Source organism: Corylus avellana, chromosome 5 (assembly GCF_965113065.1).
Source record: "Corylus avellana chromosome 5, dhCorAvel1.hap1.2, whole genome shotgun sequence".
Classification (NCBI taxonomy): Eukaryota; Viridiplantae; Streptophyta; class Magnoliopsida; order Fagales; family Betulaceae; genus Corylus; species Corylus avellana.
This window is the reverse complement of record NC_142494.1, coordinates 17,225,691-17,297,779: the sequence shown is the minus strand read 5'-3', so window position 1 is coordinate 17,297,779 and position 72,089 is coordinate 17,225,691. Positions and strand designations below refer to the sequence as shown.

At 35.9% G+C, this 72,089-nt stretch overlaps 5 protein-coding genes and 2 long non-coding RNA genes across 7 annotated transcripts; 3 read left to right on the top strand and 4 right to left on the bottom strand.

Annotated features, from left to right (window-relative positions):
* Positions 1-18,075: 18,075 nt before the first annotated feature.
* LOC148585865 (protein CYSTEINE-RICH TRANSMEMBRANE MODULE 9-like) lies at positions 18,076-19,351 on the bottom strand. The gene is made up of 4 exons (XM_088516945.1): positions 19,286-19,351; positions 19,156-19,191; positions 18,469-18,619; positions 18,076-18,326 (listed from the first exon to the last, which is right to left on the bottom strand). The coding sequence occupies exons 2-4, from the start codon at positions 19,175-19,177 to the stop codon at positions 18,281-18,283; spliced, it is 219 nt and encodes a 72-aa protein (XP_088373071.1). The 5' UTR covers positions 19,178-19,191; positions 19,286-19,351; the 3' UTR covers positions 18,076-18,280.
* A 2,802-nt stretch (positions 19,352-22,153) lies between these two features.
* Positions 22,154-22,872, bottom strand: LOC148585864 (protein CYSTEINE-RICH TRANSMEMBRANE MODULE 9-like). Its single transcript, XM_088516944.1, has 2 exons — positions 22,498-22,872; positions 22,154-22,364 (listed from the first exon to the last, which is right to left on the bottom strand). Exons 1-2 carry the CDS (start codon positions 22,653-22,655, stop codon positions 22,319-22,321), a joined length of 204 nt encoding a protein of 67 aa, XP_088373070.1. The 5' UTR covers positions 22,656-22,872; the 3' UTR covers positions 22,154-22,318.
* A 9,225-nt stretch (positions 22,873-32,097) lies between these two features.
* LOC148585863 (uncharacterized) lies at positions 32,098-37,889 on the top strand. Its single transcript, XM_088516796.1, has 12 exons — positions 32,098-32,404; positions 32,453-34,427; positions 34,519-34,776; positions 34,863-34,968; positions 35,073-35,716; positions 35,817-36,367; positions 36,492-36,730; positions 36,853-37,083; positions 37,185-37,277; positions 37,375-37,476; positions 37,582-37,719; positions 37,839-37,889. Exons 1-12 carry the CDS (start codon positions 32,098-32,100, stop codon positions 37,887-37,889), a joined length of 4,695 nt encoding a protein of 1,564 aa, XP_088372922.1.
* On the top strand, positions 37,890-38,890 carry LOC148585862 (uncharacterized). Its single transcript, XR_015912053.1, has 3 exons — positions 37,890-38,068; positions 38,230-38,341; positions 38,745-38,890. It is a non-coding gene; the product is annotated as an uncharacterized LOC148585862 (long non-coding RNA).
* Positions 38,891-39,716: 826 nt separating this feature from the next.
* Positions 39,717-43,266, top strand: LOC148585861 (uncharacterized). The gene is made up of 5 exons (XM_088516795.1): positions 39,717-41,071; positions 41,181-41,282; positions 41,369-41,729; positions 41,833-41,892; positions 43,200-43,266. The coding sequence occupies exons 1-4, from the start codon at positions 39,845-39,847 to the stop codon at positions 41,874-41,876; spliced, it is 1,734 nt and encodes a 577-aa protein (XP_088372921.1). The 5' UTR covers positions 39,717-39,844; the 3' UTR covers positions 41,877-41,892; positions 43,200-43,266.
* A 2,978-nt stretch (positions 43,267-46,244) lies between these two features.
* LOC148585860 (uncharacterized) lies at positions 46,245-47,034 on the bottom strand. The gene is made up of 2 exons (XR_015912176.1): positions 46,620-47,034; positions 46,245-46,480 (listed from the first exon to the last, which is right to left on the bottom strand). It is a non-coding gene; the product is annotated as an uncharacterized LOC148585860 (long non-coding RNA).
* Positions 47,035-51,209: 4,175 nt separating this feature from the next.
* Positions 51,210-51,886, bottom strand: LOC148585859 (protein CYSTEINE-RICH TRANSMEMBRANE MODULE 9-like). Its single transcript, XM_088516960.1, has 2 exons — positions 51,559-51,886; positions 51,210-51,421 (listed from the first exon to the last, which is right to left on the bottom strand). The coding sequence occupies exons 1-2, from the start codon at positions 51,714-51,716 to the stop codon at positions 51,376-51,378; spliced, it is 204 nt and encodes a 67-aa protein (XP_088373086.1). The 5' UTR covers positions 51,717-51,886; the 3' UTR covers positions 51,210-51,375.
* Between the last annotated feature and the right edge of the window lie 20,203 nt (positions 51,887-72,089).

The window sequence follows — 72,089 nt, the reverse complement described above, 5'->3', positions numbered from 1 at the left end:
TTGCAAGCCTGGCTCGAAGGCTCTCAGATTTTGAAGCGGACTCCTTGATAAACTTCCTTAAGTAGCAGTATGAAACTACCGACTTCATAACTCCCTGCAATAGATAAAGTTAATCAAGTGGAAAATGACTAAAGCAAAAAGAAAGCTTTATGAAGAATAATACTTACACACAATTGATTGAATAACATTGACTCTGCCAAACCCCTAGTTGAGATATCTCGTTCGCCCGTTAAGCTCTCTTGAGGAACCAGCTATATCAAAGCTTGAAATGGGTTCCCCAACAATTGCCCGCAAAGCCGAGACAAGGGTTCTCCCACAATCCATTCCACATTCCGAGGCTTCACCAGGGAATAGCTTGAGGTCTCGAAACAAGCACCAACCTCGGCCTCAGGAGCCGGTGTCGGAGCCAGAGACAAAGCCTCGGGTGCAGAAGCCGGGACCTGAGTTTGCTCCTCGGCTATCGGGGACATCATCCGAGGCCTCACTTCTTCCTCAACATGCGGTCTATTCTCTTCCGCATCCATCCCTACAGAGCTATCCGAAAATGGATCAACTAAAAGGTGTTGAATGTTGGGACCAGAATGGACCGGTGACACCGACTCCACAGGAATAGCGGTAGTAGCAGCAGCTCTAGGGGGATTTAAGAGGGTTGCCGTCAAAGGAGTGGCCGCAATCGGATGGTTAGCAAGAATGTTCTGATAAGCAGATACAGGGGCCACATTAGGCTCTGGGTTCACCTTCCTCCGAGCAGCCAGAAGATAGGCAAAAAGGGATTTCCCCTTTCGGCCTCGACAGTAGGGCCTTTGCCCTTTATTAGCCTCTTTTTCTTCATTGGAGGAGCTTTGCGTTCCTCGGGCTCATCCACCAAGTGTAGGGTTTGTTTTACCCTAGACTCTTCTATCTTCTTTTTTCCCTTGTCAAGTATAGGCTTTCGAGGGGTGGCACCTCGAGTATTGGCCGCCGGAGCGCCCAAATAGACAGCGGGACGAGATGGTCTCTTCCGAGACCCACCTATGTCTTCTCTGTTGTTATAAAGACAGCGGTTCAATGCATTAGTAGTAACCAGTTGCTTGAAGGTCATGACAGACTCATTATTCTGAACCCAGGACAGAACCTTGTTGACTCGAACTGTCTCCTCCTCCGACAAACACCAACTCTTGTGTAGGCCCAGATTGGGGGTAGTCGTCTCCCAAGGCACTCGAGGCCCCTCCACCTTCTCTCCAGGAGCAAATTCCCATTGCCTCTGAGCAAAGAAATATTTGTTTTTCCAGTTGTGGTTACTGGTGAAGGTCTTATCCATAAAGAAAATTTTTCCCCGTCTCGATTGAAAGTTGTAAAGTCCATCGCTGTTGGGGTTCTTCTGGAGTCGGTATACCCAAAGAAACTCCGGAATTGTCAAATCCTTTCCTTCTCCAAGGGCCATGGGCCAAACAACTGTACAGGCGAAGAACATCCTCCAGCCGTTAGGAACCAACTGGTGGGGTGCCAGGTTCAAACTGCTAAGGAGCTCTCGAACAATTTTGGGGAAAGGGAGCTTGAGGCCTGCCCAAAACATTTCTTCATAAAGGCAAACCTCGTGGATCCCAGCATCCACGATAGCGCCCTTCTTCTCATCGTCAAAACGAAGTTTCACCGATTTAGGGATGTAACAGTCCAATCTAATTAGCCACTTGTCAGCCGAGGTCAGATCAAGCTTCCACAAGGCCGGGTAGGTCTTACCCAAACCACCATCAGATCCTGAACCTTCTCCTTGAGACATAATCAAAACAGAGCTGAGAAGGGAAAATAATGCAGAAAAGGGAAACGGATCAGAGAAGAACAAGCAGCACAGAGACTTGGTACGAATAAAAGAGAAAACCTAGGAAAAGAGATTTTATAAAGCAGAGATAAGGGCGTAAAACCCAAAGTCTTCCCCGAGTTTGCACAATAAATGAGGCAGGAAAGGCGCCCCTGTGAATTCCGTAGAACGGCTGACATCTGGCAATTGAATAGACGCCTGTCCCGGCAACGACACGTGGAGCGACCGATGCACCCTCGGTCAGGTCAACCGTCTCGGCAAAAATTGGTTTAAGAATTTCCCGCCAAAATTCAAAATTCAAATTTCTCGATTCCAAGGTCTCGGACTTTTCTCCAAGCATAGTTCCGGAACGTTGATCCATTTCTAAGCAAAAATTTCCATGATCTTACAAATAAGGAAATTGGGGGGTAACTGTTGGGTCATGGATCCGCTATTGAAACCCAATAGACTCCAAACCCGATCTTGACTAAACGGGATATTTGACAAGGCCTCGGAATAGCTTTCCCCGAGAAGGCCTCGTAAACCAGCACGGTCTCGGGATCTGACTCCGAGACCTTCCCTCGGATAGGAGTCAGATGTCAGATCCGAGACACTACACCGAATGCGAATAAGTCAAAATACCAAGGGTAAAGTTGCCATTATACAGTTAAGGATATACAAAGATTCAAATTCATTTCAGTAAACATTATCCTACATTTGAAAGAAGCCTTCAACAAACAATCCCTATACTAGCGGGATAAGAGGCTATTTAAATTCAAAAAGGCAATATACGTCAAACGACGGCTTACTACCTCATCCCAAGATTCATCCCTTAACAGAATAACTGTAAACCAGATATTCAGGGATAAGAGTCCCAAGATATGCGGGAAACAAACTCTACTTCATGCCTATAAATACTGCTCTCGATTTCCATCAAAGGTAAGTGCAATCCTGGCTTTGAAAACTTTGATTGCTTAAACACTTTTTCCTCAATTTCTAACTTAGGCATCGGAGTTCCCCCACCGGGACACCACCGGGAGCTCTAATCCTATTTGTTCTCTTCTGTGTGTTGTCTGAAATATCACCGAAGCTAATCGCACCACCAGAAGGCGTGCCACGTCACCATCCCAGAAAATTGTGTATCAACATATACGAAGGTCATACTCAACAATATTCAGGTTTAGTGACGTGTATAAATGTTGCATAAACAACTTCAACGTTATATCTACACCACCAACACACACCTCAGGGTATATACATAGTTTCAATGATAATCCATTCAAAATGTGAAAATGATCTGAAATTACTAAGCATATATATGATCTATGCGTATCCAGCATTTCCACAACCACAAGACATATTAATTAGTATTCCTAATTTTCAAGTATTTTGAGTTAAGTATATACACTATTTATGAATATTCGATAATAACTTCTATTAAGTCATATGTATACGTACGGGCTTGCTGAACCAGTGATACATTGTGTTGATAAACGAGACTTTTGTCCAGTGAGGGTCCATTGTTGGTTTTCATTTTGATCGCCGTCCTTCGCTTCTACCCTTACGTCATCTACACATATTACAGTGTAAATAGCTACTGAGGACCTCACAATCACACGGGCTGGGGACTCTATGTCGTGTGGAGCCCTAATATTAGTCACCTCCGGCTCGGAAGTGACATGTCTCGAGCCCTCAAGCACATAAACTCGAGCCTCATACGCTGCCAACTGCTCAGCAATCTGTGCAACCATCTATGCAGTAACCTACTGGGTCACCTCCGCACTAATCTCAATCCTCTACTGGGCCAACTATGCAGCCATATATATCATGTGCTGCTCCCTTTCAGCTTCGAGTGCTCTTTTAATCATTTGTGAGACATTCGAGCTTCCGAGGTTCTATGAATAAGCTTGGGACGGTGTATAACAAGAGTGGATGTAGCCATGCGCAGGGAGAATATTCTTACTAACCCCTTGAACACGACCCGCATATTCAGGCTTAGAGCCGTGCGCCTAGCCATATGCGTCGTTCAGTGCCCACCGAATAGTCCCATGGGGCCCGTCTACCAATTCTACTTGGTCATTTTCCAATAGCTCCTCCATCCTTACTTGTATGTTACATTACACCAAATCATTGTTATTTAAGTGTTAATCCTAAATAAGTTTTCTATACGCAAATAAAAATGAAAGATAAAGGGTGTAAGCAATATATAACTCTATCATCGATCTCCCGATTTAGGTAGTTACCGTCTTTCTTTTAGTCGGTCTTGATGTAAGCTTTCGCTCATGTAGGAGCCCTGCCCGCAGTAATTACCTGCAATTAAAAATCTACAACACAAATATATGTTAGTCTGTATATGAAATTAATGATGACATATACATTTATATAAATGGTAAATGACAAACATACCTCTTCATTTGATAACTTTGCGAAGCTCTTTGAGCTGGTGCAGTGTGGTGTGTTATTCAATGCTCATATCTCTCTCATATCCTGAGCATAATCCTACGCGTACACAACATATATACATTATTAATATGTGAGCCATCTTCACAATATTTACAATTGCTGAAACTATACAATTGAAATTAACTTAGTGACCTACTTGATACGATGGATCGCACCATTTCTCCAACAATATATCTACGTATGCGCTGTTGTACCCTCGAAAGAACTCCCACATCCTCCGCTTCATTGCCACAAGAGTCTCACTGCGCTGAATATTTAGTTTCTTTTTCAATTTATGTCTCCAACACCTCAGCTTCTCACTCATGTCACAGAATGCGTCCTTCTTGATTGCCTAAATCTCTAAGCCAGGTGGGATATAGAACTGCATCTGCATAAGTTACAAATTGAGAAATTAGGAACCCTACATTATATTTTCACCATCAACCAATCGTTTCACAAAATAAGTAAAATAGCTGCTATGTACATATGATTGTAAATTAAGAATATCGTAACGTTTCACATACCATCAATGAGCTCCATAAATCCTCATTCGTGTTGACTGGTACCTTTGTCCAGTTGTCAGATATTTTGAGGAAAGCCCCGCTCCTGACACTCTTGCCCATCACCCATCTTAATTTCGACCTGCTTTGTCCTATTGGCTACCACAATTCATTATACTCCATCATGATCCTTTTCCCGGGGGGGGGGGGGGGGGGGGATGTCCCACAACTTGTGCGACTCATTTATGTACAACACTTCAATTTTATCCTATAAATCTGCATTGATGTTTAACATACACATAAATGAATACCAACATTAATTGGAAGTGAATGCTTATAACTACATATATAGAAGAATATGCATAAACAAATACGTATATATTTCAACCATGACTAGAATACATACCTATCGTCCGAACCTCTTTGACACCCAACACTTGCCCAGCAAGTCCAGTGGGCTGACGGTCCAATGGGTCATCTATCTCATCATTCATGTCGTCATTGGCCTGCGTCTCACTATTATCCATGTGTACGTTGTTGTGTGGCGCCGTGCGGCAATACACCCAGCTAGGTCAATGATGTCGGAGGGGATGGCATACGTGGGGATTCGCCCGAGTCACGAGGAGTAGGCTCATATCGATACCCTCACTAGGTAAGGCCTGTCGGACTGGATGGTTCAAGGAAAGCCGGGTCTATTGGACTCGAAGAGCCTGGAATATCTTTAATGTTGAAGATATAATTGTGTGTCACAGGGGTCTGCCCTTCCATATGCTCTGGAAGTATCGGTTGATATCCTGACTGCTTCCTCAGAAGCATAGCAACGTCCTACGTCTCACTATCATCAGGGTTGTACAGTCTCGACCCATGTCCACCTGTAATTTGTCACGTAGAAGACTGTGTCCTTCATCCTCTTGTCGTCTTCCCTTGAGTACTATACTATCCTGTGAAATAAATCACGTTACAGATTAGTTATTTGTACAATGGAGTAAATATGCGATCAATGTTTAAATATATGCCAACAAACCAATGAATGACAATCAATGTATAAATAAATAACAAAGCATTACATGTACAATATTCAAATTTAATATGATCACATACGCTACAATCGGTGCTAAATTTGGGCGGACGTATTTGATGTCATCATGCGGATCATCATGATTTTTGTTTAATAATAGTGACTCACTCTCATGGGAGTTGGCATGATCATCATGAGGCCCATGGCCCTGACCAACGTCGTATACATTTCTAGATTTAGTCCTTATTACACAAGCCCAATCTGGGTTTCTTTCATCTTCGATGTAAAAATCTTGTTTTACTTGGAAAGTCAGCACATACGGCTCATTAGTAATCAACTCTTCCCTATGGACAAGGTTTTTAAAGTTCACAAGCGTTAAGTCATACTTGTCCACCTTGTATCCCCTGTCCAATGTGTTGTCTGCCCAATCACACTTTAACAGAATATACTTTGTCCTGTCGTAATACTCCACCTCAAGTTGGGTTAGCTTCCCGAAGTATATTTCGCCATCAACAGTCGACACGAACACGCCAGTGTTCTGTGACCTCTTTCCCACATCATGTGCAAGAGTGCAAATAACTTAACATTGACCACATATCTGTTATATTGGACTACTGAGATCATCAGTCCTCTACAATGCATTACTAGTTTGTGACCCATTTCCTTCCTACGTCGAACGACCGACCTGTGAGTATAATACAATGAAAGACACATAGTTAGTGTAGTGAGGGAATAGAAATGAGAAGCAAATACTTTTAAGCTACTAGGTACACATGACATTAGTCGTACGTAGTCACGATACCAATTGCAAAATTGCTCAACATGTTGGGTTTTTAACTAATCGTCCGTCAGTCGCCCCTAGTTCTTTGTTGCCTTAGTGTATCCCTGTGCATCCTACAATTTCAAATTAAATCAAGAAATTATAATCCACAACTAAGGGTGTAAGATAAATGAACATGCTATGCTATTAACCCGGTTCACATCCATAATTGGAGAAACTCGTCCGAGTTAAACATAATATAACGGTGAATCTAAGTCACTGTGCGTCTATCGAGGTTGACTCGTGTCCCTGCCCTTTTAGACCCATTCAGGTTTCTTTCTGGCCTATTGTGAAATGTCGGTATGTTATCTAATTAATGAAAGCAAAATATCACCAACTCAGTTGCAATGTAGCCCTCCACAATGCAGCTCTTAGGAGCCGCTTTATTGCGTACATTAGATTTAAAACCCCTAAGGCTCCTACATATCAAATTAGTCAATCATTGCATTTAGTCATTGTTTTTAAATAAATGAAGGGCAACAAAATGTAAGTTTTACGTCGAATTAACTTTACCTCTCTCTCGGACACATCCACCTATACTATACTGGTTCACCGAGGTGGCATTCACAAACAAGATGCACGATAAGATGAACCTTGCTCGTGAAAAACCCAGGTCAGAATATGTGTCACATCATAAACAGAGTGATACAGACGTCACCCTCAATACGGTTCATATCCTTTTCACTTAATGTCGTCGAACAAATGCCTCTGAAGTTTGTAGACATCTCAACAAGAGGTCTAACCATGTTATCTAGCAGTGACGTGGCACACAATGTAATAGGGAGAAGCTGTTGCATCAGTATGTGACTGTCATGACTCTTTATACCCGAAATCGACCGTTCTTTAAGTCGTACACACCTGAAAATGTTCGAAGCATATTTGTCGGGCATCCTTACATTTCGAAGAACTTTCAGGAAACTAGTTTTATCTTCATTGGACATCGTGTAGCAAGTTAGGGGCATATAGATTGTCCCATCTTCCATGAACGGATAAAGTGTACGTCCATTTCTTGCAAGTCTTTACATGCTTCGAGGTTGTCCTTCGTTTTCCCTTTAATGTCCAGTAGTGTGCCTATTATGTTGTCTATCACATTTTTTTCTATGTGCATAACATCAAGGTTGTGCCGTAATAAATTATCTTTCCAGTACGGCAACCTAAAGAAAATATTTTTCTTCTTCCATACTACATTATCATTAGGAGTCCTCTTCCTCTTTGATTTATCAGCAGACTTTGAGTTACCAGTACTCTCATCCCCAAATACTATGCCTTCTAACAGTTTCAAGATTTCATCTCCACTTGGCACATTGGGGGCACATTCTAGTTCTTAGTTACCGTCAAATATTCTTTGTTCTGCCTCCACGGATGATCCATGGGCAAGTATCGCCTATGCCCCATGAAGAAAAATTTATTCTCGTGTTTAAACCGTCTAGACCTTGTTGCATGCATACAGTAAGGGCATGTCTTTCCACCCTTAGTAGGCCACCTGGACAAGGGTGCTCTGAGCATAAAATTTGGGGAAGTCATTAATTGTCCACATCAACTGTGCTCTGAGCATAAAATTCTTTTTCAGGGAGACATCGAATGTTCATACCCCTACATTCCATAGTTCTTGTAATTCATCAATTAAAGGTTGCAGATAAATATCTATATCCATTCCAGGTGAACTTGGACTGGAATAATCAGGGATAATATGAAAGACGTTTGTTTCATGCACATCCATGGAGGCAGGTTGTATGGTACTAGTACTACAGGCCAAGTACTGTGGGATGTGCTCATGTTCCCAAAAGGATTAAACCCATCCGAGGTGAGGCTAAGCCTTATGTTTTTGTTGTCCGCTGAAAAATCCGGATATAAATTATCAAACGACTTCTATGCTTCACCGTCGGCTAGATACCTCAATACACCATCTTTTATGCGGCCGTCTGCATGTCATCTCATATGGGGCGCAGTATGCTACGACATAAACAGCCTCTGTAGCTGTAGTATGATTGGAAACCACCGCAACACCTTCACCGGACGTCGCTTACTCAACAATATGGGGCGGCCATCCTCGTCTAAATGGATTTCGTCCTTTCATTTAGATTGTCCAAATTTAAGACATAAATCTAACTCCTTATTGCCCTTCCAGAACAACATACAGTTATTACGACAAACCAGTATCTTCTCATACCCAAGTCCCATGTCCCTCAGAAACCTTTTGGCCTCATATGTATTAACTGGTAGAGCCCCATCATATACAGGCAGCAACTGATTGATGAACTCTAGGAAAGCTAAGAATATTGTATTAGTAACTTCACCCACAAACTTTAAGTTATACAGATGTATAGTAGCACTCAGCAACTGATTGATGAACTCTTGAAATGACTTGTCTACCTTTTTAAGTAAGTCCTTGTACTTTCGTACGTCACATTCATTGGCTTCATCATGCACAATGTGTTCTTCCTCACCCTGCACCTCGACCTAACGCTCACAATTGTCTTCCCTGACTTTGTGCATGCCGAATAAATCACGCAATAGGTTATGCATATTTCCATCTTGTTCTGCGCTTTCACCCACATCTGTGGTCGGACAATTTGAATGAGCGCCTTCAACTGGAGCTTGTACAGGCATCTCGCCATGATAAATTCATTGCTGGTATTATGGCCACATTTCTTTCCCTCCTGTCAAGTGCTCGTATACCAACCCTGGCGGGTGTTTCCTGTTTGTTCGACACGTCTTATAGGGGCACACAATAAGCCCATCTGGAGTTCTATAATTCCTAACTACAAAGTCTACAAATGATCTACACCCGTCTCTGTATTCCTTCGTACCCCTAGACTTCGTCATCCAACTCTTGTCCATAGCGCTACTACGTACATTAAATAAGTCAAGGTTAGTTTTGGAATATCCATAGCAAAATTATTGGTAACCAATCAATTTAACTACATTTGTTATGGGGACCCTAAACAAAATTAATCTCGGCTAGTTTGTTATTTTTTGTTTATAATAAAAATTACACAAATTAATATAATTTTAACAACCGAAGCAAAATTATTAGTAACCAATCAATTTAACTACATTTGTTATAGGAATCCTAAACAAAATTAATCTAAGTAATTTTTTCTTTTCTTTTTAACATTTACACAATATTAGACTTCTGGTTTGTTTTGCAAAAAAGATGTTGGCATGATTTCTTAGAATGTTACAAATATAACAGCACATGCCCAATGTGGGTTTGATTTGTGACATTATTCATCCAAACAAATTCCCAAATACAATCAATATTAATGTGGGATTTTCAAACACAATCAATATTTCATGTATCATTCTTTATCCAAATTCATTTAAAAATTCAATTAATCATATTCACAATAATCATATAAAAAACACAACATTAAAGCCTCCAATCGGTAATCACCCAAAATCCAAACCATACTTGGATTTTCAATCAACGAGCATCTAATTTCTTCCCTCTAAAAAAAATGTAAATCACCGTAAAGCTCAAACCAAAATTTGCCAAAAACACAACTATAAACATAACTTTTCTTAATCAAAATCATCCGTAATGAAATACCCACAACCATATGACAATAAATTGTAAACCTATAAAAAAATTGAAAGAATTGTAATTACAATTTTTACAATATATATATATATATATATGTATAGTACGTTGTTTGTCGGAGAGGGAGAGAGTGCCGGAGAATGAGCTTGGGTCGACACCGCCGGAGTGATAGAGACCACCGGGAGGGAAACAAGGCCGGCCGAAGTAGAAGAGAGAAAAACGACAAAGGGAGAGAGGACTGGGTGTATATGCGCGCGGGAGGAGCTAGAACAAAGATTCTGTGCCGGAGAGTGAGGTCCACCGGCGTGTGACAGAGACCGTTGGAGAGTAAGGTGTTGCCAGCCGGAGCAGAAGAGAGGAAAAGGAAAGAGGGGGAGGGGCGTGCGGTAGGAGAAGAAAAAGAAGGGTGAAAAAGATGAAGGAAACTCACGTGCATGATCCCGATGCATTTTAGTAACGTGTCACGTGTGCCACGTTACCAATTTTCATAAACATCCATTTTAAATTTGTGGCATATATATATATATATAGACACACACACACACAAATTCTTCCAATTGGATCTGTAAAATTGTCATATACATATGAGAAACATGCCCTCTTTTAATAGCACATGAGAATCACATTTTTTTCAAATAAAATTTTCTCCAACTTTATTGATGTTATAAAAAAAAATGATTAACATTATAGAATATATGTCATTTTTATAAACTAAATTTAAATAAAAAAATATTGTCCTACTCAATTTAAAGGAAAATCTGTCCATCTCTTTTCTACCCCATTTTAGGGGCAAGTCTTTATGTTAATAACTCAAATGTTAATAATTATATTAGTTTTAGTAAAAAATTAATATATATATATATATATATATATATATATATATATATATATATGGCTCTTACAAACTAATTGGTTTTTAAAAAATATATATATACTTAAGATTGGGAAAACACCATGCATTTCCATATATATATATATTACTAAAAATCAAAATGTTACTTTTTAATAACATTGGGAATAAGTCGATCGATCGCCAGCTAGCTAGTTCATAATTGTTATATTAATTTGAATAGTTTAACTATCAATACAATATGATAAATATATCAACTGGTTTACCAATTAATAAATTTATAATGCTAATTATCATTTCATCAGAGATATATGATTCAAGCCACAGTGTCATGCATTGTATATATATGTGATAGTCATTATATGAATCAGTATGATTTTATGATTAAATTATAAATATCACACCAATTCCTAGTGCCAATATGATTAAATCATATAAATCATACCAATTTTTATTAGATTATATATATATGTACATTTTTCCTTCAATAATGTTAAATATTGTTTTTTGTAAGGTTAAAATAATTAAAAGTATGTCCAGTGTAGCAGTGTGTGATGAAATCTGCTATACTGGCTTCCATACTTATAATAGTCTTTCGTTGTAGTATAGTAGTCACATATAAATTGGATAGCTACGCGAGATGCTCATACAAGCTCAAGCAAATCCTCTCACAGTAGAAGAAATTTGACAGGTAGAGAAATTGATCTGTGAGTTACGTACGTACTTAATTACTTAATTAAAAACGAATAAACCTCAGTTTCAATAAATTATATCTTCCACCAAGACATTCAATGAGGAAGTGGAAGCCCTTTCAAATTAAGAAGCTATTCAATAACAAATGGAAAGCTTTATATACTTTAGTAACATGAATAATTTATATTTAAGCAACAATTGGAACTCATTCTACTTTTAGAGAAGCTGTAAATTTTACCTACTTTAGTATATATTATTATGAAATATATAATGAAAGTATTAAGAAAATTAAATAAATCATTTTAGTATATATTATGGAATTACTAATATAATGTTAATAGTATAATTAATATTTTAGTGTCTTAATTACTATGAAAATAATTAATAAGGAAAAAAAAATAGTAACGTGCTAGTTTGACACTTTACCAATTTGATACGTTACCAATTGGTAACGTGTCTAACTGACACGCTACCAAATTGGTAACGTGCCAGTTTAACATGTTACTAAAATATTTAGTAACGTGTGACAAATTGACACGTTACTAATGGTAACGTGGCAAAAAGTAATGACCGGTAGACATGTTACAAATTGGTAAGTTTTTTTGTAGTGAATGGTGACAAAATTGCTAGCTCAAAATTTTGTCATTCTGAATCGTTTAGTTTCATTCAGCCGTCTAAAACTCACCATGTATTCCACTCAAAATAAAATAATAAAATATTATTTACATTTAAAAAAAAAATGTAAAATAAAATAATAATAAAATAATTAATTAAAAAATGTGGGGTGGCTGGCGATGGGGGGTGACCGGCCACCCCACATTTTTTAATTAATTATTTTATTATTTTATTTTACATTTTTTTTTAAATGTAAATAATATTTTATTTTTTTTATTTTTGGTGGGATGCGTTGCAAGTTTTAGACCGATGGATGAAATTAAACGAATCAAATTGACAAAATTTGGGGCTGACAATTTTGCCCCATTGCCAAGGATCCTAATCCGTGTCAAATGGTGTAGTATTGCTTTGATTGTTATTTTGTCATGTAATAAAAAAAAAAATGGTCTTTGTCCTCATGTGTAGCCATGGACTCTCTCTTTTGCCTTTTTAGATAATGGTTGTTATTTTACTTCATCACCTGGTTTCTCACTATTGTCTTTTATTTTATTTTTTATTATTATTATTTTTTATATAACAGATATTAAGGTAAAGTATGCTTAGTTCACTAACATAACAAATGTTAAAGTAAGAATGGTTCCATAAGCATTTATTTACCTCAAGCATTCCTCCGCACTCTTAGACATCTCGAACTCCCCAATACTGCAAAACATACTCTAATATTAAACACTGACATACAAGAAACCTAATCAAGCACATGAAACATCCCAAACGCATAATAAAACCCTAATTATGCAACTTTCAGCCTGTACCGAACATTTGGTATCAATCATTCAGTCTACAAGGATCGAACATTCGGTGGTACAATGGAACATTCGATGACTTGCAGAATGCATGAAAAATTCAAAATTACTTATCAAACTCATTTACCAATCTAACCAAGGGCCCTAATCATCATAGAAAGTGTTAGATTATATGTAGAGAGTCTCACATGGGTTAGAGATATGTAGTGTCTGTATTACTAGCATGAATATATAAGCCCCTTATGTACATCATTCCATGTGATTCAATATACAACATTCTTCTCAATATGGTTTCAGAGCACAGGTTCTGAATCATCTTTTATACATGTACTCTTTTTTGTTTTTGTTTTTGTTTTTTGTCTCTCTTTTTTTTTTTGTTTTTTCGGCCTCTTGTCATTTTTCCAGCGCAGCTAGCGTTTTCCGGCGAGTCCATTGCTCTATTGGTATCGGCTCTGCGTCTTCTCCTCATAGTTTCTAGAAGGTGACAACACCACTCAAAACCTCAAAAGATGACCGTTTAAGAGCTACCGAGTACAGCTTCATTGGATTATTCATGCTCCCACACGCGCCGCCCAGATTCTCTGCCATTCTGCCACAGGCCACCACCATCATTCACTTTCGAGGATAGGACCTCCATTCGATAGATCTTCCTTTGGAGATTCCAGATCAACCTCGACCGCTGTCTTTCGAGGTGCCACGCACCTTTATGCGCCGCCTTGAGTTCCTGCAGTTCCGCCGCTGACCCTTCTGCGACAGGCCGCCACCATCGTTCACTTCTGACAACAGGACCTCCACTCGACATACCTTCCTCCGGCGATTCCAGATCAACCTCGACCGCCGCCTTCCTAGCCGCCACACATTGCTCAATGATTAGCATATGACACTTACGCTCCCAGCTCTGTTGCCACTACCGCATGAACGTGCACCACACGCGCCAAGCTCTCTTCAGCACAACCACATGTTAGCTTCTCAGAGCACCATGTCAGCCCTAGTGACACATCAGCTCTAGTACCACGTGCCACGCCAACCCTACTACCATGATAGTCGTTGACCGTTGACTATTGACATAGTTGACCAGGTGCTTCGTACTCAATTTTTTCCTTCTAATTCCATATTTATGGTCTGTTTTTGCATTTGAAATTTGTAGATGGCACAAAACAAGATTTTTTGTCATGTTCATACTGTATTGGATGGCACAAACTACACTGTTTGGTCCCAATCTATGCGTAGTTTTCTTAAAAGCAACAAGCTTTGGCCTTATATGATTGGTGCTACCAACAAGCTGGTTAAAGGGGCTACTGAAACTGATGACGCCCTCCTCACTCGTCTTATTGGTTGGGATAATAATCATCATCCAATTCTTACATGGTTTCGTAACACCATTATTCCATCTATTTCTTCCTTGTTTGACAGTTTTGATGAAGGTAAGGGTACTTGGGATATGCTTGCATCTCGCTATTTTGTTGTTGATGGTGCTCGAGAATACCAACTTTTGTTTGAGCTTTTTCATCTGAAGCAAGAACCTGAGCAAAGTATCAGTGATTTTCTTGCTTGTATGCAATTCTTACGAGACCAAATTGATCTTTCTTATCCTATTTGGAAGGATCCTACCGATGCTTAGATGTATGCTGAATGTAGGGATCAACATCGCCTTCATCAATTTCTTATGGCCTTATGTGATGATTTTGAGCCTATTCGTGTGCAACTTTTACATCGCTCATCTCTTCCTACTTTGGACAAGGCCATCTTTGAACTTGTCCTTTTATCTATAAGCTAAATTACAAATGGTTTATAGATAAAATAAGCTAGCTAATATTATCTTTATCATAACTAATACTATCATTATCTTCACTTGAATATACGTTTGAATTCTTGATAACATGGCGAGAGTTATTTGTTAGTTGATAGTTGATAACTCTCTAACAAAGCTTGTTTGGTTATTTTGATATCAGCGACAACACATGCATATTTTTTAGTGAGGATGACAATATTATTAGTGACAACAATTTTTATTGTCTCTAATATGCATTTTTTATGGAGTTGTTGTCGTTGATGCTCATTAGCAACGATTATTTGGGCTTTAGGGACAACTTTAGCGGTCGTTATAGTCCAAATTTTCTCTAAAGAATGGAACGCTCTCTATGCCTTTAAAGTAGCCCTAGAATTAGGGTGGGCAAAAACCCGCCCAACCCACAAACCCGCCCTGATTTGTCCGAATTTAGTTTTTTTTTTTTTTTTTTGCAGAAATGGGTTGGATTTCTTCCAACCCGTGCAAGGCGAGGCAAGTTTTGGGTAGAGAAAATTTTGGGCAGCAGGTACGCATCCCACCCCACTAATAAGCAAATAAATAGAAAAAACCCTAGACATTGTAACTTCTTCTAAGGCTAACCTAGCCGCTGCATCCTCTCTCACTCTCGCCGCTCCTCTTCTCCTCACTACATTGCTCCCTCTCTCTCTCTCTCTCTCTCTCTCTCAATCCCTCTGGCTCTTACAGACTCATAGTGACCTTCATAAAAATATGGAAGTGGGTATGCTTTGTTGACGGCCAAAACCTTTTCCATCACGCCCTTCACATCTTCTTTAATTAGATGGAGTCCCGAAAGCCATCATAGTTTGGATTTGGATTTGGATTTGCTTGAACAATCTCATAGCATTACGTTGCTCCTCTGCAAGTTTGGATTTGGGTCTGGATTTGGCGTTGCAGTTGGGCGATCTTTTCTACCGGGACTATGCTCTTGAACCCATCTCTTAGATTCAATTCCTCAACCGGCTTTCTCGTTGGCATTTTTGAAATTGAGAAACAAGGTATGACTTTAGGAAGTTTAGGGACATAATAACAGCATTGATTTGCTTAGAACAAGAAGATGAAGATAATCGGATAGTTGAAGCCATTTGGTTGATGTTTTCTCTAGGTTAAACCAAAACACCTGCCCCGCCCCGCAAAACCCGAAACCCGGCGGATAGGGTTCATTGTATCCGGGTTGCGGGTAGGATTTTTCAAACCCGCAGGAGTGCAGGTCGGGTAGCAGAAACGGTCGAAATTCGTCCCGATCCGACCCGTGCCCACCCTTACCTAGAATTAATAGGTGGTTTCAAAGGGGATGTGGATTCTCTGAGGAGAAAAATCTCTTTTGCTTTATACTTCTTTTGTTTTATTGTGTTGAGCAAGTGATTCTCTGTATTTTAGTCCCTTCTCGGCATTGATACTATTGTTACTTTTACTTGTTTCTTGGTGTTTTATTTTATTTTATTAGTATTATTATTATTATTATTAAATAGCTTTAATTTTTTCAAATCACTAATTTTTAATAACTTTAAGGGTATTTTGGAGAGAAAAATGTAAAAGTGTCTGATTTAACATGGGCCCGGATATCACCTTTTAGTTCGAGGGGGCTAAAGTATATTTTCTTTTACTTTTTCTTTTTCTTGTTTATTTCCTTTTTTGGTATTATTCTTTTTTTTTTTTTTTTTTTGGTGCCGATATAATACTTTATCATTAGAAAAAGACACATATAACACTATTGTTCGGACACCTCAACAAAGTAGAGCGTCCAACGCAAAAAAAGAAAAAAAAAAGAAAAAAAAAAATTGTGGAGTGGGGAGGGGTGGGGGTGGGTTATTGGTAGAGTTTATAAAGGTAGATTCAAGAGATGATGAACACTACTATCACAACAGCAGAGCTAAAGAATATAAACAATATTGCTTCTTCTTTTTTTCTTTTCTTTTTTTTTTTTTTTTTTTTTTTCATTTATTTGTATCCACAAATGTGAAAATGGACGACCAAGCTTTGAGCGTCGATCTATTTTGGGATAGTAATTGTGTATTAGTAACGTGTTGTGACATTGATATTCAAACTCAAGATTTCTAAATTTTAGGGAAAACTTCATTTTAACCTCCTGAACTTTCATCCGATTTTACAAATCCTCATAAACTTCTAAATCTCTCATTTTGGACCTCTAAACTTTCAATTCCTCTCAATTAGAACCCTTCTGTTAAAAATACAAAAAAAAAAAAAAAAAAAAACCAAAATGTCCTTGATTTTTATTTATTTTTAAATAAAAAAAACTTTTTGAAAATTAGAATTTTATACGAAAGTCAAGGGTATAAACGTCATGTAACGTTTAAAATTTGACGGAGTGGTCCATATTGAGAGTAATTAAAAGTTTAGGGATCTAAAATGAAAGATTTAAAAGTTCATAGGATTTGTAAAATCGAGTGGAAGTTCAGGGGGTTAAAGTGAAGTTTCTCCTAAATTTTAATGGGTGAGGCCCAATACATATAATATTTAATTGAAATGAGATGAATGGACAGATACAAGGTTCGAACTCAAAACCTTTACTTAGATACTATACTAAATTATTATTAATCCCAAAAACTCAAGTATGAAGGAGTAAATTTAATCATTTAATATTAAGGAGATGGTTTACTATTGGTTTTGCAGATTTGGGGTGGAATATGGTGATTATCTCCTATTTTCCTGCAGTAATGGGGTGTGGTATATATTGCTAATCCTCCTATTCTATGGGATGAGGTTGTTATTGAGGGATTGAAGACAAGAAATTGAGAGCAAATTTATTTAGACTTGGTTTGGGAGCAGGTTTTGAATGAACGCTTGTGTATGTAGTAGGTGGGGTTGGTGTTTGGCTTTGATTTGGTTTGTAGATTGTAATGATTTTTTTTTTTTTTTTAATCTAGATTTTAATGAATTTGGTTGTCTATAAAAGTTGCTTATTCATCCAAAAAAAAAAAAAAAAATCTGATAGAAATGCTTTTATTTATAGTTGCAAAGAGATAAGTTAAATCCAAAGTTCCAAAAGATTTGATTTTGTTGGTTGTGGAAATCATGTTAAAAGTACCACTCATATGATCTGCAGGTTTCTCTAAAGATAACTCTTAGATAGGATGATCATTTTGATCAGTCAAGAATGCTTTAATTATCTGTACATAATCAAAATATGAGAGAGAGAGAGAGAGAGAGAGAGAGAGAGAGAGAGGCATTGTATATAATCTAAACCAATTTGATTATCTGCATTATTATGATAATAATAATAAAACAACAACAGAAGAAGAAGAGGAAGAAATCAACCACTGAAAAAGAAATACTATGGTGAAAAATAACAGAGTAAAAGTTACACAACAATAAGAAAATGAGGTGAAGCCAATCAGATAGAATCAATCCAAATTCTGAATGAAAAACTCTCTGGAATTCTATCGATTCTCAGAAGCATGCGTCCAGTACACAGCAACAACACAAGGCAGCACAACTGCACATCAAACAAATACACTAATTAATTAAATCACAATATATATATATACCACTCTAATTATCTGAAAAATAAATCAATAATATCCAACAAATAATGAATGAATAAAAGAAAAATAAATATGAGGAAATAGAGAGCTTACCATCCCTTCCAGAAGCCATCGCCCCTAGACTTGGTTTCCACCGGAGGAGGAGGATTCTGAGAGTAAGCGGAGCCATCTTTTGTGGGATACCCTGCCGGCGGTGGAGCCACCACATAATAAGGACCTTGTGCAGAAGTAGGAGGATATGCCGCTGAAAATGATCAAATACAGAATTCAATAATAAACTCGATCATAGAAAACAAAAATAATACAATCAATGGAACAAAATATGTGTCTTTTGTTTCTTCTGATCAATGTTTTGAAATAATTAATTAAAAATTTTGAAACTAACATTACAGTAATCTCTATTATCGTGCCCAAACTTACCACCCGGACCCATAACAAGCTTTTGAAGATCAAACTACTTTCCTTTTTTCCCTTTTTTTCCCGTGAATATATATGAAGGAAATCAAATCAAATTCTACATGTATTTAGAGATGTAGAGCTATATATATCAACATGACAGAGATAATATAAGGGTGAGACAGGTTTAGCACAACTCATTAAGATTAATTATTTTATTTAAAATTTCAACTCAAATATAACTATATTTATCTTATCTCCTATCACAACGTGCAAGAAAATCCTAAAAAAATAACACCCCAAAAAAAGGAAAAAAAGCTCATCTCTCCCATAGATTAAACGAAAAACAGGCTAGAAAACGGTATTAACTAATTAAATATATACCTGCAGGCTGAGCTGAACTCATGATGTTTGAAAGCTCTTGATCAAAAAACCAACAAAAAATATATATGTAAGAAATTGATGAAGATGAAGATGAAGAAAACAATTGAGAGATTAGGTTTTATATATATACAAAGCAAACGGCGGATTGGTTGCTGCTTCTTGGAAGACTAGGAGGGCGGCTTTACCGCGTTTGCGGGGTTTAACTGAGACGACTGGCCGGTGGCCGGACTTTGCTCCATTTATTAATGCATATATCGCTTTCTTACGCGTCAGCAAAGCTGACTCATACCGACACGTGGCATACATTGTCATCTTTTTCAACTTTTTCTATTTCACACGGAACTTACGAGAAAACCCTTTTTTGTATTTGCCCCTCCATCTCTTCCATACTCTTGAGGTAAGCGTGTGTCTGAATTATGCAACAATAGTTTTGTTACAGATGTTGGCAATACATTGGCTAGAGATGTTGGAGTTGAATTAATTGGTGTATGGAATGTGTATGATTAGATTATTTAATATAGAGTTTAATCTGTTGAATTCATTGGCATGTGATGCACATTTATTTTAATGGCCGCCACACTATCCACCTCACCAACTAACTTAATTAACATGCCTACCATGCCTTGTGGCAGTGGCTCAATATTAATCCAAAAAAAAAATCATTCATCGAAAAATCAATATTTTAGTAATATTAGAATTCTTCATTTGACTGCCCCTCATTTAGGCTAGTGTGATAGTAATGCAACCATTCACATTGCTTCTAATTCCGGCTTTCGTGAAAGAAAAAATCATGCATATAAAGGTCTCAAAAGGGTAGCTTAATCGGCTGTGGATCACGTCTAATGAAGCGGAGGTCATTAGTACCTTAAAGGGTACTTTTTTACTTTAAAAGCCTTATTTCACAACGCAATTCTAAATATACTCTAAGAAAACTGATGTTGGTGTTTGACTCAGAGCTTTCGTATTTCCATTAATTATAACAGTTTACAAGTTATCAAAACGTTTATCTACAACAGACAACGACTCTATCTACACAAGTAATTGTTATTCAGTAGAATTGTGGTTCCTTCGAACATTCCTATCTTGTTCATCCTTCTCAGGTGTTGGCTTTAGAGATGTCTTCTAAGATCTTGGGATAATTCTGTTCCAATACCCATACAGTGGCATCATCAATCCAGTCATTAATCATATTTTTCACAACCTCAATTGATTAATTCTAATTTTTATAACATATGGTTTGATAAGATTTTTATCTTTTGGACCATTTTTATAACTTGCTGCTATATCTTCTGCAAATATGATTTTAAAGATCGAGTTGGGCATATGAAATCTATTGTATCTCAGTACTGCCTCATTATTTAAGACTTCATTCTTTGGTAGGGTGTTTACTTTGAAGATAAACCAATTTATTGTGGTTTGTTAGGGAAAAAATATGCCCACCTATTTATACTTATTTACCATTTTGCTATTGCCCACTCATACGGTGACACGTGTCACCTTGGTTTATAAAAGGAGAAAGGTTCCCCCTTTCTCCTTAACTTTGTCTCTCTTGATCTCCCTCTCCAGGAGACTCTGAACTCTCTCCCACGTCTCCCTCTCTTGAGGAGACTCATGTTTTCTCCATATCCTTTACCTCTCTCCCTTTCACATATCTCATTTTACACACATAAATTATTGAGTATTTGGGGTATATCATAGCTATATATTTCTATCCAAATATGAGATGTTGACTTGAGTGTCGGAGGGTCTTCGGTGCCCCAACCAGAGACCTATGACCGTAATTTTATTTTGTAGGAACACCATAGATGTACATGAATTTAACTCAAAGCTTGATCGGAAGAAATATCGCAGCCTAGCAATACTGTGGACCAAAAACTGCACCAACATGGTTGATCCTGGGATTGTTGTTAAAGATGAGAGTGTGGATGGTGAGCAAAATGAGCAGCTGTTAGAATTTGTGTATCTTTCTAGAGATCAGAATGATTATGTAATGATAGTGAGGGTACTGTTTTTGTAAGGTGTTCGAATGTTTTGTTTAGAAACAGAGTGTTTATAGTGAATATTCTATGCGCGCAATGATACTATTTGGTTGGAATGAATTATGCAATGATCGAATTTCCTCTAGTGAATGGAAGTATGTATATATATATATATATTCCCCTGAACAACATGAAGGGGTTAAATTTTAAGTTTCATTCTAAATGAAAAATGGACTGGATTTCTCATTTATGCTTCGTGCCTTCTGTAAAAAGAAGATGCTTCTATAGCACTGTACGTATTTGAGTTAGAAAAATTTTCTTCTGCTGTACTGTTGAGCAGGTGATTCTCTGTATTTGAGCCCCTTCTCAGCATTGTTACTCTGGTTGCTTTTACTTGTTTCATGGTGTTAATTTTTTACTTCCTTTTTTTTTCTGGACTGGGGTATACCCCTATACCTTTTTTTTTGGGTTGTGGAAATCATGTTAAAAGTATAATTTATTATGTGATCTGGTTTTCTCTCAAGATGGATGATCATTTTCATAAAATAAAAAGGATGTTCAAAAATATAATGTGGAGTACATTTTATTCCATGTAATTACTTAATTCCTAAAAGTGGCTGAGAATTTCTACAATAATTGTTATTTTTATAATTAGCACCAATTCCAAGTCTTCAAATTAATAAGATCCTAGCTAATTCATATGCAATGGATAAAGTGCAGCTAACTGAGTTGAACTAGTCTCAAGTGTCAAGTGTAAATAGAGTTATAAATAGAAACCAAACCCCAAAGATTGAATTGGGCTGATTTACCAAAATCTCAAGTGTCATTGTAATTTTACACTAAATTTATCTAGCTAGTGCGCGGATCAACCGGTTGAGGTCGGCCGGTCGGGCAAGTTGAGATAGAGAGAGAGAGAGAGAAAGAGAGGCATTGTATACAATCTAAACCAAGCAGTAAACCAATTTGATTATTTATCTACATAATAATAATAATAATAATAAACAACAACACGTGAAAAAGAAATACAATGGTGATAATACCAGTGTAAAAATAAATAAAGTAAAATAAAATAAGAAAATGAAGTAAAGCCAATCACATGGTCGACTTTCACATAGAAAGAATGATTCTAAATTGTGTATGAAAAACAATAAGAATGGTCGCTGGAATTGTATGGATCCTGATCATCAGAAGCATGCGTCCAGTACACAGCAGCAACACAAGGCAGCACAACTGCACAGTAAACAAATACGACACAAATTAATTATAAATCACAATATATATATGCCACTCCTTTAATTATCTGAAAAACAAATAATGAATGAATAAAAGAAAAGAAACAACAGGAGATAGATAGATGGCTTACCATCCTTTCCAGAAGCCATCGCCCCTAGACTTGGTTTCCACCGGAGGAGGATGATTTTGAGAGTAGGCGGAGTCATCTTTGGTAGGATACCCAGCCGGTGGTGGAGCCACTACATAAGGGCCTTGTGCAGATGTAGGAAGCTGATCACTTAAACTCATGTTTCAAAGGTAGCTCTTCAAAAACCAACAAAAGATATAGATGTGTATATGCAAGCAGAAAGATAAAGAGAAGATGAAGATGATGAAAACAATAAGAGATTAGGTTTTATATATATACAAAGAAAACCGATTAGGTAGAGTGGTTGTTGTTTCTTGGAAGATCCATTGGAGCAAGGGCGGCTGTAGCGCGTGGCCACGTATAAGAAAGAGGACTTGGCGCCACGGTGGCCCATGTGGAAGCGCGCTGGAGGTATATAGCAAAGACTAGGAAGGAAAGTTCCATTGGAAAGCAGGCCAATGTGGTGGAGCTAACTACTTTACGTTCCCACGTCTATATATATATGTATATTAGTTCTTTCTTACGCGTCATGCTGATACATGGTGGCCAACACTTGGACTACATTGTTAAGTTTTTTGTTTGCATGTGAACTTTTTCAACGTGTTAGATAGGACGGAACTTTCAAGAAATCCTTTTGGCATTTGTCCCTTGTCACGTCCCTTCTATTATGTATCAAAAGTTGATGGCGGTTGATGGTGTTTCTTAGTGTTGAAGTAATTTTTGGTACCGCCGGTGATGGAATACTGCAAAACAGTGAGAATATCAAACGATTCGTCAGTTCAAAGAGCAGAGAGACTCTGTGTTACGCGTCTAATTTTAATACCTTATTTTAGGATTAAAATATTAGAGATAATAAGTTATTATAATTTGAATATTAGAGATTATACAATATCATTAAAGATAATATATTATCATTAGAAGTAGTTTATTTCTATTAGTCTTTTATATCTATTATGTTTTGTAAGTCTCTATTTAAAGAGACCTTATTTATTAATGAAATTAAGCAAAGATTAATAATATTCGGCTCTTGAGTTGATATGGGAGGCATTAGGGCTTTGTTTGGTAATGGGGATGGGGTTGGCCCAAACACGGTTCATCACCATTTTCCAAAAAAATCAACATCAAAACATTCTAACTTTTTTCACTTTTAATATCAAATCATTTACTTTTTATTATTATTCAAATAAAAAAATCACTACAAAACAAAACTTTTTCACTTTTCCATACCACTTTTTCATTTTTTTTATACCAAACATTCTTACTTTTTTGCACATCAATCTACATCAACTGCAGTGTTTGGCCATCCCATTTGCCAAACACCCCCTAGGGTTCCTCGAACTATCCTTATTTATCTGTTACGGTGTTAATTTGATCAATTAAGCCCGTAAAACTCCGGTGCTTAAGTTAACACTCTTATGTGTAATCAAAATATAGCATGAGTTTAGGGTTATTGAGAAAGGATTTGATCGACCCCTTTACCTAATGTGCTGCGTCCCTTATATAGGGTTTTATGTAACTGTTTTCAGTCATTACACGTTCCACGTTCATATGATGGCTGATAGATCATGGTTTGTCCACATTCAGGTAGTGGTTGAGAGATAATTAGGCCCCGTTTGATTTGCATAATAGACCCTAGAATTAAATGTCTATTCTGATGAAATAATCATTATTTCATTTGGTAAGGGTCGATTCCTAGGAATAATTTCTCGTGGGAATAACTAATCCCTTACATACAAGAGTAGCTATTTCTCTAAAAAAAATTAGAAGAATAGTTATTCCTAATTAAGAGAATGGACAAGGTTTTCCAAAAAAAAAAAAAAAAAACTTTTTAAAAATTTTCTCTCGAACTTAAAAATAAAAAATAAAAAATAAAAACAAAATAAAAAAGAAAAAATATTATGGGTGGCTGGCCACCCACAATAGGCCCTAGTGGTGGCCAAGCCCACCCTTGGAGCCCTTTGGGAGTGGTCACGGCCACCCACAAGTGCCGTTGAGGTCCCCCCGATGGCACCGGCCGGGGGTGGTCGGCCACCCACACCTTCAACTATTTTTTCTTTTTTCTTTTTAATTTGAGTTTTAAAAAAATTAAAAATCATATAGATTTTTTTAGTAATTTTGGTTCAATTCCAATTATGAAATATGTGTTGTGACCAAACTAAAAAATTAGAATGATTATTTCATTCCAACATCTTCTATTCCGAGCAATACCTATTCCTTTTCCTAATGAAATACATATTCCGCAAATCAAATGAGGCCTTACTCTTTTGCGCATTCCTAAACGTAACTAAGCACATTTTTTTTTTTTTTGGCAGATGTTGGAGTTGAATTCATTGGTGTATGGATATGATTAGATTCTTTAATATAGAGTTTAATTAATAAAGAAAGTGCTGTAAATCTCTTTTACTGGCCACAGTGCAATAACCATGTGATGATAGACAACGAACTTAACATGAATTATGTACCTCAAGGTTAATCCTAGGCGAACGTTCAACGTTTGACCTATACGATTTTTGTCTGAGAAGTGTATTAAATTTTTAGCCACCTTACTAATCCTTATCCATTCCCCACGGCTATAAATAATACACCACCCCCTTTAGCTTATGTCCCTTATTCTTGCATTCCAGTGACCCTGAACTTTGAGAGAGAGATTTTAGAGAGAGAAAGAGAGTGACTACAAGAAAATTGGTCTTTAGCGACCATATTTTTAGCGACGACTCAAAAGTCGTCGCTATTTCTCAATATCAGCGACGGCAATTTCTTGTCGTCGCTAATTCCATAAAAAAATGTGTTAACAGCGACGACTAGATGTCGTCGCTGATATATAGTCGCTAATGGCGAAATAATATTTTTCCCCATGCGTGAAAAGGCGCTCCAAAAAAATTGTAACGGGGGTTCAGATCATTAGCGACGACCCCTGTCGTCGCTAATAAGTATTTCAATTAGCAACGACAGTGTCGTCGTGAAATAACGAAGGAAAAAATCGAAATCTTAATTAGCGACGACTATGTCGTCGCTAATTAATTTTAATGAAATTTCTGGCGCGATTATTAATTTCATAAGGGCGCGGGAGAGACTTTGGCTGCCATTTTTACCCAAAATTTCTTTGATACCATTTTGGACGGTTAATGAATAATGATAATACCATTTTGAAAAGAAGCCCTAAAAGAACACCTTTCGCATTCTCTTTTGTGACACAGCAGCTTCCTCCTCTGTAAAGAAACAGAGCAGCTTCCTCCTCCCTCCACGGCAGAATACCCGCTGGATTTTTGCTGACGGTTTCTTCAGCTTTCGCCTTCCTGGTATAAAACTTCTCCATTCTTATGATTTTTGTATTATCACCGAAATCTCCTTCCTTGTAATTTCATATTTACGATTTTTATGATTTTTGGTTCTATTATCGTTGCTCTTCTCTTTTTTTATGATGAAAATCGGTGCTTTTTTGGGTATACACTTAAATAAGGTAAACTGTTGACCTTTAATGAATTTTTAATCAAGCCTTTTGCAGAATCGCAGATGAGACAAAATGTGTAGGAGAAATATAATATGTTGGAATTGTGGAACCCTCTTTTTGTATGATAATGATTGATACTATTTTTTAAAACACCACTTTTTGTTTGCTTTTCCAGATTGTTCAATTTAAGCCACCCATTTTGGCACTTCAGATTTGATTCATGGGCCACCATACCTGTCCAAGGACAATAAATTTGTGTGCCATAATATGTGTGTGTGTGTCTGTGTGGACTAGAAATCTAGTGAAACCACCCAAGTGTGTGGACTAGAGATCTAGTGAAACCACCCAACTGAGGAGCAAATTAAAAGCTTAAACAAAAGAAAGCTATTGTCAACAGCAGCTCCATTGTCACAAGCATAGTGCCAAGAAGCTAAAAATATGGCTTTAGAAGAAACAAGTGGGATGATTTTATTGAATTGAAGAGGCATGTTAGAGTAAAAGATTCTCAGAAAAAGAAAAAGAAATACATAAATTCCACACTTGGCTTTAGTTAGTCTAGTAAAAGTTGTTGCTTCATATGGGAACCTTGACCATTTTGTTGACAATATTTCTCTATAGCCAGATTCAAGCAATTTGTGAACCACCTTTGCAAGTGGCTCACCACATAAAAGTTTCCAGTACATTGAAAACAATGCTTGCCTTAATGCAGCAAAAGTATTTCTAACATCAAGTAGTTGATTACCCCTTGATACATATTGGTATCTTCAAATTGTTTGATGCATAGAATGAATATTTATGAAGTTCCGGGTTCCTTGTTGACTGGTGATGGAATGAAGGTTAGATAGTGTAAAGATTAAAAAAAAAAAAAAGCCTGGTACTCCAAGGTTATGTTACTTGAAAGATCTAGGGCATTTAATTACAAATTTAGTGCGCTATGGTGCCTTTTGATGCTCAAATCCTCCATGGACCTTGAGTTCTCCTACCAGTTGTAAATTATATATTGTTTCTTTCATGTATGAGGAACTTCTCCACGTTTAGGCTTGTGGCAATTGTTTAGTACATGTTTACCTCCTAGTGAAATGTGGTATATAAAATTGAGCCATTGGACCGACAATTAATTGAATTTCTCCAGATTTGTAGTGTGGCATTGATGCCTTTTATTTTGCAATGGAGTCCCCCGTCCTCCCTTTGTTGTTCAACTCCATGAAGGGTTAAACACATTATTTTATTTTTTGCCTCGTCTATGCTGTTTTTCTATTTCAGGGTTTATGTTATATTCCCATAATCATGTGTTACGCCCAGCTTTCCATTACATCACTATCACTTTTTTTTCTCCTTTCTTTAAGAAATTTTTTGTAAGTACATTTAAAATTTTCTCCAATCTTGTATATTTTTTGTAAGAAATTTTCTCCAATTTTGTAAGTACATTTGAAATTTTTGTTTGTAATTTACCATTTAAAAACATAACTATTTGTGTAGTGATACTTTTAAGTTATGTTTGAGACCGTGTGTTTGAGACCCACTACTTTTATGTTATCTATGATTTATTAGTTTTTAAGTGATATGTGTTAAAACAATTGGATAACTCATGTTAGTAAAGGCTTAGGTTTTCAATGCTACAGTAGAATTTGAAACATAGATTTATTAAAAACTAATACTAATTTGATCTTTATTCGCTCCATCCCGTTGTAGCTTGCTTTATAAACTGCTACGAAGACTATATTTGAACAAACATCGAGATGGATAAGACTTGGATGCAGGAAACTCATAGATTTGGTGAGAAGTATTCAAAAGGTGTTGAACAATTTGTTCGTATGGCACGTGGTCACGTGGATGAGCTTAATAGGATCAGGTGTCCATGTCGCAAGTGTGCGAATCGTTATTATAATCCTATAGACAAGATGGAGAATGATTTGTTCATTAACGGAATTGATATGAATTACACCCGGTGGGTATTTCATGGGGAAGAAGATCTATTTCGTACAAATTTGCATGTCGATCATGATGATGAGAATGCAAGTGCGGAGGATATCGATGATGTTGAAGAAATGTTAAATGATATCCGTATGGGTAGATTTCCGAATGGTAATATAGGTGAATCATCTACTACTCACTACAAAAATTATGTTGATTAGTAACGTGTTAACTATTCATTACTTTTTGGCACGTTACAAATTAGTAACGTGTCAAAGAGTGACACGTTACTAATTATTTTAGTAACGTGTGAAATTCCACACGTTACAAATTTGTAACGTGTTAGTTTGACACGTTACAAATTAGTAACGTGCCAAAATGACACGTTACAAATTAGTAACGTGCCAAAATGACACGTTACAAATTAGTAACGTGCCAGTTTGACACGTTACTAATTAGTAACGTGCCAAAATGACACGTTACAAATCTGTAACGTGCCAAAATGACACGTTACAAATTTGTAACGTGTCATTTTGGCACGTTACAAATTTGTAACGTGTCATTTTGGCACGTTACTAATTTGTAACGTGTCAAACTGACACGTTACTAATTTTTTGTCAAATTAATTAATACCATTAATATTATTTGGTTACATATTTGTTATTTTAAAAATATATATATGTATTTAAAAAAATACTAGCAACTCTGTATATATAGTCTAGAATATTATTTCTAAGTTTAATTATCATTACAATATGATAAATATATCAAATGGAAAGCTTTATCTATATACTAGTGTAGTAATATGAATAATTTAATTTGTACATGAGCAACAATTGGATCTCTTCGTAGCTACTTTAGTATATGTTATTATAAAATGGAACAAAATTATTATGAAAACTAAATAAATCATTTTAGTATATGCATGTTGTCAATTTATTTAAAAATTTGAAAGAAAAAAAACAAATCTTGAAACTAGCTAACACTCACTTTATAATATCTCTCAAATTAAATATTGCATTAATATCTACTCAAACTACAAAAAAAGTTTGTAAAGTAACCCTTTTTGAACTAAAATGATAAAAATACCCCTATAAAAAATGTAGGGAAAAATACATAAAATCAAGAAAGACATTATTAAAAAATTGGTAACCCATTTCAGCGAGTAATGGGTTAGCATAATTATATGACCATGGGCGGACTCACATATACCATTGGGGGGCCCCAAAAGTTTTAAAATTCTTCTTATACTATGTAAAAGACAAATTATATATTTCTATGTGATTATGTATTTATTTAAGTTCGTTTCCTCAAGTCGAAACAATATAGTTTTAGTCTCTGTATATGACAATTTTATACATCCGGATGGAAGAAGTTTTTCCGACACAATTTTTTATAGAATAAAATCCTAGTCCAACAAGTGTTTTTCCGGCACTATATATATATATTTTTCGACACAATATACATTTTTTGACACTATATATATATATATATATATATATATATATATATATATATATATATATATATATATATATATATATATTTTAAAAAAAAAAGATTAAAAAACTATTATTTTAGCAACTTAGTAACGTGCCATGTGTGGCACGTTACTAAGTTGGAAAATATTATTTCTTTTGAATTTTTTTTCCCCTGCTGCACGAGTACCAGCTGCTTCTCCTCCAAAGTTCTCCTCTTTTTCCCTCTTCTTTTTCTTCTTCCTTTTCTTTCCCTCCAGTCCAGCGCGCCAGCACCGTGTATCCCCTCCCAAACAGTGATTTTTTTTCTCTCTTCCTCCTCCGGCCGTTTGGTTCTCCTCCGGCGTTGCTGCATTTCTGCTTCTAGCTCCTCCCACGTGTGCGCCCTGCCTCCTCTCTCCCCCGCTCGTTTCCTCTCTTCTACGTCGTTGGCCGGCGTTGTCTCCATCCCGGCGGCCTCTGTCACTCCGGCGGCGTCGAACCCAGGTGACTCTCCGACACTCTCCCCCTCTCCAATACTATACTGCAGGTATATACTCAAATTTCTCAAATTTGATGTTTGAGAAATTTGATATAGGAGTGAAAAGAAACCCATTTTAATTTCTCAAATTTGTTTAGCTTTTGTTTGATTTCCTGCAACCATTATTGTTTGAATGGCATATTAGGGGATTTTTTTGATATTATTGTTTGATTGATTTAGGAATCTTAAAATTACTGTTTGGCAGCTAAGAAAGCTGAGGAAAGCAAAGGAAAAGGAAAAAAAAAATCACCTTGATTAATTAAGGTTTAAGTAGTTTTCTATAGATTATTAATTAGTTATGCATTCAAGTAGTTGAATTTTTTTTCTTTTACAAAATTGTTTGCTCAAAAAACAATTGCAGTCCATTTTATTATAAAAGGGGTTTTCCATTTTATATTTTTATTTGTATTGTAGTTGTTGCCTGTTGGTTGGTTGCTTTCTTTAATTGCACTCCATTTTGGGTTCTCTGAGTTTGCTTTGCGTTTGTGGAATTGATCTGTTTGATTGATCAATTTGCAAAGCTGACAAAATTTGCTGGTTTCAACAGCGGTTGATATGTAGGCAGAAAGATATGAGAACCATGTTCTTATTCGTGTGCTGTGTTTTGTTGTTGTGGGTTGAAATTCAATTGGTTCTTTCTGGCTGCTTTATGAGATTATTATATATCTAAAAGAAAAAAACTACGACTTGTTTGTGATTCAGGTTCAAAAAATGTCTTTCTTGCCAATCTTGAAATAATAAAAAGAAAAGGAAAAAATATCTGGAGAAAGACGTGGAATGTTGGATTTCGATTATAATAACAAGAACAAAGTTTCTTAGCTTGTAGATTTGTTCCAGGACCTTGCAAGGGCAATGAATAGTTTCCCCCCTTTCTCTTTTCTATGTTCTTATGCCATATTAATTTTCTTTTTTTCCATTTCATGTTGTGGTTTATGTGTTCTACATGGTCCTGATGATTTTTTTTTTTTTTCCTTCAATTTCTTCCCCTCTTTGTAGTGACTGGAGTTCATGGAAGGACATTTGGAGTTTGGACGCTTTTAACTTGCACCCTTTGCTTTCTTTGTGCATTTAACCTTGAAAATAAGCCACTTTATTTGGCTACCTTCTTATCATATATGCCTTTGGTCATTTCTTGACTGAATACCTAATATATCAGACAATAGCGATTGCAAATCTGACAACTGTTGGCATCTTTGCAGGTATGAATGTTAATGATCAAATTTGCTATATTTTTCTATATGTTATACCTTTTTGCTTTGTATTTGGGTTGAAGTTGCCTGGTTATTTCCTACTTGTATGCCCTGTTTTGTTTTGTTTCTTTGTTTTTCTTGTTCCTCTGCTTGGTCATAAGCTGGACTCATGGAAAGGGCATAAGCCTCCCTCCCTCTCAAATAATAATAAAATGAAAAGAAAAAGAAAAATCCAAAGAACTTCAGGCTGAAATTTTATTATGCTCATGACCTTTTTTCCCAATTTTCTGGTTTTCAAGTTTTCATTGACAACAAATTGATTACTGTCTTGCCCTTAAATTTGGAACATTCTTCATCTAACAAACTTATGACCTTAAATCTTCAACTAAATACACTTTCGTTTTTAATCAGGCACGTCGATAATATATATATATATATATATATATTTTGTTTGATTTCCTGATATTCGTATTTAATAGTGTATATATTGTATGTCATTTAAACATATATACCATTAAATATAATAAAATTTGATCCGAATCATAAATAGATCCTCTCCTCTTTTGGTTGATTTCATAAATTGGCATGCATATTTCGAGGTTTACTTCTGTTTGTCGCCATATATATATATATATATATATATATATATTAGAATGACCAAATCCGGTTTGTTGAAAACATATTATAGAAAATGCAGTTAAATGCCAATACAACCTCTATTTTTTCTAATATTTAAAGTTAAGACAAATATTAAGACAAATATTATTAAATGGGAATCCTAGCATGTGATCCATTAAATTTTTTTATTCTCTTCCACCGATCGATGTTGGAAGAGAGTAGTGTATTTTCCTTGAATACTGTAAAAGTTACTTGAATGGTTGAGGCTAGTGTATCTTCATTCCACATTCATTCATTTTTTTATTTTCAATTTAGTGCTTTTGTTTAGGGTCGTCATAAATAACAAATGTAGTTAAATTAATTAGTGGGCAATATTTTCGATATGGTTATTACAAAACTAACTTCGACTTACTTAATGTACGTAGTAACGCTATGGACAAGAGTTGGATGACGAAGTCTAGGGGTACGAAGGAATACAGAGACGGGTGTAAATCATTTGTAGACTTTGCAGTTAGGAATTGTAGAACTCCAAATGGACTTATTGCGTGCCCTTGTAAGATGTGTCGAAACAACAGGAAACACCCGCCAGGGTTGGTTTACGAGCACTTGACAGGGGGGAAAGGAATGTGGCCACAATACCAACAATGGATTTTTCACGGCGAGAGGCCTGTAAGAGCTCCAGTTGAAGACGCTCATTTGAACCGTCCGACCGTACATGCGGGTGAAAGCGGAGAACAAGGTGGAAATATGCACAGCCTGTTGCGTGATTTATTTGGCATGCACGAAGTCAGGGAAGACAATTGTGAGCATCAGGTCGAGGTGGAAGGTGAGGAAGAACACATTGTGCATGATGAAGCCGATGAATGTGACGTACGAAAGTACGAGCACTTACTTAAAAACGCGAACCAGCCACTTCATGAGAAGACCAAACACAGTAAATTGAGTGCTACTGTACATTTGTATAACTTGAAGTGTGTGGGTGGAGTTAGTAATACGATATTCTCAGCTTTCCTAGATTTCATCAATCAGTTGCTTCCTGTAGATGATGGGGGTTTGCCCGGTAATACATATGAGGCGAAAAGGTTTCTAAGGGATATGGGACTCGGGTATGAGAAGATACCGGCTTGTCGTAATAACTGTATGTTGTTCTGGAAGGGCAATAAGGATTTAGAATTATGTGTTAAATGTGGAGAATCTAAATGGAAGGATGAAATCTATTTAGACGAGGATGGGCAGCCCATAACGTCGAGTAAGCGACGTCCAATGAAAGTGTTGCGGTGGTTTCCAATCATACCACAGCTACAAAGGTTGTTTATGTCGCAGCATACTGCGCTCCATATGAGATGGCATGCAGACGGCCGCACAAAAGATGGTGTGTTGAGACATCCGGCCGACGGTGAAGCGTGGAAGTCATTTGATAATTTATATCCGGATTTTTCAGCGGACAGCAGGAATGTAAGGCTTGGCCTCACCTCAGATGGGTTTAATCCTTTTGGAAACTTGAGCACATCCTACAGTATTTGGCCTGTAATGCTAGTACCATACAACTTGCCTCCTTGGATGTGTATGAAACAAACTTCTTTTATATTATCTTTGATTATTCCAGGTCCAAGTTCACCTGGAATAGATATAGATGTTTACCTGCAACCTTTAATTGAAGAATTACATGAACTATGGAATGTAGGGGTACAAACATTTGATGTCTCCCTGAAAAAGAATTTTATGCTCAGAGCACAGTTGATGTGGACAATTAATGACTTTCCCGCATACGGAAGCTTGTCCGGGTGGCCCACCGGGGGTGGAAAGGCATGCCCTTGCTGTATGCATGCAACAAAGTCTAGACGATTAAAATACGGGAAAAAATTTTGCTTTATGGGGCATAGGCGATACTTGCCCATGGATCATCCATGGAGGCGGAACAAAAGAACTTTTGACGGTAGCCAAGAACTAAAATGTGCCCCCAATGTGCCAAGTGGAGATGAAATTCTAAAACAGTTAGAAGGGATGGTATTTGGGGATGAGAGCGCTGGTAAGTCAAAGCCCATTGATAAATCAAATAGGAAGAGGACTCATAATGATAATGTTGTGTGGAAGAAGAAAAGTATTTTTTTTAGGTTGCCGTATTGGAAAGATAATTTATTACGGCACAATCTTGATGTTATGCACATAGAAAAAAATGTGATGGACAACATAATAGGCACACTATTGGGTATCAAAGGGAAAACAAAGGACAACCTTGAAGCACGTAAAGACTTGCAAGAATTGGGTTTGAGACCTACACTTCATCCGTTCACGGCAGATGGGATAATCTATATGCCCCCAGCTTGTCACACGATGTCCAATGAAGATAAAACTAGTTTCTTGAAAGTTCTTCGAAATGTTAGGGTACCCGACGGATATGCCTCGAACATTTTCAGGTGTGTACATCTTAAAGACCGATCGATTTCGGGAATGAAGAGCCATGACAATCACGTACTGATGCAACAACTTCTTCCTATTGCATTGCGTGCTACGTCACTGCCAGATAAAGTGGTTAGACCTCTTGTTGAACTGTCTGCAATCTTCAGAGGCATTTGTTCGACGGCATTGACTGCGGAGGATATGAATCGTATTGAGAGTGATGTCTATATCACTTTGTGCAAGATGGAACAGGTATTTCCACCTGGGTTTTTCACGAGCATGGTTCATCTTGTCGTGCATCTTGTCCGTGAATGCCGCTTCGGTGGACCTGTACAATATAGGTGGATGTATCCGGGAGAGAGGTAAAGTTAATTCGACGCAAGACTTACATTTTTTCTCTCTTCATTTATTTTAAAACAATTAAATCCAATGATTGACTGCTTTGATATGTAGGAGCCTTGGGGGTTTTAAATCTAATGTGCGAAATAAAGCGGCTCCTGAGGGCTGCATTGCGGAGGGGTATATTGCAACTGAGTTGGTGACATTTTGCTCTCATTATTTAGATAACGTACCGACATTTCACAATAGGCCGCAAAGAAACCCGGATGGGTCTAAGGGGGCTGGGACACGAGTCGACCTCGACAAACGCACATTGACTCAAATCCACCGTTATATTATGTTTAACTCGGAAGAGTTTCTCCAATTACGGATGTGAGTCGGTTTATAGCATAGAATGTTCATTTATCTTACACCCTTAGTTGTATCTTATGGTTTTCATATTTAATTTGAAATTGTAGGATGCACATGGATACACTTAGGGAACCGAGAATTAGGGGGCGACTCACGGATGATCAGTTGGAAACCCAACATGTTGAGCAATTTTGCCATTGGTACCGTGACTACGTAAGACTAATGTCATGTGTGCCTATTAAATTTCTTGTATTTGATTCTTATTTCTATTCCCTCAACAAACTAACTATGCGACTTTAATTATATTATACTCGCAGGTCGATCGTTTGGACGATCAACGTAGGAATGAAATGGGTCAGAAACTAGTAATACATTGTAGAGGGCCGATGATCTCAGGAGTCCAGTATAATAAATATGTTGTGAACGGCAAGTTGTTTCGTACGGTTGCACATGATGTGGGAAAGAGGTCGCAGAACAGTGGGGTGTGCGTGCTAACTGTTGATGGCCAAATATACTTCGGGAAGCTAACCCAAATACTTGAGGTGGAGTATTACGATAGGACGAAGTATGTTATGTTTAAGTGTGATTGGGCGGACAACACATTGGACAGGGGATATAAGGTGGACAAGTATGGCTTAACATTTGTGAACTTTAAAAACCTTGTCCATACGGGAGAGTTGATTACTGATGAACCGTATGTGCTGACATCTCAAGTGGAACAAGTTTTTTACGTCGAAGATGAAAGGAACCCAGATTGGGCTTGTGCTGTAAGGACAAAACCTAGAAACATATACGACGTTGGTCAGGGCGAAGGGCCTCATGATGATCATGTCAACTACCACGAGAGTGAGCCACTAGTATTGAACAGAAATCATGATGATCCGCATGATGACGTCGAATACGTTCGACAAGATTTAGCACCGATCGAAGCGTATGTTATCACATTATATTTCAATATTGTGTACATGTTTGGCTTTGTTATATATTTATACATTGATTGTCATTCATTGGTTTGTTGGTGTATATTTAAACATTTATTGTATATCTAATACATTGTATAGATTACTAATCCCGCGCTCGTTTATTTCGCAGGGTAGTATGAGTAATCGAGGGAGGACAAAAAGAGGACGAGGGACACCGTCTTCTACGCGACAGACTACGGGTGGACGTGGGTTGAGACTGTTCGACCCTAATGACAATGAGGCGCAGGACATTGCTATGCTACTGCGTCAGCAGCCAGGGTATCGACCGATACTTCCAGAGCATGTAGACGAGCCACCCCCTGCGACACATAATTATATCTTCAACAATAATGAAGATATTCCAGGCTCCTCGAGTCAAGTAGACCCAGATTTGCTTGACCCATCCCGTCGGACAGGCCTTACCCAGTTCGGGCAATCTCCGGATTTGCAATCCCCGCCAGCAAATTTGACCCAGCTGGGTCGGTTGCTGCACGACTTTTTTGATCGCCCACCACACAGCATAGCACGCTTGGATGATAGTGATACGCAGGCCGATGAGGACATTGAGGTGGAGACAGCTGACTTATTGGACGGCCAGCCTGCTGGACTTGCTGGGCAAGTGTTGGGTATCAGCGAGGTTCGGACGATAGGTATGTATAGTAGTCAATGTTGAAATAAGTATGTATTTGTTTATATATTTTATTCTATTTATAAGCATTCACTTCCGATTAATGTCGGTATTTTTTAATTTTTGTGTGTTAAACATCAATGCAGATTCACAGAATAATATTGAAGTGTTGCATATAAATACGTCGCGCAAGGTATGGGACATCCCCCTTGGGAAAAGGATTGTGATGGAGTATAATGGATCGTGGCAGCCAGTAGGACTAAGCGGGTCAAAATTTAGACGGGTGACGGGCAAGACTGTGAGGGGCGGGGCTTTCCTTAGGATATCTGACGACTGGTTGAAGGTACCCGACAACACGAAGGAGGACTTGTGGAGCTCATTGATGGTATGTGAAACGTTACGAAATTCTCAATTTACAGTCAACTGTACATAGCAGTTATTTGACTCACTGGTACTAACGATTAATTGATGTACATGTCATAATTTCTCAATTTGAAACTTATGCAGACGCAGTTTTATATCCCGCCTGGCTTTGACATTGTGGCGATCAAGAAGGACGCATTCCGTGACATGGGCGACAAGTTGAGGCGTTGGAGACATGACTTTAGAGCGAGAATCCATATTCAACGAGGTGAGACGCCTACGATAGTGAAGCAAAGGATGTCCCAGCTCCTTAAAGACTACAACACGACAGACGTGGATATATTGTTGGAGCAATGGTGTGATCCCGCGTATCAAGTAGGTTACTAAGTTAATTTCAATTGTGTAGTTTCAGTAACAGTTTAATATTATAAAGATGTGTCACAAATTAATAACGTATATGTGTTGTGTACGTGTAGGACTTTGCTCAGCATATGAGAGAGATACAAGCCAAGAATAACACACCACACTGCACTGGCTCGAAGAGCTTGGCAAGGTTATGCAATGAGGAGGTATGTCTGTCATTTACCATTTATATACATATATATGTCATCATTAATTTAATATACATACTAACATATGGATTGTGTTGTGGGTTTTTAATTGCAGGTAATTAATACGGGCATAACTCTTACTCGAGCGAAGGCTTACATCAAGACTCACCGAAAGACAGACGGTAGCTTCCCAAATCGGGTGGTCGAGGAGAGAGTTGTATGTTGTTTACACCCTTCATCTTTTTATTTGTATTTGTGTATAGAAAATTTATTTGTGATGGACAACATAAATAACAATGATTTGATGTAATGTAACTTACAGTTGTTGATGGAGGAGCTAGTGGAAACCGATCCTGCAGAATTGGCAGACGCTCCTCATGGGACCATTCGGTGGGCACCAAACGACGTATACGCCCAAGTGCATAACTCTAAGCCAGAATATGCGGGTCGTGTTCGGGGGGTTAGTAAGAATATTCTTCCTACGCACGGCAACATCTACTCTTACTATAAACCATCCTCACAGAACCCAAGAAGCTCAAATGTCCCGGAAATGATTGAAAGAGCACTCGGAGCTGAAAGGGAGCAGCACAAGATAGATATGGCTGCACAGTTGGCACAGCAGAGGTCTGAGATTACTGCGGAGTTTAGTGCACTTATGGCTGCACAGATGGCGGCGTATGAGGCCCGACTTCGTGTGCTTGAGAGCTCGAGACATGTCTCCGAGCCAGAGGTGACCAATGTTAGAGCTCCGCCAGACTTAGAATCCCCAGTCCGTGCGATTGTGAGGTCCTCAGTAGCTAGCGGACCAGGTAAAACTATATTAGTTTTTGTTTCTCTTAAAGTAATACGAGTAACTTCTGAAATGGATATCAATTTAATAGTTAATAAATTTGTTTGGTAATCACACTTTGTTCATATGTTTTTGGAATACATGCATGTGTATAACACATTTATACGGTAATATGTGTAGATGACGTAAGGCTAGAAGCTGAGGATGACAATCAAAACGAACACCCACAACGGACCCCGAGTGGACAAAAGTCTCGCTTATCAAGACATTGTACCACTGGTTCAGCAAGCCCGTATGTATACATATGACTTCTTTCGCGCCAGTTATTATCGAATATTTATAAATAGCGTATATACTTAACTCAAAATACTTGGAATTAGGAATACAAATTAATATGTGTTGTGGTTGTGGAAATGCTGGATACGCGTAGATCATATATATGCTTTGTAATTTTAGATCATTTTCACAGTTTGGATTATCATTGAAACTATAGCGTTGTACTCTAAGGTGTGTGTTGGCAGTGTAGCTATAGCGTTGAAGTTATTTATCGTCTGTTTATTCACTTCACTACTGTTAAATATTGTTGAGTATGACGTTTGTATAGTTTGACGAAGTTAGTCGCTTAGGACTTGATGATTCCTGATTGATTGTTCGAGTGTTTGTTTGCTGACTAATTGTTGTGTAATCATTTGCAGTGAGTGCGGAGAGATCGACCCGTTATGATGGTGTTCACCAGATTTTTTGTTGGGGTGTTTATACGTAATGTACTCGAGAATCACTTAACTTGTATGTTTAAGGTTTTGTTAATGTATATGTATATAGTTATAATTTATTTGTGAGACGCCTGACATAATATACAACAATGTTGTTGTATATATATATCAATTTTTGTGGACATGAAATGGATATATGTTGTGGGGAATGTTGGGATAGGACTTGAGATGTGGACAATGACGTAATATACAACAATGTTGTTGTATATATATATATATATATCAATTTTTGTGGACATGAAATGGATATATGTTGTGGGGAATGTTGGGATAGGACTTGAGAAATGGATGTATGTTGATAGCAATTGATGATGTATGGTGAGAGCAATTTATGATGTATGATCAGGTGTGTACAAATAAACAAAATTTGGAGAAATTAATTTAAAATTTTTTTTTTTTTTTCATGCACAAATTCGTAACGTGTCAAAAACTGACACGTTACTAAGTAGTAACGTGTCAGTTTTTGACACGTTACTATACTATTGTTGACACGTTACTACTTAGTAACGTGTCAATTTACTGACACGTTACTATACTTAGTAACGTGTCAAAAATTGACACGTTACTAAGTAGTAACGTGTCAGTTTATGACACGTTACTAAGTATAGTAACGTGTCAGTAAATCGACACGTTACTAAGTAGTAACGTGTCGATTTATGGCACGTTACTAAGTATTAGTAACGTGTCAGTAAATTGACACGTTACTAAGTAGTAACGTGTCAGTCTTAACACGTTACTAAACGGGATTTAGCAACAATCAAATTCCTAACATGCCAGACACGTTACTATATACATGTTACTAAAATTTAGTAACGTGTTAACCCTAGTGACACGTTACTAAACCACTGTTACTAACCCACATAATTTTTGTAGTGACTCCAGGTCCAACAACCAATGGTTATGAATCGAAAAATTTTGACCAACTGTTGGAAGATGCTCGACGTGAACTTTATCCAGGCTGTAAGAAATTTTCAACACTTGCTTTCACTACGAATCTACTTCATATAAAGAATTTTTGCAATATGAGTAACAAGGCGTTCGATATGGTGATTGACTTGATAAAGAGGGCTCTCCCAGATGGGGAGACATTACCAAGATCGTATTATGAAGCAAAACGATTGAGGCGAGGCTTGGGTTTAAGTTATGAGAAGATACATGCATGCAAGAATTCTTGTGTGCTTTTCCGAAAGGAACATGCAGATAAAGAAAAATGTCCAACATGCAATACGTCAAGATGGGCAAATGTCAAAGGTACAGGTAAGAAAATTCCTCATAAGGTCTTACGGTATTTTCCAATAAAACCGAGGTTGCAACGGTTGTTTTTGTCGAAAGATATTGCCAAAGATATGAGGTGGCACAAAGATGGGTGTCGAGATGATGGAAATCTAAGACATCCAGCAGATTCAATATTGTGGAAAGAGTTTGATAAAGAACATGTTCAATTTGCTAATGATTCCCGCAACGTGCGACTTGGTTTATCAAGCGATGGTTTTAACCCATTTGGTAATATGAGTACATCATACAGGATGTGGCCAGTAATACTTGTGCCGTATAATTTACCTCCGTGGAGGTGTATGAAAGATCCGTATTTGATGATGTCCTTACTTATCCCTGGACCTAAGGCACCTGGAAATGAAATTAATGTGTATCTGCAACCATTGGTGGATAATTTGCAAGAATTATGGAATGAAGGCATTCTTACATATGACTCATCGACGCAGGAGAACTTTAAGTTGCATGCAGCATTATTATGGACTATAAATGATTTTCCTGCATATGGAAACTTGTCTGGGTGGTCAACTAAGGGACACCTGGCGTGTCCAGTATGTAACAAGGATACAGCGTCCAAAAGGTTGAAGTTTGGAGGTAAGTCATGCTACATGGCTCATCGTCGGTTCTTACCTCAGGGGCATATATGGCGCACAAAAAAATCTCTCTTTGACGGTACTGAGGAGCATAGAATGGCACCTAATGAATTATCTGGAGATCAATTGTTACAACAATTAGAGAATGTACCAAATTTGCCGTTTGGAAAAGATGAGACCAAAAAAAAGAAGAGAACGCGTGAAGAGTGTGAGTTGAATTGGACGAAGAAGAGTATTTTTTTTAATTTGCCTTATTGGTCAACATTGAAACTGAGACACAATTTGAATGTCATGCATATTGAGAAGAACATATGTGATAGTCTCTTAGGTACACTGCTGAATATTAAAGGAAAAACAAAGGACACTTTGAAGAAGAGTAATAATGTAATTTTAAAGGACACTTTAAATAATGTAATAATGTAATTTTATACTATTACATTATTTTAATAATTATGTTTAGAGCATATGTTAATTATATGTCTATTATGTGTAGGCAGGAGAGGATGAAGAAGAGCCCAATCTAATTGACTTTTATAAGATCTCTCACACAAATAAAGACGGGAAATTTGTGACTCCGCAGTGTGAAGAACGATACGTAAGTAGTTGAAATTTCTGCTCTCTGTTAATATCTTGTCTCACATTGTTTTACGGCTAACCTGTTGATTTTGGTTGCTTCTGAAGAATTTGATGGTAGAGAAGTTGGCTGACAAAGAGGTAGAAGTAGATGAAGAGGAAATATTTACACAAGCTCTTGGTGGGAAACGTTTTGGCCATGTTAGAGGGATGGGAAAATTTGTCATACCTACTCCATCTTCTTCTTCGCAAGTATATGGCACCCAACTCAACCTTGAGTTGGAGGAAACAAATAGAAAAATAGAGGAACTGCAAAATGAGTTGGTGGAAAAAGATAGAAAAAGAAATGAACAAATAGAGGAACTGCAAAATGAGTTAGTGGAAAAAGATAGAAAAATGGATGAACAAATAGAGCAAATTAGACAAGAATCAAAGCGCCAATTTGATCTCCTAATGTCACATGTTTTAGGTAAAATAGTTGTGTGATAGATATGTTTCGTTATGCTTTAATTGAACCCGAACAACTAATTTATTACTGATGACATCTTTGTTTTCTTTTCTATATGTTATAGGAACACAAGGTCTGAATATTGCTCATTTTGATTGGAATGTTTAAAGAAACATGAAAATTGGTAAGAATTTTGCTCATTTTGTGATTTATTTACTACTTTGATGGAATTTGGATGATTGATTTTCGGATGGAAGTTTGATTTTGATTGATGTGTTAAAGTATCTATCAACTCCAGTTGATTGTTTCTCCTTTTAGGTAATTGTAATGTGCAAACTAGAAAATTGTATTTTTCCATCAGCAATGGCTGCAAATGGATGTTAGTGAGGAATGTGTTCTTTTATTGAGATTGGTTTATTAATTATCTAAAAAAAAGTTAGGAAAGTGAAACTAGGAATTTGGGTCTTGTTTATAATTATAAGGAAACTTCATTTTGGATTTACTTATTTTGTGTTCTCTGGGAACCTCTGCTGTTATCTTAGGAAATTATTTAAATTTACAGCTTATGAGGCATTTCTACACTTGCGTTAGTCACTCAGGGCGTTTTGGTGTTAGATTTTTTTTTTTTTCTTACCAAAACCAAACATATACAAACATCATTCTCTCCTTGCACCGTTACTGCTGCTGGTTGTGGAGTAAAAGTCTTGGCAGTGCAATTCTTCATCTTGTAGGTCATTTCGTTGATGATAAAATTTGGAGGAAAGAAATAAGAACTTGGATTCTCATAATGATTTTTGGTTAGAAACTGGGTATTGTAAATATGCCCTATCATCTTTCATTTCGTTTTCTTCAGTAATCAAACAGGAATTTTTTTTTTTTTTTTTTTTTTTAAATTATTACATTAAGTCTGCTTGTGGTTCTCATAAGCTGCCGCTGAGGTTTGTATTTTGTATGATTTTTCGGATCTGATCTTTGTATATATTAGGTTGCTTAGAAAAGTGAGGAAGAATGGAAAATAAGCAAATATTTTATTTCTTACTTCTTAGTTTGTTGAGCTGCACGCCTGGCGCCTGCACTATGTGTGTTTCTTTGTGCCATGTAGGGAAAGATATTTGATTTTATTTTTAGATATTTGATTTGGTTTTTCTCAAGGTGCCATATAGGGAAAGATTTTTTCCATTCAAATAAATCTTGTTCTTCAACTTTAGCAGCCTGTTCATATGGCTTTCCATTGTCCCAAGTCTCAAGCCCCGCAATTTCTTCATTGTTTGGTTGGGAACCTGTTGCTTTGTCTTGCCATGATTTACTGTATCAATTATGGTATGAAATTCCTCTATGCTGTGATACATGATGGACAATGTTCTTTTTTTACTACGTTTTTTCATGTTTGAGTAGCAACTGTTTGTCCAACTATATGGTTATTATATTAGACACGCTTGTAGTTTTTAAGTGAGTTTTCTTGTCTAATATATGTTCTTCTTCTCTGTGCAGTTACATATGGTATTGATGAGTCGTACAGGTTATCAGTTCTTACATCTGGAAAGCTTTTTTTGTAATCTTTTTTTTTGCTGCTTAGCTATATATGAAGTTTAATTTCTCAATGAACATTGTTGTTGATGTATGCCTTCTTTGGCACTTGCTTAAAACTTGACAATTATGTAGTTTTCTCAAGCCATTTTTGAGACTTCTTCACTTGTAATTAATTCTGTTTCAGACCTTTTAGCATATTTAATTAGAAAAAGAGTTCTTAAGTAAGCTTTAATATATTGTTATGTTTAGATCATTCATACCAAACAATTTAAAACATTAATCGGCCAAAAAGAAAAGCATTTGATGTTGACGACGACGATCATCAGCAACGACGACATTTGCTGTTACTAATGCATGCTAAATATTGTTCCTGAAATTTGCATCATCAGCGACGACATTTGTCATCGCTGATATGTGCCTCATTAGCGACGACATTTGTCGTCGCTGATATGTTTGTCATCAGCTACGACATTTGTCGTCGCTGATGCGTGTGTCATCAGCGACGACATTTGTCGTCGCTGATGCGTGTGTCATCAGCGACGACATGTGTCGTCGCTGATGCGTGTGTCATCAGCGACGACACATGTCGTCGCTGATGCGTGTGTCATCAGCGACGACAATGTCGTCGCTGATGACACAAACATCTGCGACCCCATCGACTTTATCAAGCATTTTCAGCGACCACCTTTTACAGTTATTAGCGACGACAAAAGTCGTCGCTGTTAATACTTATCAGCGACGACATGCAATGTCGTCGCTGTTTAGTCTTTAACGACGGACTACTTGCAACGACAAGGAGCGACGACCATAGTCATCGCTGATGACCATCAGCGACGACATGTGGGCTTTTAGCGACGAGTCCTTGTGTATGTCCACGAATTAGCAAGTAAATTTTTATGAAATTGGTTTATGTAATGATCGAGCCTTAAGAAACAGTTTGTGATTATTGAACATTAAACTCGGGGTTTTTAGCAAAAGTAGGTATGTGTTGCTTCTCTTATTATGTTGTCAAAAATGTGGCTTATTTTGAAGTATGTTGACATAATTCGGCCGACAAGTCACTGAGTTTTAATGCAGGGAAATCATGCAACATATATTTATATATTAACATTAATTATAGCTTTCCTTTGTATAGTCGGTTTGAGCCCTTAATTCCTTATTGGTATGGTTAGTGCTGTCCCAAGAGTAGTACAATACCAGTGCCTCAAATATTATTATATACTAGCAGCTCAACCAAATTCGACCTCGGGTGACCCATGCTACTAATAAAGTGGTAATGGTGACCCATCCGTATTACATGGTGCATGTATCACAAATAACCATTGGATCGAAGGCCAAATAATAAAAATAAATCTCTGTAACCATATGGTCAAGCCCATAGCCCACGATAATGTCATACAATGTAAATATTGTTCATTTATTGTAAATCATACAATAAGCAAATACCATTTGAAATAGTTACGATCATGTTATAAAAATCAATAGGCTCATGACATATTATTTGAAAAGTAAAACATACTCAATTCACAAATGTATTGTATATTCGAATAAAAACAATTATGCAAGTATTTACTGACCTCAGGTGAGTCTACTCACTCTTAGACATCTCAACCTCTTATAAGTTTCTACAATACACAAAATAAAGTCAGACACTGTCATATTAGAAAATCCTAATCTTGCACGTTGAACCTAACTAATTAAGAAATAAAAACCATAATCACGTAGATTGTAGCCTTCATCGAACATTCTGTGTCACGGTCGATCGTTTGGTCAATAAGGATCAAATGTTCGGCTTAAAGATCAATAGTTCAGTCAACAAGGATTGAACGTTTGGCTTAACTAATGGAATTAATGTTCGGTGACTGTTGTATGTCAGTTCCTCATTTGAGACTTTATTCTTTGATATTGTGTTATAAAGATAAATCAATTTACTGAGGTTTGTCCCGGATTGGGAGAGAAGACGCACAACAATATATTACATAATAGTGTTTTTATATGCTGGGCAAAATAAGATACATTTTGTTGTGCCTCGAGGTCTCATTGGGTCATCAGCACATGTACAATTGTTAGAACTTCTTCATCTTTCTAGTGAGAGTGCTTTTGTAATGATATGAGTGTGTTTTTTGTAAGGTATATATTCGCATGTTTTTGTTTAGAAACAATGGTGATTGAGGGTGGTTTCGGCCACCCTCTAGGGCTCCATGGGGGTGGCTCGGCCACCCCCAGTGGGTACTGGGGGTGGTTTCGGCCACCCCCTTGGAGCCCAAGGGGGTGGCCAGGCCACTGCCATGGCCAAAGGGGGTGGCCGAGCCACCCCCAAATGGCCAAGAGCCACCCCCAATTTGTTTCCCTTTTTTTTTTTTTTTTTTTTTAATACATTTTTTTATTTTAAAAAAAATATATATATTTTTTATTTTTTTTAAAAAAATAATAAATATGTGCCACGTGTCGACGTCTGATTGGTCCATGTGTCAGTCTTAGCGGTCAACTAACGGATGGACTAATTTGGTCACTTATCAAAACCACAAGGACCTCCTGTGATAAAAATAAAACCATAGGGAGAAAAAAATAAAGTTGAGAAACCCTAAGGGGTTATGGAGTATTTAAACCTAATATTAATTAGTATCAACGACTATATGTGCCTATTTCTCGACAAGGACAAAAGTGTTATTAGCGACGACATTGATAACTTTTGTTGTCATTAATGTGCAATTTAGATGGAGCATCCGCGATGATTTTTTGGACTTTAGGGATGAATTTTGTTGTTGTTAAAGCCCGAATTTCTTGTAGTTAATGGAAGTATTTCCGTCTGTTTACGTTTTGTGATTGGCTCATTCGGTGTCCAAAACTTTATTTCATATTTTTTACGATTTGGATAGTTGTGTACTTAGATCTACCATCAACGATGTTGGAGATTGCTTCAAAAAAGTACATCATTTGGGGACATCGTTATCCGGACACGGACAGCTCAGTAAACCAATTTGATAAAGAGAGAGAGAGAGAATCGATCTAAACCAAGCAGTAAACCAATTTGATTATCTACATAATAATAATAACAAGGGTGATAAAAAGAACAAAACAATAGGAAAATGAAGTGAAGCCAATCACATGGTCGACTTTCACATCGAAAGAATGATTCTAAATTGTGTATGAAAAACAATAAGAATGGTCTCTGGAATTGTATGGATCCTGATCATCAGAAGCATGCGTCCAGTACACAGCAGCAACACAAGGCAGCACAACTGCACAGTAAACAAATACGACACAAATTAATTATAAATCATAATATATATATATGCCACTCCTTTAATTATATATCTGGAAAGCAAATAATGAATGAATAAAAGAAAAGAAACAAGAGGAGATAGATAGAGGGCTTACCATCCTTTCCAGAAGCCATCGCCCCTAGACTTGGTTTCCACCCGAGGAGGAGGATTTTGAGAGTAGGCGGAGTCATCTTTGGTAGGATACCCAGCCGGTGGTGGAGCCACTACATAAGGGCCTTGTGCAGATGTAGGAAGCTGATCACTTGAACTCATGTTTCAAAAGTAGTTCTTCAAAAACCAACAAAGGATATAGATGTGTATATGCAAGCAGAAAGATAAAAAGAAGATGAAGATGATGAAAACAATGAGAGATTAGGTTTTATATATATACAAAGAAAACCGATTAGGTAGAGTGGTTGTGGTTTCTTAGAAGATCCATTGGAGCGAGGGCGGCTGTAGCGCGTGGCCACGTACAAGAAAGAGGACTTGGCGCCACGTTGGCCCATGTGGAAGCGCGCTGGAGGTATATAGCAAAGACTAGAAAGGAAAGCAGGCAAATGTGGTGGAGCTAAGTACTTTATGTTCCCACGTCTATATATATATATATATATATTAGTTCTTTCTTACGCGTCGTGCTGATACATGGTGGCCAACACGTGGACTACATTATTAAGTTTTTTGTTTGCATGTCAACTTTTTCAACGTTTTAGATGTGACGGAACTTTCAAGAAATCCTTTTGGCATTTGTCCCTTGTCCCATCCCTTCAATTATGTATCAAAAGTTGATGGTGGTTGATGGTGTTTCTTAGTGTTGAAGTTTAGTTTTGGGTACTGCTTGATCCACGATGATCCGCGATGAAATACTGCAAAATAGTGAGAATATCAAATGATTCCTTGGTTCAAAGACCGGGAAGACACTGTGTTACAAGTCTAATAATAGAGGTGTTTTAGAATTAAAATATTTAGAGATAATAAGTTATCTTTATAAAATTATATTTATAATTTAAATATTAGAGATTATACGTTATCATTAAAGATAATATATTATCATTAGAATTCTTTTATTTCTATTATGTTTTGTAAGTCTCTATTTAAAGAGACCATGTTTATTAATGAAATTAAGCAAATATTAATAATATTAAGCTCTTGAGTTGAATTGGGAGGCATTAGGGTTTCTCGAACTACATACCCTTATTTATCTGTTACGGTGTTTGATCAATTAAGCCCGTAACACTCTGATGCTTAAGTTAACGTACACTTATGTGTAATCAAAATATAGCATGAGCTAAGGGTTATTGAGAAACGATTTGATCGATCCCTTTACCTAATGTGTTGCGTCCCTTATATAGGGTTTTATGTAACTGCTTTCAGTTATTACACGTTCCACGTTCATATGGTGGTTGATAGATCATGGTTTGTCTACGTAGTGGTTGAGAGATAATGGAAGGTGGTTGAAAAATAATCTCCTAAAGTAGCTAAGTTATTGCAGAACTCTACGTAACTGTAATTTATTTGAATTAGGTTACTTGAGTGGGACTCATAGTAGATTTTATCCCCAACAATTAGGCCCCATTTGATTTGCATAATAGACCCTAGAATAGAATGTTTATTATGATGAAATATTCATTATTTTGTTTGGTAGGAGTCTATTCCTATGAATAGTTTTTCGTGGGAATAACTAATCCCTTACATACAAGAGTATTTATTCCTCTAAAAAAATAAGATGAATAGTTATTCTTGAGAGAATGGACAAGGTTTTCCAAAAAAACATTTTTTAAAAAATTTTCTCTCAAACTTAAAAATAAAAAATAAAAAATAAAAAATCTTATGGGTTGCTGGCCACCCACAACAGGCCTTGGGGGTGGCCAAGCCCACCCCCGAAGCCCTTCGGGGGTGCATGGTCGCAGCCACCCACAAGTGCCGTTGGGGTGGTCTTGGCCACCCCCAATGGCATCGGCCGGGGGTACGTCGTTGGCCACCCACACCTTCAACTATTTTTTCTTTATAATTTGAGTTTTAAAAAAATTAGAAATCATATGGATTTTTTTAGTAATTTTGGTTCAATTCCAATTATAAAATATGTGTTGCTACCAAACTAAAATAATTGAAATAATTATTTCATTCCAACATCTTCTATTCCTAGCAATATCTATTTCTTTTCCTAACGACACATATTCCACAAATCAAATGAGGCCTTACTCTCTTGCGCATTCCTAAACGTAACTAAGCACATTTTTTATTTTTTTGGCGGTTGTTGGAGTTGACTTCATTGGTGTATATATGGATATGATTAGATTCTTTAATATAGAGTTTAATAAAGAAAATGCTGTAAATCTCTTTTATTGGCCACAGTGCAATAACCATGTGATGATAGCCAACGAACTTAACATGAATTATGTACCTCAAGGCTAATCCTAGGCGAGCGTTAACGTTTGACCTATACGATTTTTGTCTGAGAAGTGTATTAAATTTTTAGCCACCTTACTAATCCTTATCCATTCCCCACGCCTATAAATAATACACCACCCCCTTTAGCTTATGTCCCTTATTCTTGCATTCCAGTAACCGTGAACTTTGAGAGAGAGAGATTTTAGAGAGAGAAAGAGAGTGACATCGGTGTAGTTCCATCCTTGATAGGTGGAAAAGAGTCATTGTGTATGTCCACGAATTAGAAAGTAAAATTTTTTTTATGAAATTGGTTTATGTCATGATCGAGCCTTAAGAAACAGTTTGTGATTATTGAATATTAAACCTGGGTTTTTAGCAAAAGTAGGTATGTGTTGCCTCTGTTATTATGTTGTCAAAAATGTGGTTTATTTTGAAGTATGTTGACATAATTCCGCCGACAAGTCACTGAGTTTTAATGCAGGGAAATCATGCAACATATATTTATATATTAACATTAATTATAGCTTTCCTTTGTATAGTCCGTTTGAGCCCTTAATTCCTTATTGGTATGGTTAGTGCTATCCCAAGAGTAGTACAATATCGGTGCCCCGAATATTATTATATACTAGCAGTTTAACCAAATTCAACCTCTGGTGACCCACGTTATTAGTAAAGTGGTAATGGTGACCCATCTGTATTACATGGTGCATGTATCACAAATAACCATTGGATCAAAGGCCAAATAATAAAAATAAATCTCTGTAACCATATGGTCAAGCCCATAGCCCACGATCATGTCATATAATGTAAATATTGTTTATTTATTGTAAATCATACAATAAGCAAATACCATTTGAAATGGTTACAATCATGTTATAAAAATGAGTAGGCTCATGACATATTATTTGAAAAGTAAAACATATATACTCAATTCACGAATGTATCGTATATTCGAATAAAAACAATTATGCAAGTATTTACCTACCTTGGGTTAGTCTCCTCACTCATAGACATCTCAACCTCTAAGTTTCTACAATACACAAAATAAAGTCAGACACAGTCATATTAGAAATCCTAATCTTGCACGTTGAACCTAATTAATTAAGAAATAAAAATCATAATCATGTAGATTGTAGCCTTCATCGAACATTCTGTGTTACGGTCGATCGTTTGGTGAATAAGGATCAAATGTTCGGCTTCAAGATCGATAGTTCGGTCAACAAGGATTGAACGTTTGGCTTAACTAGTGAAATTAATGTTCGGTGACTATTGTATGTCAGTGCTTCATTTGAGACTTTAATTTATTCTTTGGTATTGTGTTTTAAAGATAAATCAATTTACTGAGGTTTGTCCCGGATGGGGAGAGAAGACGCACAACAATATATTACATAATAGTGTTTTTATATGCTGGGCAAAATAAGATACATTTTGTTGTGCCTCGAGGTCTCATTGGGTCATCAACACATGTACAATTGTTACAACTTCTCCATCTTTCTAGTGAGAGTGCTTTTGTAATGATATGAATGTACGTGTTTTTGTAAGGTATATATTCGCATGTTTTTGTTTAGAAACAATGTTTGTGATGAATTTTCTATGCAATGACGCTATTTGGTTGGAGCACATGTTTTGTTGTAGTGATGCATTAAATCGTGTAATGAATTATATAATGATCGATGTAGTAAGATCGAGCACAAAATGATACTAGTTAATTATGTCTATATACATATTCCTCATAATCAGTACAAACTAAAACAACAATTGGCAAAAAGTAATATTCTAAAAAATATATATTATCATAAATATCAGCGACAAGGCTGCTCGTCACTGATAATTTTAATATCAATGACATCAAAGCTTGTTCATGTTGATAATTTTAATATCAACAACAACAAGCCTTATCGTCGATGATAATATTAATTAGTATCACTATTTCTCGGCAAGGACAAAAGTGTTATTAGCGACGGCATTGATAGCTTTTGTTGTCACTAATGTGCATTTTAGATGGAGCATCCACGACCATTTTTTGGACTTTAGGGATGAATTTTGTTGTTGTTAAAGCCCGAATTTCTTTTAGTTAATGGAATTATTTCCGTGTGTTTATCTTTTTTGATCGGCTCATTCAGTGTCCAAAACTTTATTTCATATTTTTGATGATTTGGATAGTTGTGTACTTAGATCTACCATCAAGGATGTTGAAGATTGCTTCAAAAAAGTACATCAGCTGATGTTAATTTGGAGACATCAGGACACAGACAGCTCAGTAAACCAATTTGATATTAAGAGAGAGAGAGAGAGAATCGATCTAAACCAAGCAGTAAACCAATTTGATTATCTACATAATAATAATAACAAGGGTGATAAAAAGAACAAAACAATAGGAAAATGAAGTGAAGCCAATCACATGGTCCACTTTCACATCGAAAGAATGATTCCAAATGGTGTATGAAAAACAATAAGAATAGTCTCTGAAATTGTATGGATCCTCAGAAGCATGCGTCCAGTACACAGCAGCAACACAAGGCAGCACAACTGCACAGTAAACAAACACGACGCAAATTAATTATAAATGACAATGTATATTTGCCACTCCTTTAATTATATATCTGATAAACAAATAATGAATGAATAAAAGAAAAGAAACAAGAGGAGATAGATAGAGGGCTTACCATCCTTTCCAGAAGCCATCGCCCCTAGACTTGGTTTCCACCGGAGGAGGAGGATTTTGAGAGTAGGCGGAGTCATCTTTGGTAGGATACCCAGCCGGTGGTGGAGCCACTACATAAGGGCCTTGTGCAGATGTAGGAAGCTGATCACTTGAACTCATGTTTCGAAGGTAGCTCTTCAAAAACCAACAAAAGATATATAGATGTGTATATGCAAGCAGAAAGATAAAGAGAAGATGAAGATGATGAAAACAATGAGAGATTAGGTTTTATATATATACAAAGAAAACCGATTAGGTAGAGTAGTTGTTGTTTCTTAGAAGATCCATTGGAGCAACGGCGGCTGTAGCGCGTGGCCACGTATAAGAAAGAGGACTTGGCGCCACGGTGGCACATGTGGAAGCGCGCTGGAGGTATATAGCAAAGACTAGAAAGGAAAGTTCCATTTGGAAAGCAGACAAATGTGGTGGAGCTAAGTACTTTATGTTCCCATTTCTCTCTCTCTCTCTCTCTATATATATATATATATATATAAAAGAAGTGATTTTTGGTACACCGGCGTGCTTGAATAGTAAGCACGCTGCTGTTAAAATATTATAAAATATTATTAAAATAATATTTGAACAGTAAAAAAAATAAAATAAAATAATATTTTAACACCGACGTGCTTACTGTTCAAGTACGTCGGTGTGCCAAAAATCACTACTATATATATTAGTTCTTTCTTACACGTCATGTTGATTAGGGGTCTCAAAAATTACCGGAAACCGGGGTCCCGGTTCCGGTACCGGTACCCGGTTTTTGCTACCCGATTTGTATCGGGAATACCGGAACCGGGTTTCCATTTTATATATATATATATATTTTACACTTAAGTTTAGGTTCAATATTTTAACACCGGCGTGCTTACTGTTCAAGCACGTCGGTGTGCCAAAAATCACTACTATATATATATAGATATTAGTTCTTTCTTATGCATCATGCTGATTAGGGGTCTCAAAAATTACCGGGAAACCGGGGTCCCAGTTCCGGTTCCAGTATCCGGTTTTTGGTACCCGATTTTTGGGCTTTTTTAGGTTTATTTTTTAATTATTTAGAACAATCACAACAAAGCCCCCTTTAATTTAGACAAAAAGACTAATAGATTTTTTTTTAAAATAGGCCAACTTATGAAAAAAAAAAAAAAAAAAAATAGGCTTATTTTAGGCCCAATACTAAAATAAGCCCAAAAACCAATTTTCTTAAAAAACCAGTTACCAGACCGGGTAAAACCGGAACCGGCCGGTAACCAGAACCCTGGTTTCCGGTTCCGGTTTCCCAAAACCAAGAATCGGGGTACCTCGGTTCCAGTTCTGAGTTTTGACCAAAAACCGAAAAATCAGACCGGATTGACACCCCTAATTATGATACATGCTGGCCAACACATGGACTATATTATTAAGTTTTTTGTTTGCATGTCAACTTTTTCAATGTTTTAGATGTGACGGAACTTTCAAGAAATCCTTTTGGCATTTGTCCCTTGTCCCGTCCCTTCAATTATGTATCAAAAGTTGATGGTGGTTGATGGTGTTTCTTAGTGTTGAAGTATAGTTTTTGGTACTGCTTGATCCGCGATGATCGGCGATGAAATATTGCAAAATAGTGAGAATATCAAACGATTCATCGGTTCAATGACAAGAGAGACTCTGTGTTACGAGTATAATAATAGAGATATTTTAAGATTAAAATACTTAGAAATAATAAGTTATCTTTATAGAATTATATTTATAATTTAAATATTAGAGATTATACATTATCATTAAAGGTAATATCGTATCATTAGAAGTAGTTTATTTCTATTAGTCTTTTATATCTATTATGTTTGTAAGAGCATCTTCAACAGCAATAGGTATTTTATCTAATGAAAAAGTACAATTATTTACTTTAGCTATTGTCTTTTCACTACATACTCCAACAGATTCTTTATTTCATTCTCTACTTGCTTTAAAATATTATTTGTCATTCTTTTTTTATTATATTATTACCAACAATTAATTAAAGGAAAAAACAAACACATGTACATATATAGAAATCATTCATAAAAGCAAAAATAAACACATATGAGGAACATTCATCTCACATGCACGTACTAATTCTTAAAATTAATAACATAAATAAATTTTTTCATCAAACTGCAATTGATTTGTTTACATCCGTGTGTTTCCATGAAATAAATTTGTTCTACATTCAATTTTTTCATCCAACTGTGTGAAGAAATTTTATGAGTGAGAGATAAATTTTGTGTTGGAGGGAGAGACATAACAGATGTGAAGAGGTGTTCAGAAGAAATAAAAGATGTTGAGTGAAAAGAGGTGAAATAAAGAAACAATAAACAAAAGAAAAATAAACAATATTTTATTCATTTAGTGTGCTACAGTGAATAGCTCCAAATTGCTATTCACAGTAGTAATGTAGTTATTCTAACTAATGGCAAGCTACTCTGTTGGACGTAAAAAAAGAACAATAATTGCTAAATATAACTAATATTGGCCTTTTAGCTAAGCTGCTGGAGATACTCTAAGTTTTGATCAATCCCTTTACCTAATGTGTTGCATCCCTTATATAGGGTTTTATGTAACTGCTTTTAGTAGCTCTTGAGTTGAATTGGGAGGCATTAGGGTTTCTCGAACTATCCTTATTTATATGTTACGGTGTTTGATCAATTAAGCCCGTGGTGTTTGATCAATTAAGCCCGTAATACTCCGATGCTTAAGTTAACACTTATGTGTAATCAAAATATAGCATGAGTTAAGGGTTATAGAGAAAGGATTTGATCAATCCCTTTACCTAATGTGTTGCGTCCCTTATATAGGGTTTTATGTAACTGCTTTTAGTCGTTACACGTTCCACGTTCATATGGTGGCGATAGATCATAGTTTGTCCACGTTCAGGTAGTGGTTGAGAGATAATGGAAGGTGGTTGAGAAATAATCTCCTAAAGTAGCTAAGTTATTGCAAATTTCTACGTAACTGTAATTTATCTGAATTAGTTTACTTGAGTGGGACCCATACTAGATTTTTTTCTCCAACAATTAGGCCCCATTTGATTTGTATAATAGACCCTGGAATAGAATGTCTATTATGATGAAATAGTCATTATTTTGTTTGATGGGAGTCTATTCCTATGAATTGTTTATAGTGGGAATAACTAATCCCTTACATAAAAGAGTATTTATTCCTCTAAAAAAAATAAGAGGAATAGTTATTCCTGAGAAAATGGACAAGGTTTTCCAAAAAAAACAATTTTTAAAAATCTTTCTCTCAAACTTAAAATAAAAAATAAAAACAAAATAAAAAATAAAAAATCTTATGGGTGGCTGGCCACCCACAACAGGAACTGGGGGTGGCCAAGCCCACCCTCGGAGCCCTTCGGGAGTGGTCGCAGCCACCCACAAGTGCCGTCAGGGTGGTCTTGGCCACCCCCGATGGCACCGGCTGGGGGTACGTGGTCTACCACCCACACCTTCAACTATTTTTTCTTTTTAATTTGAGTTTTAAAAAAATTAGAAATCATATGGATTTATTTAGTAATTTTGGTTCAATTCCAATTATTAAATATGTGTTATTACCAAACTAAAAAATTGGAATAATTATTTCATTCCAACATCTTTTATTCTCAGGAATACCTATTCCTTTTTCTAACAAAATACGTATTCCGCAAATCAAATGAGGCCTTACTCTCTTGCGCATTCCTAAACGTAACTAAGCACAATTTTTTTTATTTTTTTGCGGATGTTGGAGTTGAATTCATTGGTGTATGGATATGATTAGATTCTTTAATATAGAGTTTAATAAAGAAAGTGCTGTAAATCTCTTTTATTGGCCACAGTGCAATAACCATGTGATGATAGCCAACGAACTTAACATGAATTATGTAGCTCAAGGTTAATCCTAGGCGAACGTTCAACGTTTGACCTATACGATTTTTGTCTGAGAATTAGTGTATTAAATTTTTAGCCACCTTACTAGCTAATCCTTATCCATTCCCCACGCCTATAAATAATACACCACCCCCTTTAGCTTATGTCCCTTATTCTTGCATTCCAATAACCCTGAACTTTGAGAGAGAGATTTTAGAGAGAGAAAGAGAGTGACATGCATTGGTGTAGTTCCATCCTTGATAGGTGGAAAAGAGTCATTGTGTATGTCCACGAATTAGCAAGCAAATTTTTTTTTATGAAATTGGTTTATGTAATGATCGAGCCTTAAGAAACAGTTTGTGATTATTGAATATTAAACCCGGGTTTTTAGCAAAAGTAGATATGTGTTGCCTCTGTTATTATGTTGTCAAAAATGTGATTTATTTTGAAGTATGTTGACATAATTCCGCTGACAAGTCACTGAGTTTTAATGCAGGGAAATCATGCAACATATATTTATATATTAACAATATTAATTATAGCTTTCCTTTGTATAGTCTGTTTGAGCCCTTAATTCCTTATTGGTATGGTAAGTGCTGTCCCAAGAGTAGTACAATACCAGTGCTCCAAATATTATTATATACTAGCAGCTCAACCAAATTCAACCTCGGGTGACCCACGTTACTAGTAAAGTGGTAATGGTGACCCATCCGTACGTATTACATGGTGCATGTATCACAAATAAGTGAAATAACTTTTGGATCAAAGGCCAAACAATAAAAATAAATCTCTATAACCATATGGTCAAGCCCATAGCCCACGATCATGTCATATAATGTAAATATTGTTCATTTATCGTAAATCATACAATAAGCAAATACCATTTGAAATAGTTACAATCATGTTATAAAAATGAGTAGGCTCATGACATATTATTTGGAAAGTAAAACATATATACTCAATTCACGAATGTATCGTATATTCGAATAAAAACAATTATGCAAGTATTTACTTACCTCGGGTGAGTCTCCTCACTCTTAGACATCTCAACCTCTAAATTTCTACAATACACAAAATAAAGTCAGACACTGTCATAATAGAAATCCTAATCTTGCACGTTGAACCTAATTAATTAAGTAATAAAAATCATAATCATGTAGATTGTAGCCTTCATCGAACATTCTGTGTCACGGTCGATCGTTTGGTCAATAAGGATCAAATGTTCGGCTTCAAGATCGATAGTTCGGTCAACAAGGATTGAACGTTTGGCTTAACTAGTGGAATTAATGTTCGGTGACTATTGTATGTCAGTGCCTCATTTGAGATCGACTTTATTCTTTGGTATTGTGTTTTAAAGATAAATCAATTTACTGAGGTTTGTCCCGGATGGGGAGAGAAGACGCACAACAATATATTACTTAATAGTGTTTTTATATACTGGGCAAAATAAGATACATTTTGTTGTGCCTCGAGGTCTCATTGGGTCATCAACACATGTACACTTGTTAGAACTTCTCCATCTTTCTAGTGAGAGTGCTTTTGTAATGATATGAGTGTGTTTTTGTAAGGTATATATTCGCATGTTTTTGTTTAGAAACAATGTTTGTGATGAATTTTCTATGCAATGACGCTACTTGGTTGGAGCACATGTTTTGTTGTAATGATGCATTACCATGTAATGAATTATATAGTGAGCACAAAATGCTACTAGTTAATTATGTCTATATACATATTTCTCATATTTCTCAAAAGTAATATTCTAAAAAATATATATTGTCATAAATATCAGCCACAAGGCTGCTCGTCACTGATAATTTTAATATCAATGACGTCAAAGCTTGTTCATGTTGATAATTTTGATATCAACAACAACAAGCCTTATCGTCGATGATAATATGAATTAGTATCAACGATAATACGTGCCTATTTCTTGGCAAGGACAAAAGTGTTATTAGCGACGACATTGATAGCTTTTGTTGTCATTAATGTGCATTTTAGATGGAGCATCCGCGACGATTTTTGGAGTTTAGGGATGAATTTTGTTGTTGTTAAAGCCCGAATTTCTTGTAGTTAATGGAAGTATTTCCGCGTGTTTATGTTTTGTGATTGGCTCATGATTTTGGTGCCAAAACTTTATTTCATATTTTTGACGATTTGGATAGTTGTGTACTTCATTAGATCTACCATCAACGATGTTGAAGATTGCTTCAAAAAAGTACATCAGCTGATGTTAATTTGGAGACATCGTTATCCGGACACGGACAGCTCAGTAAACCAATTTGATATTAAGAGAGAGAGAGAGAATCTAAACCAAGCAGTAAACCAATTTGATAATCTACGTAATAATAATAATTAACAAGGGTGATAAAAAGAACAAAACAATAGGAAAATGAAGTGAAGCCAATCACATGGTCCACTTTCACATCGAAAGAATCAATCCAAATGGTGTATGAAAAACAATAAGAATAGTCTCTGGAATTGTATGGATCCTGATCATCAGAAGCATGCGTCCAGTACACAGCAGCAACACAAGGCAGCACAACTGCACAGTAAACAAATACGACACAAATTAATTATAAATCACAATATATCCAACAAATAATGAATGAATAAAAGAAGAGAAATATGAGAAAATAGAGGGCTTACCATCCCTTCCAGAAGCCATCGCCCCTAGACTTGGTTTCCACCGGAGGAGGAGGATTCTGAGTCTGAGAGTAGGCGGAAGCATCTTTTGTAGGATACCCAACCGGTGGTGGAGCCACTACATAAGGGCCTTGTGCAGAAGTAGGAAGCTGACTTGAACTCATGTTTGAAAGCTCTTCAAAAACCAAGGAAAGATATAGATGTGTATATGCAAGCAGAAAGATATGCAGCAGATTATGAGAAGATGAAAGATGAAGATGAAGAAAACAATGAGAGATTAGGTTTTATATATAAAGAGAATCGATTTGGTGAGGAGTCGTTGTTTCCTTGAAGATCCTAGGAGCAGCTAGGGCGGCTGTACCGCGTGGCGTGGTATAAGAAAGAGGACTTGGCGTCGCGGTGGCCCATGTACGTGGAGGCTGGAGGTATAGCGAAGACTAGAAAGGAAAGTTCCATTGGAAAACCTACATCCTTTATTAATTATATATTGCTTTCTTAACGCGCCATTATCAATTTGTCATGCTCATACATACCATTATACCAACACGTGGTATGGCAACAAAGTAGCCATTTACATCGCTTTTAATTATGTGTTTCATTGAAGAATAATTCATATCAAGATTGACGGTCAACTCATTCGAAAAAAAAGCTACGTAACGGCACAATTTTGAATTTTCACATACCTACCAACCTACCAATCAACAACTTGCAGTAGGGTGTCAATGCAATTATAGTTAATAGTTATTGGTAAAAACCGCTAATTGTACTCGTCTTAGCGATTATTAAATTTTACTAACTATAACCGTAATCACTTAGCAGTTAGCGGTTAATTAGTAAAACATGTAACCGCCCGCTATAACCGTTTTTTTAAAATTGGGCATTTTGATCACTCACTACAAAAATCGGGTGAATTTTTTACTGATATTTTTTGAGGTGTCAATAGTATTGACACGTCAAAAACCCCTTTTGACGTGCGGGTTTTGATGTTTTTCAACCGTTAAAACGGGTGGTGTCAAAAATTTCAGATTTTTGATCTACAGTGCCACGTCAAAAATTTTTTTTTTGACGTGGCAGTATCGCCACGTCAGAATTTTTTGCCGTGGCAGCACTGCCACGTCAGAATTTTTTGACGTGGCAGTGTTGCCACGTAAAAACATTTTTGACATGCTAAAATTCAGCACGTCAAAATTTTTTGACGTGGCTTTTTTGCCACATCAAAAATTTTGGCCATTTTTTTTTTCAATTAAAAAATTTATTAATTTAAATTATTTTTCAATTAAAATAATATATATATATATATATATTTCACCCCACGGTGGAGAGCTGGCCAACTCTCTCCCTCTCTTCTTTTCTCCATTTTCTCCCCATGGCCCAGCTCTCTCCCTCTATTCTTTTCTCTTTTCTCCATTTTCGTTACTCCCCCCCCCCCAAGCTCTCTCCCTCTCTTCTTTTCTCCATTTTCTTACTCTCTCTTCTTTCCTTCATTTTCAAAAACTCAAACCCAAAAAATCAAAAACCAAATAAAAAAATCAACCTGAAAAATCAAAAACCCAAACGTGAAACTCAACAAATCTTCAAAAACCCAAAAAATCTTCTTATCTTCTTATCTTCTATTATTCTTCTTCTCTTTTCCTTTTTTGCAGATCTGCTTCTCTTCTCCTTTTATTTTTCTTCTTCTTCCTATTCTTTTTCTCCTTTTTCTTCTTCCCTCTAGAGGGAGCTGCTTCTCCTCTGCTTTTATTTTTCTTCTTCTTCCTCTTCTTTTTCTCCTTTTTCTTCTTCCCTCTAGAGGGAGCTGGCCGGCTGCAGAGAGAAGCTACGGAGAGAGAGAGAGCTGAGTCTGGAAATGAAAGAAAAATGACCAAAGAAGTTGAATATATAAAAGAATTATAAAGGGAAAAAAAGAGGGAAAGAAGATAGGAAAAAGAGGGAAAAAGTTAAAAATCTCGCCTTTTTTTTTTAGTGACGTGCCAACATTTAACACGTCAGAAATTTCTGACGTGCTATAATTAACACGTCATAAATTTCTGACGTGCTAGTTTTAGCACGTCAGAAAAAAGTTTTTTTTTCCTATATTACTGCATTGAGAATAAAAGAATTTTTTAGCAGAAATAATTTCTGACGTGCTAAAACTTGCATGTCAGAAATAAACCAGATTTAAAAATAAATAAAAATAAAAAATTTGAAACAAAAATAATTTCTGACGTGCTGGGTTTTGGCACGTCAGAAACTCTATATATATAATGAACACAGAAAATAAACCAGATTTAAAAAAAAAAAAAAAAAAAAAAAAAAAAAAAAAAAAAAAATTGAAACAGAAATAATTTTTGACGTGTTGGGTTTGGCACGTCAGAAATTTCTGACGTGCCAAAACCCAGCACGTCAGAAACTCTATATAGATATATATTATAACCATTCACCATTCATAATTATAATACCTAATTATAATTATCATTCTAATAACAACAAAATATCACCCAACTTTGTTAGCTAACCGTCTAATCTAACCACCTTTCCTGGCATACATTAATATATAGCATGATTATGTTTAATTAGTGTACATTAATTAATTATATAATACATGTGATATTAATTGGCATGCATGTGATATATATATATACATATGCATATATACCAAGTAATTTATACTAATTAATATGATAAACTTAATTTTGATAACCAATCAAAATTAATTTTTTATGCCAATTAAAATTAATTGTTTTTTAATACATATTTTTTATATCAATTATTTCCTAATTACAATAAACTGTTAATTTTTTTTTTTTTTTTGGACGTGTTGGTTAGACACGTCGAAATGTTTTGACGTTTTAACTACAACACGTCAAAATATTTTTGATGTGCCATGCATGGCACGTCAAAAGTTTTTGACGTGCCACACATGGCGCGTCAAAAACATATAATATAATATTTAATTATATTATATAATTTAAAATATAATAAATTATATTTATTTTAATTTTGTTATGATTATATATTAAATTATATTTGTATTAAAATTATATTTACTCTATCATATAATTTCTATTACAAATATAATTTATTCTATTATATCATTTTTTTTCTTCTTATATGTCCACATTATATATCCATACAACACAATTACAATTAATTAGAGAATAAATAAATTAATATTCTAGATGTATAGATAATTAGCCGAGTTCATGTGAGGTTTGTGGGTCTTATAAAATAAATGTATTCAGTATGTTTTATATATTTTTAAAAAATTAATATGGCTATCATATTAATATTACTAGACTGATATATATATGCATGATAATATCATGTTCAAATTAATATTAATGAAATGGTTGAATTAGATGCATGCATGTGATAATTATATTAATTGGTATACAATATATAAAATGATTATGCATGCATATATATATATATATATATATATATATTGGCATGCATGTGATATATATATACGTATACATATATACCAAGTAATTTATACTAATTAATATGATAAACTTAATTTTCCTATCCAATCAAATTTAATTTTTTATGCCAATTAAAATTAATTGTTTTTTAATACATATTTTTGATATCAATTATTACCTAATTATTTACAAATGTTATTTATTTATTTATTTTTTTTTTGACGTGCTGGTTAGACATGTCAAAATGTTTTGACGTTTTAGGATGACACGTCAAAAACTTTTGACGTGTCAAATTAACACGTCAAAAACTTTTGCATTTTTAGTGTCTTCTTCGGCCAAATTGCTATAAAAAAAGCTAATATTGAAAAATCAAAAATACTTTACCCTAAATTTACACTTGTACTATAAAAAAAATTCCTTAAATATAAATTATAACATGTTAAAATTTAGTTTTAACATGTAAAAAGTCTTTAAAAGAACATTTAGTTTTAACAAGGATTTGTACATTAATAATATGATTAACTTGAATAAAGTATTTAAATTATCATTGAATCCTATGATTAACTATTGGTCTTATACATTTATATTATTTATATGCATATATGTATAATCATAATTTATAACATATATAGACTTATAAATTTATAACATACATTGGAACTAAGTCTCTAGGTACTTAATTTTTATATTAGTATGAATTGATATACTTATGACTTATGTCATATTATATATATATAATTTGTTATTATATAATCATATAAATTAGAATGATAATACATTAATACTTCAATTGTGGTTATAAGTAACAAATTGTTTAATCTAATGTCAATTACTTAATTTGATATTATACTAATCACATTATCATTAATATTTTATATTAATAATATGATTCACTTTAATAAGTATTTGAATTGTTATTGAATCATATGATTAAGTATTGATCTTATACATTTATGTTATTCAATATGCACAATTGCATATATGTATAATATATAATTATAATTTATAACATATATAGACTTATAAGTTTATAGCATCTATTAGAACTAAGTCTTTAGATACTTGATTGTTGTATTAGTATGAACTTTCATACTTATGACTTATGAGTTATGTCATCATATAAATTATAGTGATAATATATTAATACTCAAATTATGATTTAATTATCTCAAAAAAAATTGTGATTTAGTGATCAATTGATTATGTTATATGTATAAGTATTATTATAATTATGAGGGTTAAATATCTAATACCCTCCTAGGGTTTCATTTTTTTTTTTTTTTTTCCTCTGAGGTTTGATTTTTATCACGGGAGGTACTTGTGGTTTTGATAAAAACCAAATTGGTCATTTCATCCATTGACCGTTAGTTTACTTAACGGAAGTCCACTTCACTGACATGTGGACCAATTATAATTTGACACCTAGCATAAGTGGTCACGTCATCATTGATGACTGTATATTAACTTGCCACCTAATTTAAAAAATAAAAAATAAAAAAAAAATAACAAATTTAAAATGTTGGGTTTTATTTTTTTTAAATAGTTATTAAAACAATGAAAACAAACAAATAGATTTAAGATTTAAAACATAAAAACCATTGAATTAAAACATATTGATCGAAAATCAATTCTAAGGAGAGGATGAAGCTGCCAACGACGAACATCTGCTTTTCACCCAAACCCTAGGCTCCGGCTTTCTCCCCAACCCAACCCCAGTCTCCAACGACTTTGCTTCCTCCCCAACCCACTGTTCGGCGATGAACCCTACTCTCCGATGACAGACCCGACGCCCAAATCTTCTCTGACAAACCCTAAGCCCTTTCTTCCACAATCCAAGAAACCCACGATTCCTTCAATCTCAGAACCAAAGTTTGCTTCCGTTGCTCGATCTGTGTACGTGATGGCATCAAGTTGGACGTACGCCTCAAACGAAAGGAATTTTCCCACAGCATTGAGAAGGTATGTTCTACAAAAAATCTACACATTGTTTTTCTTTTACGAATTTTACGAAAAATCTGCATCTATTTTACGAATTTTTATTTTTTTCTCATTATTTTTTTTCCGTTCTTTTTTTGTAATTTAAGTCAGCTTTATTTCTAGTATTTTAAGTCCGTTTTATTTCTTGTATTTTAAGTCAATTCTATTTTTTTTGTATTTTTAGTCAGTTTTATTTTGATGTGCAGACGAATTCATCAGTTGGGTCTTCGTCAGTGGGTTGTAGTGAGATATTCATTGTATGTTATTGCAATTTACCTGCACCTTTGAAGACTTCAATGACTGTGGACAACCCTAGCAGACGATTCTAGAGTTGCACCACCTACGATTCGAGTGTAAGCAATCTTGTTTCCATTGCAAATCCATTATGAATGCTGACTGTTAAATGTTGGCTTTGGATTCCATTTGTTGAGTGAATACTGATACGGGCTGTGATTCTCGGATTAAAGGTTGTCTTGAATAGCATGTGGAGCATTAAGATTAGTTTTGGATTCTATTTGTTATTAGATATTGATATTGATATGGTTGAGACTTTAGGAATTATAGATGCTTGATGGATTCTCTTGTGAATTAATGTAATAAAAATTCAAGTTTGCATGCAATTGGTTGTTTAAAATTTTTGTTGTTATTTGATGTTCCTAGAAAGCGTAGAAATTGCATGAATTGGCCTTCGATTTATTAAGGTGCTGGGTCTCCTTCCATGTTATTTTCAAGAAGATGGGTATTTCCTGCTATGTGTGGTCGTGATTCAGTAAGCTTCTAAACTGGAATTGTTAGAATATAGGATCATCTGGATTATATTATATTAGGGTTTATTGTCCTAAGTTGTTGGTTGGAATTTGGAGGACTTTGTTTGTTCATTAAAGTAATGAAGATAAATAGGAACTTGAAAACTGTCATAGAAGTTTTGTTTTTTTTATGCACGTGGTTCAGCACATTAATTAAATTAAAAACTTATCAAAAAAAATAAGTTTTTGGTTTTTTTCTTTTTCTTCTTCTTCTTCTTCTTCTTCTTCTATTTATATTATTCTCTTTTTTTTTTTTTTAATATGATGATAAATAGAAGATAAATTATTACTTATCAAAAAAAAAAAAAAAAAAAAGAAGATAAATTATTGTTCTCTTGCTGCTGCTATAATATAGGACATAGATTTGCTATAAGAAGCAAATTAGCACAACCTTTGTAACTGATGTATTGTGGTGCCTCATCACAGTGAAGGACACGGGCATGGGTTAGTTTGTTAAAATAACTAACCTCAGTTTCATTGTTTGGCTTTGCTTCACAACGTTTTTGAGCCAAATCTTCTTGTTTGTATTGTCTGGTTCGCGGCAACTCCTAGCATTGTGACCTGTTTGACCACAATTTTCACAACGTACACCATACCGCTTACGAGTCACCTTGGTCATTTCAATAGGCTTATTTTCATCATCTCCTCTTCTTCTCACCTTTCTAGGCATACCTCTTTGTGTTTTTGGTATAGGGGACAGTATAGGTTCCACATCATGATCAATAGGCCACTCATTGTAAGCTGATGGTATCGGATATGATATATATCGAGGGCATATGACTTTCTAAAAGTATCCATCGAATACCACTCATTGACATACCGTTTAGGGACTTGCTTATGTACATAAAGTGCACAAATTGCATGGGGGCATAGAATACCATTGAGTTGCCATCTACCACAACCACATGTTCTTCTCCCTAGATCAACAATCCTCCTAGGCTCATGACTATGGTCGACCTCAAACTGCAATCTATTACTCCAATGGCAAATGTAGTTTCTTGACTCCCACTTGTTTCTCTCCAATTTTTTCACAAGCTTAGGGCAAATCACATTTTTTGAAGTTTCTGCTCCAACCCTTTTTTTATTGAACCTGGCCATTAGTTGCCACCTTATTAATTCCATACATCCCAATATAGGCTTATCTTTTGCCTCTAGGATCCATGCATTGAAATACTCGGCAGTATTGTTCATTAATATATCACTACAACTATAATTACTAAATGCGTGCCTTGACCACATCCGTGGATCAAACTTGCTAATGTAGTCAAATGCATCTTCACTCATACCTCTAATGACTGATAGGTAGTGTTTGAATTGCAACTCATTAGCTACCCGAGCTGCACCATCCAAAGCATCTTTATATGCCTTGCCCTCGAACCCATGTTTTTTAAAGTTTGCATGCAAGTGCCTGAGACAAAATCAATGCTCTAGACCAGGCATAAAATCCTCCATGGCATTAAGCAGTCCCTGATTACCAACACAAAATAAAACATGTTAATTGTTCATCAAACAATACATAATATTCAACTAATTTATGCCTTTTGTCAATTAGACATGAATGACCAATTCTGTACTCGCGGATTGCCAATATCTTCCAATAAACAGCTCAGAAACCATGTCCATGTATGTTGATCATCACACTCACATACAACATATGCTAGTGGATAAATGTCATCATTTGTATTCCACGCAACGGCTGCATGCATCTGCCCACCGAACTTGCTCTTCAAAAAGCAAGCATCGACACAAATCATGGGTCTACACGCCTCCAAGAAACCCCGCTTGCAGGCTGCCAATGACACATACATTCGTTGGAAGAATGTTCCATCCCGTTGTATATAAGCTGATGTTCGAGGATTCCACTTCCTTAATGCATTTGCGTACTCTCGCACATGTTTATATTGCTCACCTTTTTTTCCTGTCAAAATACCCAATGCCATCCTCTTTGCTTGGTGACAACCCAACAAAATTATATCGACATTGTAATCCATTCTGATCATTTCCTTCAATGCACTTGGTTTAAAATTCGGTTGGTCCCGAAAGTTGACCAAATATCGGTGTGCAGCCCACTTGATTTATGCCCTCCTGTCATAGTAGTGAGTCCCACAATTGTGCTCTTTAATGTAAGTCTTGATTTGAAAATAGCCTTTGTCATTCGACCACGATGCATGTATTCCACAAGTTTTCTTACAAATGGCGGTAATCCTTGTTTTCTCATTGTGCACGTAGGTGTAATCAAAAGAATTTTGAACTGCAAACAGTTGCAATGTATCCTTAAACTGACGAGGGTCAACAAACTCCTGCCCAATATACAATTCTACTATCTCTTTCAAGTCAGCCTTTTCCATCCAGTGAGGATACTTCCTCCTAACACATCTCGGTGACCCTTCACTCACATCATCACTATCTATGCTCGAGATGCCACCATCACTATTGCCATTATCTTCATCTGGCTCGTTTGAAATATCCCCAATATTCTTAGATGTCTCTATTTCATACCACGATCGAAACCATTTCATTGTATCCTCCTTAGCTTGACGTATACTTTCTTTATCCTTTTCTAAGAAATGTCCCTCTTCCTCGCCATCTGTTATTTCAATGTCACTTAAGTCCGTATGCTCTTCCCCCTCATTATGAATTCGTTTTTTAGGCCTACCTCTTTGTTTTGCAGACTTTTGCTTACTACCCTTTTGCTTTGCAGCCTGATGTACTTCTGGATGCTCTTCCACATGTTCTTGTGGAGGCTCTTTTGGATGCTCTTCTGCAGGCTCTTCCACATAAACTTATGCGGGTAATTGAGAAATCATCATCACTGGAGACCTTACTTCAATTGAAACTTCTTCAACTACAGTATCAGTCACAAATACATGCAATCTGTTTTTCTTCACACTAGCCACTTCTTTGAGCATTTTCATGATGTCTTTGTCGTTAGTAAGTCCACGTATGTAGTCATTGTTTTCATCGTCATATTTGTAACAACATCAACCTTGGAATGTCCTTATAGTTGTACTCCAAGTACACTTCAAATATGTTGGTTATATCCCCAAAACGTAGGTTGTCTGCATCTAAACCTTCTACAGGCATCACATCACCTCCCACATATTCCAAATCCAGTTCACTAAAGGATCAATGATGGTGAATGAAAAGATCAACAATAGATGCAGCCCTTTCTGTACATTGACAACAAACAGATATTTTAGTCATTTCTGTAACTGGACTCTTACATACAAGTTAAACCTTAAGAACCCTAAAACAGTAAATTCAACATTCAATATAATACAAACAAGAATATGAAACTTTATATTGTTCTGTCTACAACAAAATGTCCTAACACATGCATGCAGTAATTAGTTTCTCGAGTAAATTACTCATAGAGTTTTTAACAGAATTCCAAGATTCAAGATAATACAGAAAAGAATAACAAACTTTATACTGTTCAGTCTACAACAAAAGGTCCTAACACATGCATGCAGTAGGCCCATTGAATAAATTACTCATAAAATTTGTTAACAGAATTCCAAAATTCAAGATAATAGAAACAAGAATAAAAAACTTTACATGCAGAAAACAACAAAAGTTCTTAACACATATAGTAGGACCATTGAATAAAGTATTTCTTAACAGAACACACATTGAATGAAGTAGGCATAAAAGTTGAATATCAATGAATGTGTCCACCACCCAAACAACAACCCAATAACACGTGCAATAGAGGCCCTACCAACAATTTAAATATATGTGTAGTTCTTCACTATTTAACTGGAAACTAGTAAAAGCAACCCAAAATAACATACCACGAGTCAGGGTATGTAGATGGGCTCGTTGGCTCCGGGCTGAGATTGACGAGATCGTGGGTTTCACGAATTGTGGAAGAAGGGCCTTAGGGTCTGAACGGAGGTTGGGGGAATCATAGTGGCCGGAGGTTGGTGCGGTGCTTTGGCCATGGAAGAACGATCTGTCGGAGAAGATAGGGGCGTTAGGTTTGTCGTCGGAGAGTGGGGTTCATCGCCGAACAATGGGTTGGGGAGGAAGCAAATTTGCCGGAGACTGGGGCTGGGTTGGGGAGGAAGCCGAAGCCTAGGGTTTGGGTGAAAAGCAGATGTTCATCTGTGGCACCTTCATCCTCTCCTCATAATTGATTTTCGATCAGTATGTTTTAATTCAATGGTTTTTATGTTTTAAATCTTAAATCTATTTGTTTGTTTTAATTGTTTGAATAACTATTTAACAAAATAAAACCCAACATTTTAAATTTGTTATCTGTTTTTTTTTTTTTCTTTTATTTTTAAATTAGGTGGCAAGTTAATATACAGTCATCACTGATGACGTGGCCACTTATGCCAGGTGTCAAATTTTAATTGGTCCACATGTTAGTGGCGTGGACTTCCGTTAAATCAACTAACGGTCAACGGATGGAAGGACCAATTAGGTCTTTATCAAAACCACAGGTACTTCCTATGATAAAAATCAAACCTTAGAGGGAAAAAATAGAAAATAAATAAAGGAATGAAACCCTTGGGGAGTATTAGGTATTTAACCCTAATTATAATTATAAAAATATGTTATATGAAAAGGCGGTTAGCGGTTAGCAGTTACGGTTAGTAAACCCAATAACCTCTAACCGCTAACCGCTAGACGATTATAGCGGTTAAGACGGTTAAGCAGTTAGCAGTTAGCAATTATAGCGGTTAACGGTTAGTGGGTAGTTAGAAAACTGCCCGCATTGACACCCCTAACTTGCAGATTTATTTACTAAGGCGTTAGGTTTGGCATAATTCAATCACCTCCTTGGCAAGTTTGGTTCATAAATATCCACTCTAATTTGAAAGGAAAGTGTTAAGGAAAGAAACCTAATTAAAAAAGGAAAGCAAAAGTGACGTTCACTCACCTATCACACATCAATTGATCGAGAAACAAAACTCTAACCAAGAATTATGTAGCTCACCCACCAAGCTTGTAGAATATATATATATATATATATATAGGATCCTATTAATAACGTAATAAAGTTATTGTTAAATGTTCCCCTTTCAAAACCCATGATAAGGATCCTATTAATAACGATAGGAAAATTATCGAGCAAAATAATTTTGTTACTCAATCTCTTCACATTATAGGATAACAATTAGACTGGATTGAAGAGAAAATTCCCTCTATTGATTCAAAAGTTTCTTCCACTCCTTCTAAGATTGAAAAACCTCTGATTTCTCTTCCTGATTTAAAGAAATCTTCTGGTTTGAAAACTACTTCTCAAATGAACCTTGAGAAAGTTAACCAATTACTTTCTGAATTGACTGAGTTAAAAACAACTCGTGCCAGTACTTCTGAACAAAACTTTGCCATTAGAAAAACTTTTTCTTTTGATTCTGAAACTTCTCATGATTCTACTGATTCTGATATTAAAATTCTTGAAGAAAACTTTGGCAAGATTGACTTGGAGCCAAAACTCCAAAGGATCTTTGACGGATCCAAATCTTTCAATCCAACAAAGAATTTTTATCCAAAACCTACTCCTCCTGATTTGCAATTTGAAGAAAGATTTCTCCAATCTCAATTTTCTGTTTCTACTGGTCATCACTCTACCTCTAATTTTTCTAAAAATCCTACTAGTACTTGTTCCATTCTGACTAAGTCCGAAAGACAAGATAATACTAAAATCCCCATTAAAGATACTTTGGAAAGAGTTTCTAAACAAAAATCCAAAGTATTTACCATCTCAGATCTGCAACATGAGATTGGAAACATCAAGAAGGATATTATTGGTTTAAAAAAGGTTAAACCCATACCTGTTTCTGATAATGTTAATTTTGTCAATTTAATTAACAAAGTCATTCCTCCCAAATGGTATTCTAAAATGCATATTATTGTTTCCCCTGATTTTACCCTTGATGTTATTGCATTGATTGATTCTGGTGCTGATTTAAATTGCATTCAAGAAGGACTTGTTCCCAGCAAATATTTTGAAAAATCTACTGAGAAGTTGAATTCAGCTAGTGGAAACAAATTGCATATTAAGTATGAATTGAACAATGTTCATGTCTGCCAGAATAATGTATGTTTCCATATTCCTGCTGTTCTTGTCAAAAATATGACTGATAAAGTGATTCTTGGTCTTCCTTTTATTGCCATGCTCTATCCTCTAACTGTTGATAATACTGGTATTACAACTGTTAGGATGGGAATTGAAGTAAAATTTCATTTTGCTTCCCAATTTGATATTGATGATAGTTGATTGAATTTGATTTCTGCCAAGAATAAACAACTCAATTTTCTCAAACAAGAATTAAGATACAAAAAAATTGCTGAACAACTTTCTGATAAGCTTTTACAATCAAAGATTTCTGCTTTCAATTTTCTGATTATTGATTCTGTTTGCTCTAAACTTCCTAATGCCTTTTGGCATAGGAAAAAGCATATTGTTTATTTACCTTATGTTAAAGAATTTTCTGAAAACAAAATTCCAACTAAAGCCAGGCCTATTTAAATGAATGCCGAAACTTTAAAATTTTGCCAAAAAGAAATTGCTGATTTGCTTACTAAGGGAATTATTCGTAAGAGTAAGTCTCCTTGGTCATGTGCTGGTTTTTATGTTATGAAGAATGCTGAGTTAGAACGAGGTGCTCCTAGATTGGTTATCAACTACAAGCCCCTCAATGATGTTTTAGAATGGATTAGATATCCTATTCCCAATAGGAAAGATTTGGTCAGTCGTCTTAGTGATGCTGTTGTCTTCTCTAAGTTTGATATGAAGTCAGGATTTTGGCAGGTCCAAATTAAGGATAGTGATAGGTATAAGACTGCCTTTACTACCCCCTTTGGACATTATAAATGGAATGTCATGCCTTTTGGTTTAAAGAATGCCCCTAGCGAATTTCAAAATATAATGAATGACATTTTCAAACCTTTCAGCCATTTTACTATTGTTTATATTGATGACGTTCTTGTTTTCTCAAAGTCCATTGATGAACACTGGAAACATCTCAACTTGTTTCTAGAAACCATCAAACATAACGGGCTTGTTGTTTCAGCCAAAAAGATTATTAGGAGGAGGGGGATGAGGAATAGTAGACTCGGGCTTGTTGTTTCTGGTTTAGAGAAATGACTAAAAGCATAAGTCTACTATTCCTCATCCCCCTCCTCCTAATAATCCTATTGCTACTCAATTCTCAGTCAAATACTTATGCTTTTAGTCATTTCTCTAAACCAGAAACTATGGCTCCTCCTGAGGAACCTAGTCCCCCTCTTGCTAATATTCTCATTCCCTTTATTGCCCTCCCCTTTTCTCAGTATTTATTTTCTTTTGAAGATCATTCTAAGACTCCAGAGCAGTTGGCTCATTCTTACTTTCCCCCAAATTTTCACTAGATTCTTGAACATCCTTTGAAAGACTTGTCATATTATACTGATATTTTAATCCAAACCAATTCTGTTCGGTTCAGACCACTTTTTAGAAAAACCAAGAATCCTCAAACGATTGTTGGTACTATAGCATATTTTGTCAATTTCATCTCTATCGATGATTGGAATTCTCATCCTTCCTCTCTAAGACCTTCCTCCAATTCTCATATTCCCTATTCTTATTATGATTATGTTGATGCCTGGTTCCAATTTATGCTTTTCCAAAATTCTGAATTTAAACATTTTTGGTTTATCAGTTTTAATAAGAAATTTAATGGTTTTCTCCCTGCTTGGTTTAACCCGTGGTGGAGTCAATTTGGTCTTACTTTAAATGTTCTCCCTCCTCAGCTTATTCATGCTTACCATCTATTTTCAGTCCATATCACCTGTGACGGCTGCTATAATGAT

Bases quoted from the DNA above. Each gene is read 5' to 3' on its own strand.
- LOC148585864 (XM_088516944.1), bottom strand. From the start codon at position 22,655: ATGAGTTTAAGTGATCAGCTTCCTACATCTGCACAAGGCCCTTATGTA. The intron at 22,365-22,497 runs GTAAGCCATCTA...TTTACTGTGCAG, and splicing joins GATGGCTTCTGGAAAGGATG to TTGTGCTGCCTTGTGTTGCT.
- LOC148585861 (XM_088516795.1), top strand. From the start codon at position 39,845: ATGAGTAACAAGGCGTTCGATATGGTGATTGACTTGATAAAGAGGGCT. The intron at 41,283-41,368 runs GTAAGTAGTTGA...TTGCTTCTGAAG, and splicing joins CGCAGTGTGAAGAACGATAC to AATTTGATGGTAGAGAAGTT. The intron at 41,730-41,832 runs GTAAAATAGTTG...TATATGTTATAG, and splicing joins CCTAATGTCACATGTTTTAG to GAACACAAGGTCTGAATATT.
- LOC148585859 (XM_088516960.1), bottom strand. From the start codon at position 51,716: ATGAGTTCAAGTGATCAGCTTCCTACATCTGCACAAGGCCCTTATGTA. The intron at 51,422-51,558 runs GTAAGCCCTCTA...TTTACTGTGCAG, and splicing joins GATGGCTTCTGGAAAGGATG to TTGTGCTGCCTTGTGTTGCT.
- LOC148585865 (XM_088516945.1), bottom strand. From the start codon at position 19,177: ATGAGTTCAGCTCAGCCTGCAG. The intron at 18,620-19,155 runs GTATATATTTAA...GATCATTTTCAG, and splicing joins GAGTTCAGCTCAGCCTGCAG to CGGCATATCCTCCTACTTCT. The intron at 18,327-18,468 runs GTAAGCTCTCTA...TTTGATGTGCAG, and splicing joins GATGGCTTCTGGAAGGGATG to TTGTGCTGCCTTGTGTTGTT.
- LOC148585863 (XM_088516796.1), top strand. From the start codon at position 32,098: ATGGACAAGAGTTGGATGACGAAGTCTAGGGGTACGAAGGAATACAGA. The intron at 34,969-35,072 runs GTAAGACTAATG...TTATACTCGCAG, and splicing joins GCCATTGGTACCGTGACTAC to GTCGATCGTTTGGACGATCA. The intron at 37,278-37,374 runs GTATGTCTGTCA...TTTTAATTGCAG, and splicing joins CAAGGTTATGCAATGAGGAG to GTAATTAATACGGGCATAAC.